This window comes from Topomyia yanbarensis, chromosome 2 (assembly GCF_030247195.1).
Source record: "Topomyia yanbarensis strain Yona2022 chromosome 2, ASM3024719v1, whole genome shotgun sequence".
NCBI lineage: Eukaryota > Metazoa > Arthropoda > Insecta > Diptera > Culicidae > Topomyia > Topomyia yanbarensis.
The window spans coordinates 464,316,937-464,386,553 of NC_080671.1; the positions used below are offsets into that span (position 1 = coordinate 464,316,937).

The 69,617-nt window shown below is 35.5% G+C and overlaps 11 protein-coding genes across 16 annotated transcripts in view; 4 read left to right on the plus strand and 7 right to left on the minus strand.

The window, feature by feature from the left end:
* Positions 1–2,327: 2,327 nt before the first annotated feature.
* On the minus strand, positions 2,328–4,998 carry LOC131686079 (casein kinase II subunit alpha). 2 transcript variants are annotated; one of them, XM_058970218.1, is made up of 3 exons: positions 4,843–4,998; positions 3,542–4,769; positions 2,328–3,478 (listed from the first exon to the last, which is right to left on the minus strand). In XM_058970218.1, exon 2 carries the CDS (start codon positions 4,614–4,616, stop codon positions 3,588–3,590), a length of 1,029 nt encoding a protein of 342 aa, XP_058826201.1. In that variant the 5' UTR covers positions 4,617–4,769; positions 4,843–4,998; the 3' UTR covers positions 2,328–3,478; positions 3,542–3,587. The 2 variants fall into 2 exon arrangements, with proteins under 2 accessions (XP_058826201.1, XP_058826200.1); XM_058970217.1 differs by lacking the exon at positions 2,328–3,478 and having other exon boundaries at positions 3,486–4,769.
* Positions 4,999–5,827: 829 nt separating this feature from the next.
* LOC131686098 (homeobox protein ceh-19) lies at positions 5,828–28,731 on the plus strand. Of its 2 annotated transcripts, none has more exons than XM_058970248.1 (3): positions 5,828–5,932; positions 28,291–28,372; positions 28,431–28,731. In XM_058970248.1, exons 1-3 carry the CDS (start codon positions 5,902–5,904, stop codon positions 28,726–28,728), a joined length of 411 nt encoding a protein of 136 aa, XP_058826231.1. In that variant the 5' UTR covers positions 5,828–5,901; the 3' UTR covers positions 28,729–28,731. The 2 variants fall into 2 exon arrangements, with proteins under 2 accessions (XP_058826231.1, XP_058826230.1); XM_058970247.1 differs by lacking the exon at positions 5,828–5,932 and adding an exon at positions 21,675–22,136.
* LOC131686090 (synaptic vesicle glycoprotein 2B-like) lies at positions 28,731–32,140 on the minus strand. Of its 3 annotated transcripts, none has more exons than XM_058970237.1 (12): positions 31,684–32,140; positions 31,237–31,404; positions 30,959–31,177; positions 30,652–30,814; positions 30,501–30,570; positions 30,413–30,446; positions 30,207–30,348; positions 29,985–30,123; positions 29,445–29,913; positions 29,223–29,382; positions 29,035–29,162; positions 28,731–28,967 (listed from the first exon to the last, which is right to left on the minus strand). In XM_058970237.1, the coding sequence occupies exons 2-12, from the start codon at positions 31,238–31,240 to the stop codon at positions 28,912–28,914; spliced, it is 1,584 nt and encodes a 527-aa protein (XP_058826220.1). In that variant the 5' UTR covers positions 31,241–31,404; positions 31,684–32,140; the 3' UTR covers positions 28,731–28,911. The 3 variants fall into 3 exon arrangements, with proteins under 3 accessions (XP_058826220.1, XP_058826221.1, XP_058826222.1); XM_058970238.1 differs by having other exon boundaries at positions 31,237–31,426; XM_058970239.1 differs by lacking the exons at positions 31,237–31,404; positions 31,684–32,140 and having other exon boundaries at positions 30,652–30,834; positions 30,959–31,094.
* A 6,085-nt stretch (positions 32,141–38,225) lies between these two features.
* On the plus strand, positions 38,226–41,265 carry LOC131686088 (proton-associated sugar transporter A). Its single transcript, XM_058970230.1, has 4 exons — positions 38,226–38,987; positions 39,319–40,513; positions 40,568–40,873; positions 40,933–41,265. The coding sequence occupies exons 1-4, from the start codon at positions 38,773–38,775 to the stop codon at positions 41,161–41,163; spliced, it is 1,947 nt and encodes a 648-aa protein (XP_058826213.1). The 5' UTR covers positions 38,226–38,772; the 3' UTR covers positions 41,164–41,265.
* On the minus strand, positions 41,252–45,541 carry LOC131686080 (tetratricopeptide repeat protein 21B-like). The gene is made up of 4 exons (XM_058970220.1): positions 42,988–45,541; positions 42,733–42,930; positions 42,433–42,673; positions 41,252–42,365 (listed from the first exon to the last, which is right to left on the minus strand). The coding sequence occupies exons 1-4, from the start codon at positions 45,459–45,461 to the stop codon at positions 41,307–41,309; spliced, it is 3,972 nt and encodes a 1,323-aa protein (XP_058826203.1). The 5' UTR covers positions 45,462–45,541; the 3' UTR covers positions 41,252–41,306.
* Positions 45,542–49,108: 3,567 nt separating this feature from the next.
* On the plus strand, positions 49,109–49,838 carry LOC131686099 (protein NATD1-like). The gene is made up of 3 exons (XM_058970249.1): positions 49,109–49,274; positions 49,329–49,517; positions 49,581–49,838. The coding sequence occupies exons 1-3, from the start codon at positions 49,263–49,265 to the stop codon at positions 49,692–49,694; spliced, it is 315 nt and encodes a 104-aa protein (XP_058826232.1). The 5' UTR covers positions 49,109–49,262; the 3' UTR covers positions 49,695–49,838.
* LOC131686084 (aminopeptidase N-like) lies at positions 49,793–53,919 on the minus strand. The gene is made up of 9 exons (XM_058970226.1): positions 53,481–53,919; positions 52,732–53,420; positions 52,603–52,677; positions 52,451–52,531; positions 51,879–52,187; positions 51,644–51,824; positions 50,991–51,582; positions 50,655–50,932; positions 49,793–50,602 (listed from the first exon to the last, which is right to left on the minus strand). Exons 1-9 carry the CDS (start codon positions 53,718–53,720, stop codon positions 49,898–49,900), a joined length of 3,150 nt encoding a protein of 1,049 aa, XP_058826209.1. The 5' UTR covers positions 53,721–53,919; the 3' UTR covers positions 49,793–49,897.
* A 1,381-nt stretch (positions 53,920–55,300) lies between these two features.
* Positions 55,301–62,353, plus strand: LOC131686085 (aminopeptidase N). Of its 2 annotated transcripts, none has more exons than XM_058970227.1 (8): positions 55,301–55,420; positions 58,396–58,477; positions 59,138–60,057; positions 60,117–60,195; positions 60,257–61,020; positions 61,076–61,459; positions 61,534–61,848; positions 61,910–62,353. In XM_058970227.1, the coding sequence occupies exons 2-8, from the start codon at positions 58,406–58,408 to the stop codon at positions 62,172–62,174; spliced, it is 2,799 nt and encodes a 932-aa protein (XP_058826210.1). In that variant the 5' UTR covers positions 55,301–55,420; positions 58,396–58,405; the 3' UTR covers positions 62,175–62,353. The 2 variants fall into 2 exon arrangements, with proteins under 2 accessions (XP_058826210.1, XP_058826211.1); XM_058970228.1 differs by having other exon boundaries at positions 55,365–55,409.
* On the minus strand, positions 55,415–64,228 carry LOC131686081 (uncharacterized). The gene is made up of 3 exons (XM_058970221.1): positions 62,438–64,228; positions 56,946–57,819; positions 55,415–56,888 (listed from the first exon to the last, which is right to left on the minus strand). The coding sequence occupies exons 1-3, from the start codon at positions 63,933–63,935 to the stop codon at positions 55,517–55,519; spliced, it is 3,744 nt and encodes a 1,247-aa protein (XP_058826204.1). The 5' UTR covers positions 63,936–64,228; the 3' UTR covers positions 55,415–55,516.
* A 134-nt stretch (positions 64,229–64,362) lies between these two features.
* On the minus strand, positions 64,363–68,826 carry LOC131686091 (tubulin alpha-1A chain-like). The gene is made up of 5 exons (XM_058970240.1): positions 68,676–68,826; positions 66,314–66,536; positions 65,936–66,237; positions 64,882–65,559; positions 64,363–64,815 (listed from the first exon to the last, which is right to left on the minus strand). Exons 1-5 carry the CDS (start codon positions 68,676–68,678, stop codon positions 64,672–64,674), a joined length of 1,350 nt encoding a protein of 449 aa, XP_058826223.1. The 5' UTR covers positions 68,679–68,826; the 3' UTR covers positions 64,363–64,671.
* Positions 68,827–69,429: 603 nt separating this feature from the next.
* LOC131686093 (26S proteasome regulatory subunit 4) overlaps positions 69,430–69,617 on the minus strand; it is a 1,735-nt gene continuing 1,547 nt past the window's right edge. The window contains exon 2 of the mRNA XM_058970241.1: positions 69,430–69,617. This exon is cut by the window's right edge and continues 1,205 nt beyond it. Coding sequence (XP_058826224.1) covers positions 69,509–69,617 — 109 coding nt within the window. The 3' untranslated portion in view covers positions 69,430–69,508.

Here is a 69,617-nt window from a genome sequence, read left to right on the forward strand (position 1 = left end):
AATATTGAGGTTAGGACTGGGTCAAATTAGCTAAACGATTGTCTTCTCTTATCTTACACGTTGATAAAAGATTTGTAGGTTCAATAAAAATATGGATTAAATTCAATAATTAAAATTAACGACGCTGAATCCTTCTGGTTAAAGACTCGACACGTCAATCATTTGTTTACCATTTATCTGTCAGTGTCATTCCAATCGAGCACGAGACCTGTCAATGACCTCGTTCCAGAAGGATTCGAAGCGATTTTCTCTTTTGACAGGTGCCGTGCTCGATTGGAATGACACTTACTGATAAAAAATAAGAATAAGGTAGAGTTTGCGAGTCTTTATCCAGAGGGATTCAGCGTTTTTAATTAAAATAATTGGTCGGGAGACATTAAATTTATTTATTGAGTCCAATAAAATTTATTTATTGTTTCAATAAAAAGATTTAGTGTTCCCTTTTTTAAAAACTATTTTATTGAAATTAAAACAAAATTCTCGACAAACATATGATTACGGCTTAAAAGCCAACTGTCAAAATTCTCTTTGAAAGGAAATTACGGACAAACCGTTACTGACTAAGCACAGTTCATAGCAGTTAATGAAAAAGAAAACTATTCTCTTTTGTTTACTACCAACATCTGTGATTGGCAAGTAACGGTTTGTCCGGAAATTTCTTTCAAAGAGAACTGACAGTTGGCTTTTAAACCGTAATCATATGTTTGTCGAGAATTATTGAAAATAAAGATTTTTTCATGCCAATAAAATTGTTGGTTGAAGTAATAAACAATAAAAGTTTGGACTCAATAATACATATTTTCGGTTTAAATATGCTCAATTTTTCTGCGTGATGCATCGATAGCATACTTTACTCTCTACCTCTCGTTTCTTCTGCTGTAAATTTTACTCATAGAATGCTTACTAGAATAATATTAAAGACGCTGAATCCCTCTGGATAAACACTCGCCATCACTATCATATTCTTCTTATTTATCTGTGTCATTCCAGTCGAACACGAGACTTTTCAAAAATACTCAATTCGAAGAAAATCATTTCGAATCCTTCTGGAACGAGGACCATTGACAGGTCTCGTGCTCGATTGTAGTGACACTGACAGATAAATGGTAAACAAACGATAAACGTGTCAAGTCTTTATCCAGAGCGATCCAGCGTCGTTAAATATGCAAGAAAATGCATAAAAATCACAGCAGAATAAAAGAGACGAGAATAGAAAGTATGCTATGCATATTTTCGTTTCTCAGTGTAGTCGGTATACACGGAGAATAGAAAATAAACGCTGTCTAGCAAGTATTTCGTACCCAATATCAGCTGGACCGGACCTGATTATCACGGTCAAGCAGGAAAAAAATACTTTTTACAAATATGTCAACGACAAGTACACGAGACATGCGAAACCGCTTACCCTATATTCTCTTTTTGGGGTGAAGTAACCAAAATACGGGGTCCAATGTGCTGGACCGAGGCGAGATGTTGGGTACGCGCAAAATATATGTGATTTGACAACCACATCATACCCCTGGGTACACCCGAACATCGCTCCAGGGTGGCCAGATAGAATTCCTTAATGTCGGTAGGGTCACTAAAAGTTTATCGGTAGGCCGGGTTGTCCCAAAAACGTAGTATTGACATAGAATTGTAAAATACTGACAACACAGATCTCTGACCAAAACCCGTGTTGAACGATTTTGAAACAATTTTTTGGACGTCGCAGTGGGCACCAAGAAAAAAAGTCAACACAAGAAGCGGAAAGCAGTGCGACAGGATAGTCGACAAAAGTAATGTTCGATGGTTTATATATATTTTGTTATCTATTTTGAATGAAATTTTGAATTTGTAATTTTTGAAATGTACATTATTTTCAAAACGGCGAATGACCCTCGAGGTTAAAGCCTTAATAAATGAATAAACAAACAATCATCTGAATGAAATTGGCAGAGCTTCAAACTAAAAGTCCCAAGAGTAACACCGAATAACTAACATGTGCATCGCAAATATAAAATTATTAGCATGCGTGAAAATGCATAAATTTTTATGCATTTCAAATGTTAAAAACGAAGAATACTAAAAATTCATACAATAAAAGTTTTTTAGTAAGGGCGAAAGACCTTTAGGTTAATGGCCCAACAACCAAAAAAAGCTTTCTAGTATTTCTCTTTTTATCCGTGTATACCTCTAGTTGAGATACGCTAGTACCGTGGGGTTCATGCGTTTTTGATCAAATATTTACACAACTTATTTATTTGAACAAGATGTCTACTCACTGTGTGTATTTTATACTGTCTATAAAATACGTAAACTTTAATAATAAAACAAAAAGTCGGCTAGGAAACAATTTTATTTCTCCATATTGTTACATGTAATAAATCGTTCGAAATAATTGCATTCGTTATGTTACTTTACAATTTTCATTCAACTGTTGTATTCAATTGACATACAAATATTCTTCCTATTAAATTAAAAAATAGCTTTTAAATCCAATTTATAGAATAAATTTTGTTTCTATGATACAATAATAGGATTAAACAATATATAATTGTAAATGCATCTATTGAACATAATGATTGTATTTTATAATAACAAATGAGATGACGATTTCATCGAACTACCCAATGTTTCAATATAGTTGCGACCGAAACTTATTAATTTTCCTTGAGGATGAATATGTATTCACGAAACAGCATTTATACATACAGTCTTGTTTCCTAACAGACTGAAAATTATACATTGATAGCATACAAAATCGATGTTTAACCGTGGGGGTCTGCTGCAACCCAAGGCGATTTCTGAGGAGCCCGTGGCATGAAAAAGGTTGAGAGCCACTGTGTTAGATGATGGAAATCAAATTATCCCTAGTTTAACCTTAATTTCGTTGAACATGATAACAATTTTTCAGTTCAACTATACTGAAATACACTGGAATTGTTGATGTGATAGTTTCGTCCAAGAACAAAGAATAAAAAAAACTTATGTTTCCTCCGTAATTACCACATATGTGGTTATGCCAACAATGTTTTACATTTGAATCGTAGCGCTGTCATGCAGCATTTATCCTGAGTGAGTAATGGGACTGAAAAATTCTTGTTAGTATAAGTTCAAAAATATATCAAGACGTTTAAACAAAAACAATTTGAAACTATCTTTTTCTTTGCAATGATAAATCCAAAGAATCTTTTTCTTCAATTACGAGTGATTTTACCTTGCCTAAAATAACAGAAATGAAATTAAAATAAGAAAACATATTCCTTTGTTACAGCATTAGCCCTACCGAGTAATTCGCTAATCAGAAAAATAGAAACGGCTTTTAAATCAGCCTTTTTGCATGTTTTACTTTTTGGAATTCATGTTCAAAGCTATTCTAGCTTCCGCGTGTATCCTGGTTGTCTGACAATTGCGCAATCAAAATAAGAGAAGAGGTTTCAATCCAGTTATTTAAACGAAAATGGAATTTCTTTACTTTTTCACCTGTTTAACCATTCTGAAAATTAATCAATAATGAATAAATCTGTTGTATTTACCATCGTAATAATTAATTTTTTACTTCTTCATTATTTATTGTAGTTATTAGATGTATTACAGTACAATTTTTATTGATTACTCCCTTTTGCTGAGGACGATGGTGGAGGCATTTGACCGTTGACGATGATCGCAAAATACGGATGTTCCATAGCTTCCCTTGCAGTGAGACGTTCGTAATGATCATAACGAAGTAGTTTGTCTAAAAAATCCAAAGCTTCTGGTGATACAAGATGTTGATTTTCAGAGTGCACAAAGCGTTCCCATCGCTTGCGGGAGTGTCTCGAGAGGATATCATTGAAGCGAGGATCTAACTCGATATTGTATTTGTCGAGATACGTGAAAAGATCCTCAGTACCCAAAACCTTGGCAATGCGAACCAGTTGGTCGTAGTTATCGTGACCATGAAAGAATGGCTCCTTTCGGAAAATCATTGAGGCGAGCATACATCCAAGCGACCACATGTCCAGCGAATAGTCATACATTTGATAATCGACTAGTAATTCGGGTCCTTTAAAATAACGACTAGCAACACGAACGTTGTACTCCTGTCCTGGATGGTAGAATTCAGCCAAACCCCAGTCAATCAATCGTAATTTTCGATTTTCATGATCAATCATTACATTATGCGGCTTAACGTCACGATGCATAATACCCATACTGTGGCAATAATCCAATGCCTTCAAGAGCTCATACAGATAGTACCGGATGTCATAGTCGGTAAGAGTCTGATAAAGCTGCTTAAAATCAGTATTATTTACATGTTCAAATATCAAAGCCGGTGTGCGCGAAACGGGATCTTTCACTACAGCCAACAAAGTGATGATATTCGTGCCACCACGCAGATTTTCCAGAATCTTAATTTCTCGTTTAATTTTCTTCTTTTTGACTGGTTTTAAAATTTTCACCACACACTTTTCGTTGTTGGTAATTTTAATAGCTTCAAACACTTCACTGTATTTGCCTCGACCAAGTTTTCGAACCAGCTGATAGTCGTCTTGGTTAGCCCAATCTACGACATAATTCTCATAATCCCAATACTCGCGGGGTTTGTGCGAATTAACGTCCGCATAAACTCGTGCACTGCTTGGCAATGTCATCCCGTTGTTCTCACTTCCTGATGTTCCGAAGTGCTTCCTCCACAGCCGATATTCGCAGTCGCTCTTCTTCTTCTTTGCTGTAGTCGCAAATAGACTCCCAGAATGAAGGAAAAGAGCAAACTTTAAGTGCGGAAATCGATGACGGGCATATGCCTGCAAAGGTGCCGAACCCAAAATTATTTTTCGTAAAACATACACTATTTTGATGCACTATTCTATACCGTACCGGAAACGTTTAAACTTAGCAGAAATCGAATTCAACTTGGACTAGCCCAATAGAGACCTTTTTCAAGAAGCCAACCCGATTCAAGATGGTGGCACCGAGAAAAAATACGTAGAACGATGAAAGGAAAATGACACGAGCATGCAGCATAGAGATGTTGCGGCAAAGCCTGGCGGTTTCACTGTCATTAACAATGTCAAGAAAAGTCGCTCAAATTAGCAACGTTCCTTGACACCAGCGTTGCCCGATATATTGATTTAACAGTATTTTACCGTTTTTTATACTCGATCGAGGATGATATGAAATTATCGACAAACATATGATTACGGCTTAAAAGCCAACTGTCAAAATTCTCTTTGAAAGAAAATTCCGGACAAACCGTTACTGGCTATACACAGTTCTTAGCAGTTAATGAAAGAGAAAACTTTTATTCTTTCGTTTACTGCATCTGCATAACATCTGTGATTGGCGAGTAACGGTATGTCCGGAATATCCTTTCAAAGAGAATTTTGACAGTTGGCTTTTAAGCCTTAATCATATGCTTATCGAGATCTATTCTGTTGTCGCCAACGTCAATATTTTGTATATGTAAACTAACTGAAACGCCAAGGCAGACGGCTTTGGACTAATCCATCAAGGCAGCTAAAATCAAATACTTATTCGATGTATTTATTAAAATTTGTAGTTATTTTGACAATTAATGCCAAAATAAACTGTCAAAAAGTGCAGCCAAACGAGCATGATGGCTTTGATGCTGAAACCCTCTGGATAAAGACCCATATTTTTCTTATTTCTCTGGCGGTGTCATTCCAATCGAGTACGATACCTATCAAAAGCACTCAATCCGAAGAAAATTGCTTCGAATCCTTCTGGAACGAGGGTTATCGACAGATCTCGTGCTCGATTGGAATGACACTGACAGATAAATGATAAACAAAAGATAGACGTGTCTACAGGGTGGCCAGATATAATTCCTTAATATCGGTGAGGTCACTAAAAGTTTATCGGTAGTCATCGGTAGGCCGGGTTGTCCCAAAAACTAGTTATCCTCTAGGGAGAGATATGCGGAGGAAAAAAAGGCAAACTAGCAACGGTAAATATAGCGATAAAAAACTAGCATCACTTATTGCGAACCAAGTTTAGCGTGACTTTATTATCATAACTTTTATTTTAAAAATAAAAAAATGAAGTGCATTGCAAAAATTTGTGAGAATCGGCCTTGTAATTACGCTCTAATAGCTGAAATAAGTTTTTTTACGGTACCTGAAGAATGCTGCATTACGCGATAAATGGGTTGAATTCTTCGAGTTCCGGAAGACTTCCCGTTGCTGGATTCTATGCGGATATGTAGCGTAAGTATTATTCAAACAAAAATCAGTAGATATGTATGTAATAAAAAGAGAATACTGCAAAAAACTCCGTTCCTGTGTATTCGCACGTTACGCAGTTATAGGAGTTTAAGGAAAACAAAAAATCACATTCAAACGTTTTCTCCCAGCAAACATTTCAACACTTTTTTGTGAAAAGGGCGATACTTACAAATGTAAACATAAGGTTTTTTTCATATATGCGAATGAGGGCTTTGAAACGCAACAAATTAACCTCAAAATTTGGATTCTACTATATTGCTTTCTTAAACTACTGCAAAAAATACAGCGGGCGCACCTGTATTTTTGTTTGTTTATTTAAAGTTTCGCCCTCCACGCTCCATGCAAACAAACAGGGCGATACTTTTTGGCTAGCAGTTTACAGGCGAACCTGTTTTTTCGAATTTTTTAGGATTATTAAGCTGATACCAGCTGTAAATAGTAACAATGATCGCTATTGAAAAAAATAAACCGGACGAAATCGGTGGTGTAAAACGGTAGTTATTGTAAAAAAAACGTAAGGGCGATACTTCAATGCTAATAGGTGGGACCGAAAAAGTAAACAATCGCCAAAGGGGCCCACACCACTAAGAAATTGTTCTTCCGATTTCAGTCTATACCAAAATGAAATTTGGAGATTTAAATTTGGATTAAAAAAATCGCCGGATTAAAGAGTGCAGGTGTTGATAGTCGAGGTTGCCCATTAATAAATCGAAAATCTAGGTGAACATTTTTTGTATCTTAAACACCCAACCTAACCTTAAAATACAAACATAATTCCGGGTCTCGATAATTCGCAGCAAAATATCGATTTCCGCTGAATGTTTTGGTATCAAACGAAGAAACTAGTATTTTCATAGCATCTGTAATCGAGGGGCAGATCACTCTAGGATAGTATAACAAATTTGCATCAAATTAGAAAAAAAAAATTATTTCATTTCGATTTTGTAATTTGTAGTTTTATTGCATACGAAAATCTGTTAGTTTACACTGTACATCAGGTCAAGGAACATTTTGCATCAACTTTGTACTCCCTCGCAAAATTCTGTCCAACAAACGTCCTGCACTGATCCACAACGCACATTCCCACTCAATCCACAACGCAAAATGCGTTGTACGCAACGCACAATATATTATGGATTTCTATTTTGATGGATAGAAATGCATTTAAATTCGCCTATTTATGGAAATGCAACACAATTGGTCTAGTATGTAATTCAAATTTTCGTAAAACTATGTTATGTTTATCCAATAACATCTGAAATAAATTCATTCCATATCATCCATGCAAGAAAATACGTTCGTCATCATTTCACTGGTACCAAAAATGAAGAAATCTAGCTGGCGCGTCGAGCGGATAAGCTTCATGTTTGAGTGCTAATTAAGTATTCCAATTTTCCACTGCAATTCGAAAATTTAAACAATGCAGAGCAATAACATCAAAATCATTTATTGTTCTATATATGAAAAATTCAGCAAAGCTAAAATTGTTTTTTTTTGTGTAAGGAAATCAATTATTGTAGTTCATTGCTCGAATCATTGATTTTATCTCTATCTAATCTTCTTTAACGTTGCTCTTTTAGAATCCCGAAGATATCAGTTACAATTTATTTTATTTTTCAAGCTGGCATTTACTTTTACTTATTGTAAATACATTGATTTGTAGTCTAATTCTAGGCTGTGCAAGAATTCCATTTTATCTATTTCTAAACTGATGGTTCGCCATAAAGATTCCGAATACGTGCCCGTGGAACTATTTTCCCATTCAACGAAAGATTTGCTTTTATCGAAGACTCCATATCAAGAAGACTGGCAACTCTGTCCAGAATCCGGAGACAGTAACAGCAACGCCACTTGCGGGTAAAGGTGGTACTTTCCAAAGAGAATAGGGAAAGAGACGAATAGTGTGAAGCCAAAAATACCTTATTGAGCAGACCAATCGTGCAATGTATATAAACATTACTCATGCCTGAGTTGGAGGAGATAAGTATTGTAAATCTATCAAAAAAGAAATTTGAATTTTCGTCAGAATTAAGTGCAATCGTGATTGTAAGGTGCATTCTAGAGTCTATGTATGAGTAAAAACAAGCTTTAGAATTATTTCATCTCTTTGTTTCAAAATGCACATCGTTTGATAAACAAATCCAACGATCGACAAAAGGTTTGTTTTCAAAATATAATAGGAGTCATTTAAAGTGCTGCCTTTGGAAACGGTTGCCAAATTCTAGTGTTGAAATCATCGTAAAGGGAGTGTTGCCGTTTTGACTGATTTTCACTCTGCGTCTCTTTCACTATTCTCTTTGGTACTTTCCATAGTGATGCACACACACATATACATTTTTACATAAAGCTTCCTCCCTTCTTCCAATAGAGGCGGTGTAACCTCTGTCGCTTCTCGTTTGTATGGGGGAAGGAAAGAGATATCAGTCTTCTTGATATGGAGTCTTCGCTTTTATCTAGAGTGCAAAGTATTCTCGATGTATTGGTCTCATGCGAAACTGCATCCTGACGCAACCTAAATATGCGATTATTATCATTCATAATAATTTCACTACTAGATGTTTTACACTCCGCTGGTCTGAAATGGATTATTAAATATATCTGATAGAATAGGGTCTGCGCGTATTTTCACTTTTAATACCTCCTGCGCCTTGCCAACATTGAATTTCGCCATCAGTTCCAGGGACCGAAAAATTCGAATCCTCTGCATTCACCCGGTTAGATTCGAAACACCAGTAAAAACTCCAGCTTAAATTCTGGATTGATTCTCGATTCGAAATGTACAGTAACAAAACCACAATTTTGACTGTGACAGTACAATAATTTGCAATAAGTCTAATGTTATGCCAAATACAAAACAGTAAACATTTACGTTTCTTCAGCAAATTTCAATATACACCCAGGTTTTTTACGCGGTTGTTTACGCGGATTTTTCAATTAACGCGGTTTTTGACGCGGATTTTCCAATTAACGCGTTTTTTTACGCGAATTTTCCAATTAATGCGGTTTTCTACGCGGTTTTTTTACGAGGTACGTATCCCCCGCGTAAAAAAACATGGATGTAGAACCAACTTGAACAGTTTAAAAGGGGGTGGTTATGTATCTTAACAGTAAAAAACTCACATTTTTCCATTCTTTTTTCTTAGAAACAGTAACATTGTAAATTAATTTACCTTTTTTTGGATAATAAATCTTATTGTAATATGAAACTTTATTGTAAATCAATTGAGAAAACTCGGTTGTTACTATTATGTTGTGCATATTGCGCGATGATAAGTCTTCAGTTAAAAGAGCAGTCGATAAGAGTAAATTTATTTTAAGAAAAACATTACCATCTTAAAGAAAATTGGTTTTCTGCCACTTAAATTTCAGTTTTGCATAAGGATATGGCAAGTTGTCTTACAAAAATGCATAAACTGTAAAAATTCTACCAATTTGATAGTTCATACCAATCTGCCGTACCTACTTGCTATTTTTGTGTAAATTCGTCAGAAAAGATTTCTCCTTTTTAGTCCGGTTTGCTACCAGACAATGATAAAAGAGAAGAAAATTCATGAATGATTTGCTGCCCGTTTGCTCCAGAGTACTTGCAGTTCCTGCTGGTATTGGAACAAACCTAATCATAAGCTGAATTTGTGACAACTGATGCATTCAGCAAGTTTAAGACCAAGAAACGGGATATTTTTAACTTTTTGAATAATTTCATTCAATTGCTGCATGGAACGCTCTAAATCTTTCAACTTGATAACATCACCACGTGTTACTTCTGGATTGTTTACCTTTTTAGAGTTACTAATACGAACAAACCCATTCTTCTGACAGACCTTTTCATTTATGTCATTGGATTTCACTTGGCCTTCAGTGTATCGCCCCATGTATCCTTTTTCATGAGATCAAACATGTATCTCAGTATACACAAAAAAACATGTCGCTTTTGCCACGAGAGGCTGATAAAAAATTAAATGGAAAAAATTAACCGATTCTAGTTAGGGCTAGTTAGCTACTGGCTTCTCTCTCTTCGTAGACAAACGTAAAGCCTTAGTAGTCCACTCCGCCTTCTTTCCCTCCTCATCGTTAGTTTACGTGGTTTATGAGCGGCCGTGCAAATAGATCAGAAATTCAACTTCTCTTACTATCTGAGTGAAATTTTGATAGTAGACCCTTATAATAAAAGCTGTTTTAATCCACCTAGAGGTGCAATTGTGCCTTTCTCATTTCTCCAAACTATGATTTAATAGCTGGTTCGTACAATATAACATTATGGAGATGTCTTTCATTCTTATTACACTTGGTAAATATTGGCTCTCAAACGTGAAACTTTTTCGCTCGATGCGCCAACTGGATTTCATTTTTGGTACTAGTCAAATGATGATGAAAACATTTTCTTGCATTGATGGTATAGGATGGTTGTTCTATATTAATTGTTTTAAAATAAATATCACATAGTTTCACAAAAAGCTTAATTACAAGTGATGAGAAAACACTCGTTCTTTCGTATGATACTAAAACATTCAGTTGAACTCAATATTTTATTACGAATTATTGAGATCCGGAATTATTTTTGTATTGTTGAGGTTAGGTTGGTTGTTTTAGATATGGAAAATGTTTATCTAGAAATTGGACTTATCAGTGGATAACCTCGACTACCAACAACTACACTCTTTAATCCAGTGATTTTTGTCCGCCATTTCTATCGAAATTTCAATCTCTGAATTTCATTTTAGTATAAATTGAAACCGGAAGAACAAATGTGAGTGAAGTAACAAGAAATTTACCATCTGGATATTTTTCAGAGGTAGGAAAGATATTTTCTTCATCAATATTACTTTTCATTAGAAGAAATAACATTTAATTGTAATATTGATTAAATTTAAAAAAATCAGAATTTACTTTCCAATGTGTTTTGACAGACGTAAATAAAAACATCATCATAGCACTTCCATGCTCTCTGGCGGTCGACATCTAGCGTTAGATCACGAATATATAAGAGCACCTTTTTGCATTCATCGCGGTATCGGTATGAATCGGAGTTTTCTATGTGATCGCACTCCACAACCCGTAACTCCGGAGCCGGAAGTCGGATGGAAATGGAATTTAATATCAGTTTCCGGGGACGCAACACCTTTCATTTGAGACTAAGTTGATCAAATCGGTCTTGCCATTTTCGAGAAACCAATATAACCGTTATTCTGAATTTGGATGCTTCCTGATCCGTCGATGGTGGGCAGTGCGGCCAAAGAGACTTTGAATGACTGTTGGTGACCTAGATCTACAAATTCAACAGTTGTGTTTACATTTTGGAAAAAAAATCACCTTTTTACATTTATCGCAGAATTCGTTAGAATCGGGATTTGCTGCGCGATCATACGTATCACCCTGTAATTCAGGAACCAGAACTCGGATCCACACAAAATTCAACAGCAGCGGATGGACCTTTCATTTAAACTTAAGTTTGTCAAAATCGGTTCAGAAAATTCCGAGAAACTGATGTGGACAAATCAACATATTTTGTTTTGTAACCATACTCTTCAACTCGTAATCCGGAACAAGATGTCGGTTGAAAATGAAATGCAATAGCAACCTATGGGAATTTTTTTTCCTTTCATTTGAATATTAGTTTGTAAAAATCGGTTCAGCCATCTCCGAGAAACCGATGTGGACATTTTGTTAACAAATCCGCACGCACATACATACATACATACATACATACATACATACATACATACATACACACATACATACACACAGATATTTTGCGATCTCGGCGAACTGTGTCGAATGTTATATGAGAATCGGCCCTCCGGGACTCGGTTAGAAAGTCGGTTTTTGGAGCAATTGCATAACCTTTCTATATAAGAAAGGCAAAAGAATAATATTTAATTAGCTTAATAAGCATGAGTTCAATGTTATCTTCATGTGATTATATTTTGAAATGTTAATGGAATGGGTTTGAAAGTGGAGGGAATGGGGGGTTAGTAGAGTGGGAGTGGAGGATGAGTCAGAAATCCTTCATCTTATTTCGGTATACGGGGTGGATGAAGGAAATGCGGGCGTGAGGGTGGTCCAAGAGGAGGGGAGTGATGAAGGAGGGAGGTGTAAGGGCAAGACGGGGAGGGGTGGGGCGGCGACGCAATACTCAACTGCATGTTTTGCCTTCCATTTGAGACTTGGTTTGAGAAAATCGGTTCAGTCATCACCGATGAACTTTAATTGTGGAATATGCCCGGAATTCCAGATTTCCGGAATCGTCGATAGTGGACAATATATTCAAAGAATGTTTGATTGGCAATCAGTGATCTAGATCTGCGATTAGAAGTAATTTGATGATCATTTCAATAGTTTTTAGCCTCTGAGGTATTACGATTTATATGGGAAATTCCAGTGTATCCTTACTAACACCCCTGTAACTCCGGAAGCAAGAGTCAGAACCGAATGAAATTCAGCAGCAGTCAATGGCATTACTGTATCTTTCATTTGAAATCAAGTTTGTAAAAATCGGTAGAGAATTCGTTGTGGAATGGGTGTGATATTAGCTTAGGAACTTGGCGGGTTCCCCGGGGGCGTCATGAACTGTCATAGGTGGCCAATGTGGTCAAAGCTGCTTTGATTGATCATTAGTGATCCAGACCCGCAAACTAGAGTAATGTTACATCAATTTTAATATGTTTTACATCATTTGAACATCGTAGTGGTACCAGTTTATATGGGAATTTGCTGTGTGACCGCACTCTTCAACCCGTAACTCCGGAATCGGAAGTCGGATCAACTAAAAATTCAATAGCAGCTTATGGGAGCGTTATACCTTTCAGATGAAACTAAGTTTGCGAAAATCGGTTCAGCCATCTCTGAGAAAATTGTGTGAGTTTAAATGACACACCCACATACACACACACAAACATTTGCCGATCTCGACGAACTGAATCGAATGGTGTATGACACTCGGACCTCCGGGCCTCGGTTAAAAAGTCGATTTTTACAGTGATTGCATAGCCTTTCTTTATATGAGAAAGGCAAAAGCATAAACCCAATTGTGCCATGTGTAATTAAAATATCAAAAGCTGGTGAGATTCAACAGCCATTAACTCGCCATTACGTAAGAAACTCATTCCTAAAACATTATTTTGATTAACCTGCTTTAAGGCTGCTATCTTTCGATTAATTCCACTATAGCAATAACGAAATGTAGTTGCATTTCACTATCACACAATAGATACTTCAGTGTTCATAATCTGAGGTAACCATATCCGGCGAGTGAAAACCCAGGACAATCTATACGGAAGACACCCCCCCCCCCTCTCCACGCAGCAGTTACGTCTCGCTTGAACGCTTTTAGCAATACAATACCAGAAAGTCTTTCGTGAGAATTCGCAACTCTGGCACTCGAGATATTTGTTACACCACAACCATCGAAAATTTCAAGCTATTATTGGAATAATCTGCAATTCTCAATTGAGCGAGCGGATGAGATGAAATCTTTTTAAATTGTCTGCGAAGGACCGCGGAGGAGTTTTTACCACTAAATACTCGTCATTAAAGTAAAGTAGAAACATCAACGGTCCCAAGTAACCTCCTCGGGCTATTTCTGAAGTAAAATCAAATGCCTGGCAATCTCCAATGAAAACCATAATTTCTTGATCTATGAGCTAGGATCGCAAAAAATCCAAAAACTACCATTATTTCCAAAATTCTCTATTTTTGTAATTGTCATAGTGTGGTTCACTCTATCAAAAGCGGTACAAAGGTGGTAGTAAATAATATCAGTTAGAGCGCGACGTTGCATAGTACCTGTTATGTAAGATGTTTGACATGGTAGGTTAGTTACTAAAGTGGTTCCATAATCACCAGTTCGAGACAGCGTTATTCCTTGATAGTTATTATTATCCCGGTTATTTTCTTTTATGAACTGGAAATATTCGCGGATTTCCATCAAGATGGAAAAATTCCATATGCAAGAGATGTTCGAATAATTTCGTGACTCGAATACTTTAGGGTTTTGTTTTTCATACTCTGCTTGAGAGATAATTTACCTCGGAGTTCGCGTTGCAACTATGGTTGCAGTCGTCCGTAACTGCGACCTGGACAAGAGTCAATCAGAAGACTTTATGAAAAAATAGGCTTGGGGGATAAAAACCAGGACAATTCAAGCATTTTCTTCTACATCCCAGGACTTCAGGACAGTTAGTTAAAAACCAGGACGGATATTCGCTCTATCATAATCAGTCATAATTTTGGCTCAATGGAAAACCAATGAGAAAAATTATTAATTTTCAACTGTCATTAACTAGTGCTCATGTGAACACATATATTCTAATGGTTTCAAAAAATTCCCGGTTTGGCACTCTTAGCGTCTATGGTTTAGAGTGAAATAAACTATTGAAAATTACAAACATGCGTCAAAGTTTCGTCTATAACTGAATCGAGCAGCTTTTAAAGCCAGTATAAAACCAACTATTAAAACGTACATTAAACTGTACCATATAAAACCTTAGTGATACAATTTGCATAAGCTTCTCACTGGCAAACATAAAAATGAAAAAGAAAAATCAGAATAGCGTGGATTACAGCATTACTCATGAAAATACATTAAATGAATGAACCTATGGCAGCGGCCAATGTAATGGATCATCATAATAAACCACCCACTAAAGTGATGGTGAATGGTGCACACGTAAGCACAGCTGATGAAAATCCCAACGCTCTTTGGCGTATTTAAGCAGGTATATAATTCTATTAATCATCGTACCTTTTACATTACAAGATGAATTTTTCGTCCTTCTCTTATGTTGTTGATGTTTGGATTTCAACGAAGATGTGCATGTACCGTGGACGGGAGTGGTATTAATCACTGGTTGAATTACAAGGCTAGATGAAGCCTTATTAAAGGTACACTCTTAGAAAAATAAAACACCACAACTGAAAAAAATCGTGTGTGGAATTCCACTCCTAAAAATTCACAATCACTTAAGAGATTTATTATGAAAATTTTCAAAAGGATTGCGACTGTGGTTACGCATTAAATGTTATATGTAAGAAGTGATTTTTACCTGATTTTCCATCTCGTATTAAGCACACCATCCTTCACCCTTTGGCTACCACTTTAGTACTCCACACGTGGGTTCAACCTTTTTCGGCGATTTTGGTTGAACACAAAACTTTAATGTGTGTTTACATTAAAAATAGAGAAATGTAGTCCAACTAAAACAGATGTCGTTCAAAATAATTATTCACAAACACAAATTTGCAGTGGGGCGAGCCTTGTACGCAGCCCAACCCTGCACATAGATGATTTCAAGAGGTTTTTCTAACCCGAAGAGGCGAATCACCTTAAGGTTAAAACCGCTACAATCAAAATAAAAAAAATGTAATGAAATGGTATAGATAACAAAAATCTGAAAACTCGCTTGCTTCTACCGCAAAAAAATCCAAAAATTTGCTTCCTGACGCTCTTCACGATATTCGACAAGAGAAAGATTGATGATGTCACCGTGGCGAAAACACTTTGATCCTATATATTTTGCTAATCTTATGACGTTTTTACTTGACACCGAAACTGCAAAAACCACGTAAGATCTCACAATAAATCACGAATTTGATTTGTTTAATATCTGAAAATGCATCATAGTTACAAATTACCCAATTCGACAGTAGAACCAGCATCACGGGCAATATGTTTTTAAATAACAAACACAATCTGTACCACACGAACTTATATTGCATGGTGTTTAAGGATAGCGTGCAGCAGTATTGTTAACGTGCCGCTCATATTTCACACCCTTCCTAAAAGGGACGTGTTTATCGGTTGCAAATACACCTAGGAGTAATTTGATATCATTCTAATCATTTTGCTTCTCCAAAACGATGTTCAACATTAAACGTTAGAAAATATCCAAATTGTTAAAGTAGCTACTATAAATCGAAAGCCTTAAGGGTTTTACTTTTTTCAGTCGGTAATCTCGATTGCGAACGAAACGCCACATGTATAATGCTCAACATACATTTTTGATTGTACGCACGACTTGTGCTTAAAACCCTAATATCAGTAAAAACTAATTGTTTAAACAGTTTTTCAGTCGCTAATAACGTTGACACACTTGAAACAAACAAAAATACGAGCGAATGACCTTAAAGGTTAAAGCCCCAAATAATATCATTTTAATGGCCTTTATCAACAAGAGTTCAATGTTGTCTTCACGTTAACATATTTTAAAATGCCGGGGAGGGGGATAATTGTTTTGGTATACGAAGTGGATGAAGCGAATGCGGGTGTAAGGTTGGTCTGAGAGGGGGACGGGTGGTGGTTTATGAGGGAGGGGTAGATGTGAGGTGCATCGCCCAACTGCATATTATGCCTTCCAATTTAGATTAGGTCAGTGAAAATTGGTTCAGTCATTACCGTTCTGGAATATGCCCGGAACCCGGGGCTTCCGGAATCATCGATATTGGACAATATATTCCAGGAATCTTTGATTCACCATCAGTCATGTAAGCCTGCGAATCGAAGTAATTTATTTCAATGGATTTTTAACCTATGATATATTATGATTGTACCATATTGTAATATTGAACCAAACTGAATATGTATTACATCATTCGGACATCATAGTGTTACAGATTATATGGAAATTTGCTGTGTGCCCGCACCTTCAACTCGTAACTCTGGAACCGGATGTTGGATCAACTAAAAATTCAATAGCAGCTAATGGGAGCGTTGTACCGTTCATTTGAAAATAAGATTGTGCAAATCAGTTCACCCATCTTTGAGAAAATCGAATGACCTCATTTGACACACACATACACACATTAATTTTGTGATCACGATGAACTGAATCGAATGGTACATCACACTGAGGCCTCCGGACCTCCGTTGGAAAATCGATTTTTGGAATGATTGCATAGCTTTTCTTTACATGAGAAAGGCGAAAAAGCTGAAAATTCTACTTCTTTTTTTACATGAAATTGTTAATAAATTTAATAACATTTACGAATTTTAAGCGCACAATACAACCCTTACCTGGGAAAAGAAAAATGTGTTACAGATAATCGGTCTAGTCTGTAGCGTGATTACCGCAAAAAATAATTTAACCGAGGGTCTGCAGAAGTTGGCTGCCAAAACCGTTACTTTGAAAATTTTTAATATGTTCAAAATCACAAAGTGAAGTTCAGACATGATCACAAATGATCACTTTTCTGTCGCATTATTTTTTGGCTCAAAATGTTGTCCAAAGAATGGTAATTTTTCGAGGATTTAAGGGGTTACATACCTTTTTGCGATACGTGGCAAATTTCAAATGTTAGGCTTGCTCTAAAGTTTCAACCCGTTAGGTTATTTTCGAATGGGTAGTACTATCTATACTATCAGCATTACCCTTCGGCCCTGATTATTGAAATGAATGTGGAATTCTCGCAATAACTCTGCATTTGTCACGTATGATAATAACCGACAGCGAATGTAGTACGATGACATTACTTTTAATAAAGCATTTAACTTTGAGCCGCGAAATTCACAAACTAAATAAGTAAAAGAACATTGAGTCGTTAAGCCGAACATAAAATAAACCCGTCTTAATGTGGATGTACAAATCCTGTCATACATTAATTAATGCATTGCACCTGTTATACAATTAATCTGGTTCTACGGATCATTAGCAAACTGTGTTTATAGCAGCATATACGATGATACGTAAAGTAATATTCGTATCATTTCATCAGCAGAAACTTATAATATCAGCATCCAATAAGCCAACATCATCTCCTTCGCACAACGTAACCGCCTATGAATGTAGCAAAATCGATTTTATTTTTCGAAATGCCCATCACTACCCAGTGCTAATCAAATCGTCATTCGCACCCGCACTACCGCTTGCCAGCGGAAAACGAACCAAAGAGCGCACGCCAATGTATACTCCAGTGTATACAAAGCAGTGTACTTTGGAGCGCGGGCCGTGGTGAATTTATCTGAACACGCAACACATAATTTAAAGAGCAAAATAGCAGGGTCTCTCACGCCCAACCACCCCATCTCCAACGCAAAGAAAAGAGCGTTCAGCTTTTTCTGAGGTATGTGATCATTGAATGCATGAAACTGGCGCACCTGTGTATCATTGGAATGATTGCTGGTGGCAGTAATGGAATACGCATATTTTCCCGAAGAGTTTGAGCTAGCATACAACGTTTGCTTACTACGAGGTCATAAAGCAAACTGACGGTTTTTTCATGGGTTCTGCTTTTATACGTGTGTCGCATTTCATTGGAGGACAAAGGGACAGTCCCAGCAACGCTCGCTTCTTGATAGAATTGTACGGGCCAATCATGGAGGAGATAATTACTGCTTTAACAAAATCCATTTTTTGCACTATTTTCAGTAATTGTAAATACTACGGAATTAGACACAAAATTGTTGTACATATTTCCAATGAGATAGCTCAAAAATCTTATTTTTCATTCAGTAAAACGGCAGATATTCACGTTAAAAAAACTCGGGTAAGATTCCAGCCAAAATTTTTGAAACGGGGCCCCTATATTGAAACGTTAGAAATATTCTACTTCAAAAACAAGCATCAGTTTATAAAAAATAATGATAATTGGTGGAGTTGTTGTCCTTTCCTCGCAACTCTTTTTTATTTAGGAGGTTTGCGGTGATCATAATGTAATTCCAAAAGATCAACTAAAACTCAAAATATTCCATTGTATTGTAGGAGTATTCCTCGTACCTTAACGATCAGTTGAGTAAACAATATTGTTTTCCTGCATACGGAAACGTTTTTCCCAGAAAGTCGATGTATTGAGAGGAAAATATTGTGTTAAAAAATTATTATCCATAAAATAAAATTTTTGAAGTTCGGCTGTATAGTTTTTCGGCAATCGTGATTACGGAAAAACCATTTTTGGAAAATCAACATTTCGAGATAAGATAATAAATAATTCGGGAGTCTAAAATTTGAAGTTACTACTGCTCTTGGTAGAAGAGGCGCACTTCGATGCGCTGAAAATTCCGATCTATTGCTCAGATCACTATGAAAATTTGGGAAAATATTCTTAAGGAGATGTACTTTCAGATAAAATGTCACCCCTTACATAAAGTACCCCCCTTAAAGCATCTGGCAGGAATCAAACATGATAAACATCGTCATACATTTTTTTGTTTCAGCAGAAGAAATATCTTGGGTTTCGACCCTCTCCCCCTTCCATTGACAAACGTGGACAATCTCTGTTCCCCTATTTCCTACCCAAGATGTCAACGTCGACTTTTCCCATTTTTCGTTAGGTAATTTCATAAAGGTGTTTTGAATTCCATGCAATTTTGGGTTTTCAAATGAATTGAGTTGAATGTTATCCGAAAACAATATGTCTGGTCTATATTCACTTTGTCTACAGATTTTTAGTTTTGTTTTACTTTTGTAAAAATATCTCATTTTTGAACAAAATCAGTTTAAAAAAGTTTTTAAAAATTTTGTTACTAAAAGACAGATTTTTGCATTGGTCATAATAACTCAAAATGAAAATAATTCTTGAATTGAATCGTTAACAAGTTACCAAATCTACAAAAAATTGTAAATTGATGAATTTATAGAAAATTGGATCAATTGTTTGTGAGAGCAAATTTATCAGTTACAGAACAATGCTCAGAGTGGTTTTTTACCATATTCCTATAGGGAAACCTAGTTGCAGAATGGCATGTGCGATTTAAGTGCTTCTTACCATTGGGAAAAATTTGAAGGGAAACAGCAAGCGATTATGCGAGTGATGGTGCAATTTGTTTTACATTCTAAAAAAGGAAAAAAAAATATTATGAAGAGTCCACGTGGATAATTTTTATACACCCACCCATTCTCCATGAACAAGCGTGGACTTTCTCGTACCCCCTACCCTCCCCTAAACTGTCCAAGTGGTTTTCGTTATTAAATATGGCTGCTTTTCGAGGCTTTCTCAATTGGGTCATTGGGAGAGGGCGCACCTGGGTTAGAATCCCGACCCCACACATAGGGTTAGAAAATTTTGATAAGAGATTTTTCTAACCCGAAGAGGCGAATGACCTTAAGGTTAAAACCTCTATAATCGAAATAAAAAAATTGGGTCATTAAGCCATATGCTGTTTTTGATTTTTTCCGATGCAGCTGACGTTAAAGATACGTAATTGAACTCATTTTGTTCGTATTGCTTTCTACCGGAATAGAAATAATGGTTTTTTGCAATATTGCCTCTTTTTGCACGAATTGTTGGTGATGTAGATTTCTGTTATATATTACGACAGACGTTTTGAGCATTTGATTATTATGACCGGTTCGGAGAGGCATAGAAAGCGAACTTAGTTATCGCTTAAAGTTTGTTAAAAATTGCTTTCAAAACGACAAAAAAATTACTCGAATCTATCAATATAATCAGTGCAATTTGTTTCAATTGCAGGAATGTAAAACAGTCGAAATATAAAAGACGCCGAGTGCACGTTGCCGCGACGCCTAACATGGCTTGGCATTCGCCATTTGTCCAAAAACCGAGGTTTTGAATTTAGCTAAGAGAACTACCTATTTGAAGCATCATACAAGAATATTTATAAAAATATTTGCGCTACCGAATGTTCGAGGCCATGCAAATATCCTCAAATACATGCACATTTTCCGCATTTTCAAATCGAAATTTCAGGCCCCTGATTGCCTTGTACGCAGTTCGCCTGGATTGAATTCCCAACTCGGCGCATAGAATTAGAGTGTTTTTCAAAAGAGATTTATCCAACCCGAAAGAGGCGAATGACCCTCAGTTTAAATCCTCTATGATCAAAATAAAAAAATCACATTAAACAAAAAATACGCGTCAAATATTTTTCATAAAAATGTTACGGAAAAAATTAAAACACTCGAAGCTAGAAAATGTTATACCTCAATTTTTTCGCCACAAAATATTATTGTTATTGCTCTCTATCCCCACATTTTTGGACCCAGCATATCGTATCGTATACCTAGCTGAAGGTTTTAGTATAACCTAGTGAGAACAATGATGCGACTCTATTACTTTTTTATAAATTTTACAATTTTAGGTTGTTTTTTGAATCTATCAGAAAAACTACCAATATATACGAAATATTGTAAATGGCGATTAATCACCGTCCTTTGAATTCTATTTAGCGTGCTTAACTTTAGGCTCTCATGAATAGCAAAATCACCGAAAGCGTCAAAAGGTAACTCAATACAGTTGAATTTCAGCTCAATCACCGGAGGGGCAGGAGATGATATATAAAATCATTACCCTTGTCTCACTCGCTCCGGTATTGAACGTGTGAGAAGTAGCAGAGTACGAAAAATAGGCGTTAACCTTTTATCGCATAACTACGCTTATAGTTGGAGGAATTATAGAAAGAGATAGAAACAGGCAAATGAAACGTAATTATGATAGGGGTTATGAGTGTAAGTCGAAGAATCTGAAAGTGAGTGAACTTAGGCTTTCAGTTAGATTCCTGGCTCCATTCTATAAAGATTGAAAACCAAAAATAATGTGGAAACTGCAAGTGCTATATACAAATATCAATATCGTAAATTTTTGGATTGGCTGAACGAGAAAATATGATGTGCGATAAATCGAGAATTTACTTGAATAATGACACTCAAGAAATTACCAACATGTGCCACTCATTAGTATCGAAGAAAGAAAATAACCGCAAAACCTTTTCCATAGATGATATATTGGGAATATCGACAGACATAAGTATGAAAGGAAATAGTCATTGTTCAATGTGCAGCAAAAGACACACTTTAGAAGGATTATCACAAAACGTGTGCGATAATGAATCATTGGAGATATGTTTGCCAAATAGGTCAAATATTACAAGGTGCTGCGTTAGCTCAAAAGATGTGTCAAATGTTACACATCCTGGATGGATGCATATTCAGTCTGGTTCTAATCGACATATCTACGATGTTGGTGTCCAACACGATTCATGTAAGTATCATATCTTCGGAAACCTGAAGTATTTGTTCAACAAGTTCAGTTGTTCTTCGTTTTTCTTCATAAAAACGAGGTGCTAAAATGAATAAATGTAGTTTAATGTATTTGACTTTCTGGTATTTCTGATATTTGTTTTGACTCTCGAGTAAATAATAGTAAAGAATCACTCGATGTACCCGAGCCAAATTAAACAAGATATAATCACCAATATCTTCATTTTCCGCTCGTTTAACGAAACATACGAAGCTGAGTACACATAATAATGCAAAGTGAGTATAGACAGTGCTATTTAGCGCCTACCTGTGAAATCTAGGTGAAACGATTTGTGTTTATCGTATACATTGCATTGGAACGTGTAACAATTAGAAATTTCAATCTAGTGTTTCATCAATGCATAGCTGGTTGATAATGCCTATGTTGTAAAATAAATGAATATTTTCAGAATAAAGTGGTTACACCACTGTAGAATATAAAAAAATCTAAAATATCAATCATTCATCAAAAATGTGCGATTAAATCGATTGCTTTGTATGCAGCGCACCTGGGTTCGAGTCCCGACCCCGCGCATAGGGTTAGAAATTTTTCATGCGATTTTCTAACCCGAACAAGCGAATTACCTTAAGGTTAAAACCTCTATAATCGAAATAAAAAATATCAAATGTGCGTTAGAGTCTCGGAAACGATATAACAAAACATGAAAGCGTAAAATAATAGATAAGTGTTCAAATTTTCAATTCTGCCGTAACATCTACTATGAATACCCCGAACTGTAAACACGTTTTTCTCAAAACCACTTCTATTGAGATGGCCGAAAATGTAACTCGAACAAATGATTTTTGATTATTATGATATTTTACTTTTTGAATAGTTATTTTTTAAGATCAATATTGTGTCGATTTTTTTTGACATTTTCAGCATTTTTTTCCTTAAAAAAGAGCGCGGTTTCGCGAAATATCGAAAAAAATGCCTACTGTACGTAGACATTTTTTTCGATATTGCTATTGGTATAAAGCAAACAAAACACGTTAGTTTTAAACTCTAGGTAAAAAAATACGGAAGATAAATTTCCGGTCGATGAGCCTTTCTAAAAACCGAGCCATCGGAAAAATGCTGCACAGCCGCTGTCTTGTGACAAAATTATTTGAAAAAAATATTCTTTGTACTTCATAACTAGTATTATAAACCTCATATTACTAAACCTCGATGAACCTCTTTATTGCCATAAGAAAAACTTCCGTAATATGCTTCTTTTTCGTGTTCTACAGTGGCGCAACTCGTATTGATGCGAGGATATATTATGTATCAATTTATATAATAAAGACGAACCCATGTTGCCATGTTTTTTGCAATTGTATTCTAGCTTTCCTTTGATCATATGAGTCGTGTTTTAATAAATGTACGTGTACCTCAATTAATATTGGAATATGTTTATGATGCAAGACATCTTGTTTCGTAAAAGTAGGGAGCGATATTGTGTTTTCGAGCATACTAAGTAAAATTACTTAGTTTTAAACACTTTGTGTTATTTAAGGTGATTTTTAATCTATTCCACGAATAATTTTTTTTTCTAGACAGTGCGTGAAACAGCCTTCAGAATCCTTGTAGACATTACACCTATCCACAACCAAAAGTTGTTTTTTGAATACCTTTTTATAAAATATACGGTTGGGATAAGTCGGCGGTAATGCACACGGGGCAAGTTGGCAGTACTATTTACAGTGCAAAAAAGTCACCAAATATTATTATCTGTCATTCACTGCAATGTAAGAGATTCTTTTTCTTGTGTATCTTGTCAATGCATGGGGCATTTACTTTGACCAATCGCCTGAAGTATATAGAAAGTTTGTTTTTGAATATGAAGTACGCGTCAAAGTCGAAATGCCGGGATATTGAGATTGAAATATAATGGCAAATGTTGGTTAATACACGGTTTTATTGAAAATACATTTTGCACGTTCCACAAGGATCACTCAAGTAATTGAATTTCCAATTGATTACTTATTTTGTGGCGTATCGCTAACACACTGTACGTACCGCCAACTTACCCCGAGGCGGGGATAAGTTGGCGGGTTTGCCGCATCACCTAAAAATGTAACAAACACTTTGATAAAACTCAGAGATGTTGCCAACAGTCTATCCCTGGGGACGGGCATAGCGTAGCTGGCAAATCGATTGCCCTGTACGCAACTCACCTGGGTTTGATTCCCAACCCCATACATAGGGTTAGAAATATTTCCAAAGAAATTTTTCTAACCCGAAAGAGGCGAATGAACCTAAGGTTAAAACCTCTATAATCAAAATAAAAAAAAACTGTCCCTTTGCGCAAAGAGTTATATGTTGCACGAATTAAAGCGGTAAAAAATTGAATCTAAAGCACCCCAACTAACCCCGGTCTCCCCTACTACTAGTTTCACATTACAAAAATTCCACTATAGTTGACTGATCAGTTTTTTAAAAATAATAAATATTTGTTTCGCCAAATCTACACGAAATTGTTGCTGTTGAATGAATAATTTTGAGCTGTTTTATTTATCCCAATTAATTTTACTTTTTTTTTCGAAAAATGCCATATTAACTATTTTAGATAATGAGCTTTTCCACTTTGATTATTTTTGAGCTATTTAGCGGACTGATATACTGATAATATCAAAATTTCTATAATCAAAAAACTCGAAAAGCTACTAAAAAGATGTCACAAAAATATTTTATTGCAAACCAAATAAATAATCAAACTAAAACTGTACGTTCGCGCTGCACTTAGTAGAACGAAGAAAAAACCCCACATATACTTGATTTCAACAAAGTTGTTCAAAAACTGCACACCATGTAATCTCCTTTATAAAAAAAAACAATATGAACACGGGTGAATGACCATTAGGTTAAAACCCGCAAATAAACAAATTATAATTAGAATATTAAGTAAAACTAAAAACACATAAACACTATTATATTGTTACCATATTAGAAATTGTGATTTGCATGGTTAGAGTTAGGTCACGCTTGTCATCTAGAAGAACTCCAATCGTAAACACATTTAATTTGAAACAAAAATGTACACTTTTGTTAGATCATATGTGAGTGGATTTAATGTTAAACGAAATGCTCGCTGGAACGCAAGAACGAATTTTCTTTTGCATTTAAAGAAGTGAGGATCCAAAATTTAAAGAAGTAAGGATCCGGAAAACGTAAAATTTTCATATTTACAGGTAATCAAAGTGTGCAAATAAATTAATAATCTGCAACGATATCCTAAACGAGAAGTATGCTATACAATGTTTTATACTATTTATATTAGTAGCAGAATCGATAATTCATTAAATTTATCAATAAACAGGCATGACTGGAGGTAAGCCCTGCAATGTCATTAACATAAGTTTTGTCATTATGAGTGGGCATAGCGTAGTTGGCACGTTGATTGCCTTGCACGCAGCTCACCTGGGTTCGATTCCCAAGGCGAATGGCGAGGAGTATCTCTATAAATGAAACAAGAAAGGCTATTGTCACTCTCGCGAAAGTTTCGCATTTCGTCGAGTTATTGCTTACAGAATATAATTAAAACCGAATGAAATAAAAAAAATACAAAGGTTATGAACGTCAAAACATTTGGCACACATTCCAATGATGCACATTTGTAAAATCAAGAGTCCACGGCTAAACGGTTAATAATGTGCTAAGTAAATCTACTAGTGATGGATATATGTATCATTTTTTTTCACAAAGAATATTGAAATAATTAATTTCATGTATTGATGTAATCACTACAGCTTCTGTAATATAATTTACTCGAGTAGTTTTTCCAACAGTTTGAATTCCAAGTTGATTTTAACGACGTATTGTCGTTCATCTATTTTTTTAACAAAGAGACCGTATCATTTCAAACGATAAAGAATAAAACATTGGTCACATCCATGTAATCACAACTATCACTATGGTTATTTTAATACAGCTTCTAAGTTTGACATTTGAATGAATTTATTCTAAACAAATTACACTTTTCATATATTGAAACAGAGAAATATGTTGGGGGCGCCTGAATTCCAATTTTGGAACGAAATGCACAATTCGTAATACGTTACTCGTGTAGTACGTAACTCTGGGTCGCTGTCAGATTAGCAGCGAGGACCTGTGTTGAGGTGTAGAAGTTAAACCAATATTGCAGAAGATCTCCTCTAAGGGAGTGCACACTTTAAAAAAGATGGCGAAGAACACAGTTTAGTCCTTCTGCCAAATGGCGCTTAACATTACAAAAATAATAATTTGAAACAAATTTAAAATTAAAAACTTCAACACCTACTTAATCGATTTATTTCAACTTTCAACACACACATTCTATGTATAAAATTCCTAGCCCTTACGTTGATTGTAATTGTAATTTGCTTATTGGAGGCTTTAACCCAATGGCCATTCGCCCGTGCCCCCTACGTTGAGTTTGTGATATAATTTTTCAACCAGGGGATTTTTTACTCAGAAAATGGAGGAATTTTTCGTGAAAAAAGCACTTTTTGTTTCACATGAGTAAAAAACCACCCTAATTGAAAAATTATCGCGAAAACTCAACGCAGGGGTTAGGTATTTTATACAGAGAATGTGTATGCAAATAAAAATAAAAAATAAAGAAGAAATAAATCGGTTAAGTCGTTTTTGAATGGCATATAACACCGCAAATCGTGTTTTTCCAGAGACGTTCTACAAAAAGCTTCGACACCGAGTCGTTTGTCGTTATTTTTGCATAGAAAAATTACAGAATGTTACTGAAATGATTAATTCGTTTCACCTAAATTTCTAAAAAAAATCACCAACAAATTTTTCACGCTGAAACCTTTAACCCCCCCCCCCCCTCCTTAACAAATTGAATATTTCGGAGGGGTCCAGACCCCCACCCCCAGGACCTCCCTCTAGATTCGCCCCTCTGTTTAAAATAAATCAATATACTATGGTGATCGGGGCTCTAAATCTCGGGATCAAACAACTGTGTTCTTCGCAAAAGTCGTTTGAATATAGCAGCCTTATTAATGTAAGCTCTGAATTTCTTTTCTAAAAATGTTGGTTCTTACTGAAAAACAACTTGTCACTGTTCTTTCATCTTCGCGCCTGCTTCTTAGTGTACAGGTCTATTTCTGAGTTAGCGCTAAGCGGGGCGTTCATATACCACGTGGACAAAAAAACCTTAATTTTAAACCTCCTCCTTCCCCTCCGTGGACAAGCATGGGCAATTTCCGTACCCCTGGTCTCCTCTCTTCGATGTCCACGTGGACTTTCCATTTTTTGGGCAATTTCATAAAAAGGGGTTTTTTAAAAAGTTTAATTTGTGTTAGATTACTAAGGCGAAGAAGGGAATGAAAATCGTTTAAACTTCATCCACAGAATATCATACACTTCTTTCGTCTTTTGAGAAAATTTCATGGAAATATATCATTTTGGAACGAAATTATGATCTTTTATATTTACGTTTTAAAGATTAATCTTAATAACCTATCCTATGAATTCTTGAATTGTAATTTTGACCACAAGCTTTCATATGTAAAATTAGTGGTATTTGACCGAGTCACAGAATATTGATTCAAATGATTCAGACAGGAATTTTTTCCCGGATTTTATTTCGCTCGATTTCCTCTGATTTTTTTTTTAATGAGAGTTACTGTCCCTCACTATGCTGTTATAGGCACTTTGACTATTTCAAAATCTTGAAAAAAAATTGAAGGTAAGCCTCCACACCAATGACAATACAAATTTTTTTCTTGATTAAATTTTATTAAAGACAAAAATGTAATGATTAATCCACGTGGATATTTCCGATACCCCCACCCCCATCCCCATGGACAAGCGTGGACTTTCTCGTGACCCTCACCCTCCCCTAAATTGTCCACGTGGTATATGGACGTCCCCTGATCCAAAAGGCAATAAAAATTCTTACTGGTTGAAGCTCGAACTCACAGTATTTACTTTATAAAAACTACGGCACAATTTCTTATCGCAATCTATGACTTGGAGCTCCGCTCATTTTCTTATAGCATTTTGTATGATTGTTGAATAAGATATGCTGAACAGAGAAACAATAAAAAAAATTGGATCCAGATGAATAAATAATTACGTACAGCAAATTTGTGATTAAGAAAAAAATATGAAATTATTGTATTTTTATTTTCAGGTTATAAGGTTGGAGTTAAACGACGAAGGCAAGGAACTGATCGTAAACCTCGACAAGCATACAGCGCCAAACAGTTAGAAAGGTTTGATAGTTTATCATGCATCATCAATGAAAACAAAAACTTTTTTCTCTCTTAAAAGGCTAGAAAGCGAATTCAAGCAGGACAAATATTTGTCCGTCAGCAAACGCCTCGAATTATCAAAGTATTTAAACCTGACCGAAGTACAGATCAAAACATGGTTTCAAAACCGACGGACTAAGTGGAAAAAACAACTAACTTCTAGATTGAAAATAGCTCACCGACAATCTTTATTTACTACACAGTATATCAACGCAAATTTTCCCTTCATGTCTTCAACATTGGCTCAAGCATCTCTTCTAAATTTTAATGTGGCGAAAATGACTGACAAGTGCAACGAAAAGCTATATTTGCAATAATGTAAATACCAATAAATGTTTTTATTCACTAGTATTATTTTATTATTTTACACTCACTGAAACTATACGAAATATGTCCTTAAAATAACTAAATTTGACACCCAACTTAACATGAAACCATACAATTTCGCACTATTTTTACAAATTCTCTATTTAGACAATCGACTAAGCTTGTTCTCTTTTTTATTCCAAAGCCTCGCTTCCAGTGTTCGGTAAGAATAAACATAGTGTGCCACTAACTATAACAAAAGCAATAAGAAAAGACAATTAAACGGCATAGAATCAATCAATCAGTAGCATTCTTACCAAAGAGCATCACAGAAAAGGTTACAATCGGTACGATACAGTTTAGGTCGATGAGATACCCGAAAAGTAGATTACCGACTAAAGCTCCACCACGACCAAACGTTAACGATAAAGCAGCAGCCATAACCCTGGAATTGGAAAAAATGCCTCTTATATAATCATTACCATTTGTGTATATTTATATGTACCTCAAATTAGTTGGAAATAAGTCAACCATTACGCAATACACTGTACTAATAGCCATAGAAGTAAGTGCTTCAAATGCGCACGACAAAATCAAATTTTGTCTTGAGTTTACGACAAAGAAAAGCCCAACGGTGACAGCCCCTGCCAGCAGAAGACTAGAAACTAAAAAACGAAAACGATATCAAAGTTGTAATAATAACATATCAAAAAATGATTTTCATTACCTAGGAAAAACTTTGCGCCTAGGCGATGGACACATATTGGCAGCCAGAAACTTGTGGGGATGCATGCTATTCCAATGATAACAGTATGCAAGAAAACACTAGTGTCTATTGATCCCCCACAGAAATCATCCACAAGCGTGCCGTTGATGTCACCTAGCACGATTGAAGATACGTCACATACGGAGGCCGATGTATCGGGAAAACGAGTTTCATAATGCTCAAATCGATCGAATAATTCCGGAAACCAAATCATCAATGTATAGTAACTACTTGTAATTCCAAATTGAATAATACACGTTAGAATAGTGTTTTTTAGATGAGGAGATTTACATAACGCTTTTGTTTGGTCCCAAATTTCACTAAATAAAATTTTTAGATGATTTGGCTTTCTCATACTCAATGTTCGTTTGGATCGGTTATGTATTTCCATTATGTTGTTGACTTTATCATTTCCTTTCAAGCTTTTTATCTATGAAATAAATTAGAAACAAAAAAGTAAACACTACTTGTTAACTTAAATAGCATTCATAGTTTCCTTACAGGGTATTCCGATCGATCGCGGCCGGAATTTTTTTCATATATCTCATTCAGAATTTCTAGTGCTAACTCGGTTTCTCCGCACTCAATTAAAAATTTAGGACTTTCTGGAAACAAACACAGAGTTGAACCAAGAATGAGACTGGAAAGAGAGTTGTCAAAAGTAAAATTAGTATAACAATAACAGTAGAATTGGTTCTAATAAATATGAGAAACATTATTTACCTGGGAATGGAACATATTGCAACAAATAAATTCCAACTACTGAATGCCCACTTAAATATCTCGTTGTCAATAGTCCATTCATATTTAATCTGAAACGTCAGTGGTATTAACGCCCAAGCGATGAGAGGCAGGAGAATGATTCCTTGAATTATAATACGAAGGTTTTTTTTCTTATCAACAAGATAAAGTACAAAATGCTACCATACCAGCCGTCCAAAACATTTCCATCCAGCAAAGAACCTAAGGAAATGCAGGTTAAGTAACAGTAATTTAAATGTTTAATTTGTGATTTACCTTTTCTCGATATTTGGTGGGTTGAAATTCTCCTAAATATGGGAAACATATTCCCATTGCTCCTGTAATACTACATACATAAAGCAACATTAGCACGGAAAGATCATATCTATTTTTCAAAAATACTTAAACTACATCTAGTAATACCTACGCAAAACCGTTAATAAATCTTAGCATCATGAAGAGTCCAAACATTGGAGATAGTGATGATAAAAGACCTGCGATCCCATCGAGTAACAAGGCGGCGATTAAAACAACTCGTCTTCCTTTTGTATCGGCTAAACAGCCCCAAAAATATGAGCCGATTACCATCCCTGAAATGATTCCATATAGACTAAATAAAAAATTGGACATCACCAAATTTTGCTTCAAATCGGTAACAATATGCTTATGTGGTTTTTATTCTATCTCTGATTTATTAAATATTTTCTCATATTTCAGGAAACATATCAACATACCTAACATCGGAGCAGCTGTTAACCACCCTTTATCTTCCGAAGTCATCTGAAAATCACACGTCGCCGACGGTAGGACGAAAGAAATAATTGTTATGCCGACCGCTGTATTTGCGTAAATTAATCCACATATTGTCAGCAGATAGTAGTGAAATTTTCCGAAACCGGTTAGAATAAGCGCATTTTCGTAATCGGCACTGCCTCCTTGAATAAAATCCAACCCTACCGGAAAAATTAAAACAAATTAGTTAAAAAATATCAGATTGTTTTAGAATTCTTACCCATATTTATTATTTATTTTTTTATCCGTGCTTGATAAATATCGGTAGACCAACTATAACTTTAGATAATTGTTACCACCAAGCAATACGGGAAAATCCTTAATAAATCGTGTTTCTTCAATTAACCGGAACGCTCAGTCTTACTGCTGATATTTCCTCTTGTATTGCCTGGAACAATGTAAATTATCCACTAAATACACAAAATCAGTATATGTATAGTCTGTCTTTTGCGTTCTAGTGGCATTTATCATTTAACAGATAAAGTCTCCAATGACGTGTACTTAACTAAAAGTTTCACCTTACATTACATCATTACCAGTACCACTTTCAAAAGACGACACTTTTTCGAACTGAATTACTATTAATGTAGGTGTCCAAAATGATTGATAATCAGAATATATGAAATGGATTACTATTGTAATATTGTAGTTAATTAAAAGGATTTACCTTGAAAGATTTATTTTTTCTTAAACATTTTGGCACAGTAAACAAAACTTGAGCAAACTATTTTTCCAATCTTAATTGAATTGTTATATAAGGAATACATGTAACTCTGACTAACACCTAGTGTAGCTATACAAATGTTCACGCTCCCAACAGAGCTAATTAGCAATTTATGTTTCACTTATCACACCGCATGTTTTATAAACAGTTCAGTAACTGAACCATATACTGAATACGGTCCATATCAAATAAAAACCTCAGCACTTAACGTTTTTGGTGTTTGATGATCAGTCACGGCTGCAAACTGCGCACTTGACTTTCACGTTCTTTAAAAATAAAATTCGCTATGATTACTAAATTGTAGTTGAATTGGCTTTTTGTTTAGTTGTTCTCAGAACGTCTCGAAATGCTATATTTGCGATCGCATCCGCTTTCACCGAGCGCGCCTTTAAAACTGAAGCATATAACAAAATACTTTTAAAATTAGAAACTATTCCCACGTATGCACTTGCTACTACACAGGTATCTTGGTCTCAGATTTGTTTTGTGTATTGTTTATCATACTAATAAACTATTCATTTATAATCTGTATACAAGGATTTGTTAGTGCATTATTATTTAGTGCTGTAAAAATGGTTGGCTAGTCTTTTACACAAGCCGAAATAAAACAACTACCGTAACATCATTGCCAATCAAGTTTGTAGCATCCTATGTTTATTTCTTTCCTTTATCTTGATGCGCCATAACTACAGTGAGACATGTCGTCATGACACCCGTTCTTGTTTTGTTTGAACGAGCAGTGCCTACATTTTATTTGCGCGAGCGTCAAGAATCCTTAAACTTGCACTTGAATATAACATGTCCAATTGTAGGACAGGGTGCTGAGTCTATTTTCACACTACCCATTTTGTTAGACCAGCGTCCTATATCTTATTTGGAGCTGAATCAGAATAGCAGAACATAAATGATTGATTCTTAAGATGGTACAAGTATTAAAAATGTTGGTTTGATACATTTGTGGTGACATTACCCTTTCTGATTTAGGTTGTGAACCATTTAGCGATTTTTAAACCTTTAGTTAAAATTTGACAGTTCGAAAGTTATTTTCTCTTGAATGGAAAAATTTAACCGAGAGAGCGAACCATTTCAAAAGTTGATATGTTGGTTTGTTAGTTAAAATTGACAGCTGCGATGACCACAAGTTGATAGAGGTGTGAACATTTGTCGATATTTTAAAATTAGTTTTTTTTTCTTATTACATTAAGTATGACAGTCATAGCCTCGAAAAGTAAACGTCCACATCATGAAATAACCCAAACAAATCTTAACACAACACGTTATCGTTTCCATCTTTATCCCTTAATTTTGTATTGAAAAATATTGACAACCTCAATTAGGCACAGAAAATGTTTCCTTTTTATTCTGCGTCATGGGCAAAATTTTAACCCTCGAGCTGTCAAATCTATCGCTCTGTCAATTTTAATCATGCTCCAGAGTAGGGTTATTTTGCAAATAACTTTCGAAGTGTCAGATTTTAACTAAAAGTTCAAAATTTCACCAAATGGTTCACAGAGCATTTTGATTCAAAAGGAAATTTCCTTGCAAGTAGTGTAAATTTCAAAAATATATTTGAAGTTGGTGGTAAAAATACGTTTTTATTGATGGTTTTCCCACGATGCGATCACACGTACACCTACATCACAATTACTCATTTTTATATTTTTTATGAAAAATGTTTAATTGTTGATGGAGAAACGTGAATAACTTATAAAAAAAGGCAAACAAAATTTAAAATGAGAAAGATAAAACTAGTCAGCCAGTTTGTATAACAAATATTATGTAATGCTATATAAATTATATATAAAATTTCGCTTTTCGTATTTTGGATTCAGTCTTCGCGCATCTCTATACCAGCATCATATCTGGGTATTTAGACCAATAAAAATATCTCTTTTGCATATTGAAGACATGTGTCAAATATCATCAAAATCAAATAGGGTTCAAAGACGACGTTTCAAATATATATACAAATATACCCCTGATAGGATCGTACCAACTGATTTACAAATTTGGCATGCAATTGCTCAATGAAAATGAATATCAAATCTTCCAATAAAATCGCCCTTATCAATTATATGCATATTATAAGTTTTTACGACAGTATTTCTCTTACCCGGCACATGTAAGGGTTGCAAATACATAAATAATCCATCAAAATGTTTCTTGAATGAAAAATGTATTAAAGTATCAATCTGTTATTTCTAGTTAGCCAAAAATGTGCAGTCTGAATATTATGCACATTTGTAAGACTATCAACACACCAACCATCTCTCGTGGGTTACGTCTCATCACTTTATCATTTCGCTTTTTTCTTGCTCAATGAAAATGAATATCAAATCTTCCAATAAAATCGCCCTTATCAATTATATGCATATTATAAGTTTTTACGACAGTATTTCTCTTACCCGGCACATGTAAGGGTTGCACATACATAAATAATCCATCAAAATGTTTCTTGAATGAAAAATGTATTAAAGTATCAATCTGTTATTTCTAGTTAGCCAAAAATGTGCAGTCTGAATATTATGCACATTTGTAAGACTATCAACACACCAACCATCTCTCGTGGGTTACGTCTCATCACTTTATCATTTCGCTTTTTTCTATCGATTTTCTGTCTGTTAGAATATCTGATCATCATTTCCTCAAGCACATAATCCTATTTCGAGTTTTTTTCTAAACTTGTGATACCACTTATTCATCTAAGTGGAAACATCTGTTAAATTTGGCATTATTGGTATTTTATTTAAAGACTAGTTCTGACAGTAGATGCTTATAACTGTTTTCAAAGTATCTGCCAGACAAATACCAAACACAAATGTAATTGCTTTCCCTGTTCCACGTCAATGCGGCAGCTTCGATTTAATTAATTCTCATGAGACCAGATTTCGCTACGGCTACCAACAGCGAATAGTTGACATCTCTGTGTCTCAATCAATATTGAGGACACAATTTAATGATAAGAACTAGACACAAAAGATGTACACATATTTCCGCCAACTAATTTTATTCTTATCTATGCGGCTGCAAATCTTTAATACGTGAAGTTTAAAAAACTTAATTGATATATTTTTAATTCATTTAGATACAGAGTTCCATTTCGTTACTTTTTAGTAAAAGTTTGTCTTAGTATATATTGTCATTGTTAATGCTAGCTCAGTACACCGAAGAGAAATTATTGCCGGTTGTTGATTGACAACCTAACTTTGATCATATTAGTCTTGATTGAGTAAATGCACACTAAGTCGAATCTTTCGACCAAAATCAACAAAACAAGAAATCAATTCTCTTCGATCGGCATAGAAGATGACATATGCTGTATTATCAATTCAATGTTGGACCAAGTTGCTTAAAAATTTAAAGTATATACAGAGGGGGAACAACTTGACAGCTCCTATACAAATCGTTGAAACCACTTTTTTTGGGTCTGTGGGTCTAAAATGGCGGATCAATCTTTATTCAAGAGCAATTTCTAAAAAAAGCGTAAACCTTTTCACAGTGAAAATTTTCTTGGTCAGATTTTTTTTCCTTTCGGTCAATTCATTTTTGAAGACTTTTTGGGTTTGGTGTTGTTTTATTTTAAAAATAATGCATCTTCATTCCGATGCATTATTTTTAAATGATTCATGATTTTTTGGAATCATCAGCATACAAACAAGCGGCGCTTATGCTAGTTAGTGAGCATCTTCATTTAGTTTTAAGATATTAGGTAGTAATATTTGCATTGCAATGTAAACAACACACACAATGATACTGGACTGTTTTTCTCCCTCTCCGATAGAAAATGAGCTGTCATCAGTTCTGAATTTTGTGGAAACCTTTGCACCGTAAATGTCGCATGCTGTCAGAAATAAACAATCGAAGTCAATCCCGCCTTTGTTAAATACGAAGTGAAAAATGATAATCACAAAACTAAATGTATTTAAGATTAACGACAAACTTTCGAGAATTGTTATATGCGAAAGATATTTCAAGGGCGACGGGAGAAGAAAAAGTTCACACTAGAAGCGCACTCAAATCAAATCATGCATTTTACATTCGGCACAATTTGTAATCCTTTTATGAAACTCCAAAATGACGAATTAACTTGTTTATATTGATATTAAATTATTACGCTGTTTTGAAATGATCATCTTGATTACCGCTTCCGAATGTAAATAAAGAAAACAAGTTCGTAAAAGACGTCACGGAATTATTTTCTCGCATAGAAATTTACAGTATCGCAATTTGTGGACGGCGTTCTATGGTGGCGACATCATTCGAAACACGGTGGTTTCATGCAACTTAGGCTAAACGTCAAGTTGCGGGAGGCTCGAGTATATATTATACAGAGAGTGTATATGTTGTTGTGCCATTTTTTATCCTTCTATGTGGTTGAATGGAAAACATTGAGTCTAGTTAAATAAGGTATGAAAACTAGGCTCGATGGCGGTCCAAGACATGGTGCCTCGATAGATGTTGTTTCAAACTGTTCTCAACCCCTATTCGACAGTGACTCACAATGCCACCCATGTTACGGCTTGATAAGGCCAAACTAGTGTCAAGAGGGGTCAATTGTAGAAGTCTGACGAATTCTTGATGTTCACATCGTTAGCAATTCAGGCTAAAAATTGGCAGAGAGTCCCAATTGATTATTAGAATAGAATATTCATATACAGTGAACCCCGGTTTTTATCAGGCCCTTGGTGAATTTTGGGATGATAGACGGGGACATTGAGAAAATCGGCACATACATTTTTTTCTTTTTTTAATAAACCGAAGCTCTTCAAATATTCTTCTTTAGTCCCTAGACAAAGCCTCATAACCCTTTTTGATTATTTAGTATAAATTTCCCTTAGGGGAATATGACAGCGCAAAGTTTGAAAAAAAAATAATTTTTGCATATTTTGGATCTCTAAGATAAGAAAAATATGCTCAGGAAAGACTCACCCAGTATAATACATCAATATATGAAAATCAAATAAATACACTATATACGCACATGAATCATCCCAAATCCACACCCCATTGTCCTTCGCAACTAACAAAATGTAACATCCGTAATACCTATGGAGGTTGCGTGGATAAGTAAGTAAGTAAGTAAGTATTCAACTAATAACGTTTACGTTTTTACTTGGTGCTTCACCGGTATAGTGCAAAAAAAAGAGATAGACTGATTACACTAAAGTTTGAATAAGTGTAGCACCGACTACACCAGTGCAGTGCACTGTCAAAAACGAAAACCCCATAACTTTTCCTTCCCTCTAGCGACCATAAGGACATGGTCAGGTGTGCAATGAACAAAAAAATTCATTATGTCAGCCTCCCTTGGTTAGTGCCCTCGTTTTTGCTATGCTATGATATGCTTGTGCCATTTTTATCCTTTTAGGCAAAGTACGCATTTTTTCGCTCATTATTCGGTTTACAATCGACCAAATGAGTATAAATTGGTATCAATAAATGTGAAATAGTCGCGTGGCAGATGCTGCATTTCAACTTTTGCGTCCTCCTTGAGATTAACAGTACTTACTTAGACACTTGGAACTAGCAGATGGAAGAAGTCGCATAATTGATACTCACTGGTTGGTCCAAGACAGAAACTATAATTTTCAGAATGGCAAAGTCTAGTTGGAGAATTTTTCTTAAATCATTTATTTCGTACTCGTTAAACCACTTCCTGGTTTTAATGAGAAGAACGCGTCAAACTCTTATTTATATTGTTGATTATAGAGGTTTCAACCTTAGGGTCATTCACCTCTACGCGTCAAATTTATTACCACTTATCCGACAACAACGATAACATCAACATCATATTTCAAAGAATCATGTAATCATTTATTTATTTTTTTATTTATTTTACATGAGCTTAACAGAGCTTTTATTAATTTACTATGCAACTTTAAAAACCTTTTTGTGTGCGCATCAAAATTTACCAGTGCGTGCCGAGAATATTTTCCGCGGCAGTGGATCTTTCACCACAGGAATCGTTAACATTGTTTAAAAATAAACAAATTAAAAGAATTACGACCGTATATTAATTTTTGGAAAGTAAAAACGGTGATTTCCGTACGTGTCTACTACTTACATCAAGATCGGGATTTAAAAGCATTCAATTTGACGAAATGGGTAAAAATATAAAACAAGTCTTGTGCGTAGCTTTTGAGCGTGTGTTTTATAAAAAGTCTCGTTCTCAAGTTTTAAAGTGAGCAAAGTAAAATTAATATTTTAAAGCTGTCTTTTACAATCAAGAAAACATAATGTCAAAATAGTGGCTTATTGCTGTAGTTTGTAGGACTTATACGAAAAGACGAATATCAATCAAGCCCCTTTTTGTATATAATAGAAATTTTATTCGAACAGCTCCCATCTAATGTTATATAAAAATGAACAACCCTACCAGCAAAAGTAAAAAAAGAGACAAGAAACATAGTTGTGAACTAGAGTCTCTGCTCTCTAGGTTGTGTTATTTATACGTGCAGTTTTCAATTCAAAGCAGAGTAAGAGCATTAGAATTTCAGCTGGCGCCCCGAGCAGTCATCACGCATTCATAGAAGAAGTTAGTTTTAGGGAATCAGTGATTTCAATGTGAAACAATAATTCTATAAAGTGTTTACATATATTAATGTTTGTAGGCCTAGTCTATTTAAATTGATAGTTAACAAAGAAGAAGTAATTTCAATTCATATTTTGTTTCTAGAAAATAGGGTGTCTTTAATCTAATTAGTGAGTTGAGAAATCGTCTTATTTAAAAATTAAAATTGAACTTGATTATGTTATTTTGATAAGTACTAATACTTGTTTAAATGCTGAATTAAAATGTTATTGAAAACGATGGGTATAGTGAAATACTCTAACCACAAACGGTACAGATGAAGTAGTTTTTGTTTTGAAGCTCGATGTCAAGAGTAGTTACAGTGTAAAAGGAAAACTTTTCACTAATTTCTCATGTTAGCAAACGTACCGTTGTTCGTACGTCTATCTTGATGCTCAACAAAGCCGAACCCTAAATACAAAAGCCAAGGAATTACTGTATATTAATTTTCAATTTAAAACATGGAAAAGTTACACGAATATCAAGGGTTGGCTGGAAGGTTTCATGATTTCAAAGATGCAATACGCGCGAAACAAGCTGTTTGGAGAGAAGAACGGCCGGGTGGGCTTGCTCAGTACATAAGAAATATCGTTAAGCCATCGAATGAGCAACAGGCGAATCTGAACACAAACGCATCATGGGGCGAGGAAAATGTAGATTTTTCACATATATATCGGTATGTAGGATTTGAACTGCTTTGATTGAATTAATGTAGGAAATTTATGTCGAGGGATTTTATTTTATTTGCAGGGCAATTCCATTTTTTACACATAATGTTTCAAAATATACATTGCCCGCAAATTCTTATTTTATCTACTCCGATTCTTTATTAAATTACAATTTATTTGAAACGTGGGATAGGGTTTGAAACCACTAAAAATGTTTGGAAGGAATAAAAATACTCTTTAAATTTTTATCACCTTCACGTTGCACAATTTTGTATCGTAAAAATATCATATACGCTTTCATAAAATAAATATTGGAAATAATTTTTTTTCTGATTCTAGCAAAAAAACTCCCTTGGAACTAATTCGAGTTTCAGCCGCTGTAATGGGCATAGAATTTTCATACGCCGCTGAAACTGCCTTTGTTTCACCAACGCTGTTGAAAATTGGAGTTCAACATCGCCATATGACCTTAGTATGGTGCTTATCTCCACTAGTAGGATTTTTTCTAACGCCTCTACTTGGGTCATTGAGTGATCGCTGTAGGAGTAAATTCGGAAGGCGAAGGCCTTTCATCTGGTTCTTATCAATAGGCGTATTGCTAGGATTAATGCTTGTTCCAAACGGAGAAGATCTCGGATATGCATTTGGAGATATGAACCCATCTTCAAACAGAACTCTACAATCAACTCAAAGCATTCTGGCACATCGTTCAACAGCCCAAGAAACGATTTACCAAACCGCAATTACGTCAGATGAGTCAAGTGTAAGAACAAGTCATCCATGGGGAATATTTTTTACAATACTTGGCACAGTACTACTTGATTTCGATGCCGATGCATGCCAAAGTCCTTCTAGAGCATATTTGCTGGATGTCACCATTCCCGAGGACCATGCACGTGGACTATCAACCTTCACAGTAATGGCCGGACTGGGTGGATTTATGGGATACTCTTTGGGAGGATTTAATTGGGATGCAACAGCTTTAGGAAAAGCTTTCGGTGGGCATGTGAGGGCAGTGTTCTCACTAATTACAATCATATTTATTGTCTGTGTTGGTTGCACTATTACCAGTTTCAACGAAATACCACTTTGGATATTGGAAGAAGAAATAGAGAAACAGGATTTGTCACATCTAAAAAAGCCGAGCCATGAAGAAGATTCTCTCGAAAATCCCGAAACAACAAACTATGGCTCTGTTGAAGAGGAAAGAACTCATTCGAATGTAAGCAAACCTCAAAGAACTGTAACAGCTACCAATACTGGATTTAAACAAGATTACGATACCTTACCAGGAGAAAATTGTGCCGAAACTTCATTCACCCATGATGATGACGAAGCTGGGAATACTGAAACGAACACCGTTCCACCCAAGAACACGATAACTCTGGAAACGTACCTTAGATCTATCCTCTTTATGCCATATTCTCTGCGGATGGTATGTCTCACTAACCTGTTCTGTTGGATGGCACATGTGTGTTATTCACTTTACTTTACCGATTTTGTCGGTGAATCGGTTTTTCGTGGCAACCCTAAGGTATTTTAAACAATCAAATATAAAAAAAAATCTACACTTCTATCTTTCTTTAAGGCGATCGAAGGTTCTGACGAATATTTGCGCTACGAAGCAGGTGTGCGCTTTGGATGCTGGGGAATGGCAATGTACTCTTTGTCATGTGCATGTTACTCTTTGGTGATCGAAAAACTCATAAAAAGATTCAAAGCACGCAAGGTTTATGTAGGTGGTTTACTTTTTTACTGCACCGGGATGACGTTGATGGCTTTGACGAAAAATCGAGTTGGTGTTATCATGTTTAGCTGGACTGCTGGTGTAATGTATTCAACATTATTTACAATGCCATATTTGTTAATAGCACACTATCATTCCGAAGGAATCGTAAGTATTAGGATTAGGAAATTCTTAAGGCTGTCCTTATAAACGTTCCGCATTTTCAGTTTGCAAATTACGCTTCAGATCATGATCAACAGGAAAAGGTCGTCAGAGGGCTTGGAACTGATGTAGCTATTGTTAGTAGCATGGTATTTTTAGCCCAGTTCATTTTATCAATATGTATGGGGTCAATTGTTTCGTGGACTGGAACAACTACAGCAGTGGTTAGTGTGGCAGCATTCTTAAGTTTTTGTGGAGCAATTTCAGCCACTCAAGTGATGTATCTCGATTTATAGTTTTAAAACATGTTTCGGATTAAAATGAAAAATGCATCGTAAAAAGTAATTATAATATATAAATATAAATAAACTAAATAAAGTCATGAGACATAGAATTCATCCTAAATTTATTTTCTTCAAATTATACTTAGCTGAATACTTCAATTTTTCAAATTATTTCTGCACTTATCAAGAATATCCTTTTTTATCGATGGATAATCGGGGTGTATTTTCAAGACCTGCTGACAAATATCGATCGCATCAGCAAAACGTTTTATTTTCATATAGTTCAATGCTAGCTTATATGCAATGTTTGATTTTGATTTAGCACTAAAGTTCCAGGCACAATCATAATGCATCGCTGCAGTTCGATAGTTCTGTTCCTTTTCCGATATCAACCCTAGAAGCTCGTATGCTTTTGTACACGATTTATTGTGCTCTAACACACGTGTCAGTAGATCTGTAGCCATTTCGAATTTTCCTGCTTGCAAGTATAAGTCTGCCAACAGTAACCAAGATTTCTCAAGATAATCTGCTTCTTCAAATGTCCAATTGTTTCTAGCAATTCTTTTCAGTTGATTCTTAGCTCGCTGTGATTGCTTCAAGATCACATAAGTTGATGCTATGCCGTACACAGCACCTACGTGTTCCTTGTATTCTTCTTGTGATGCAATTGATGTAAAATCTTGTAGCGCTCGATCTATGCTGGTCTTGTTCCGGGAAGCAAGCGCATGGAAATTTTGCAACAATCGATGATTGAGTGCTTCATTGTCAATAACGCCTGGTCGAGGTTTTAATTCTTTCAGTAATCGTTCAGCCGTTCTCAATGCCATTGCACGAGAATCTTTTATTTCCAAATCATCTGCTCCTATATCAATAACTCCTTCATTAGGCAAATCGCCATCTGGGTTCAAACATATTTCTATCATATTATATATAGCTTGTTGGCCCCATTCAGGATCCTTGCGACAATTGTTGAAAAATCTTAAAGCACTATTTGGGTTTCCGCTATACCAATCATTGAGACCTTTGCAGTAACTCAAACCAGCTTCAAAATCTGGCCGAAGACACACTTCCTCAGCTCGATGAAGAAATGGCTGAATATCGTGTAATGTTCCAGATCGTCGCATCACTTCTATTAATCTAGCTAACGCAGTCCAATAATTGGGTTGAGATATCAAGAGTTGAGAAAAATGATACGCCGCATTCTCAAAGTTCATCTGTACAAAGAAAAGTAATTGGTAACACTTAAATACTACATACTCTTACTAGTGTAACATCACTCACCCGTCTAAAGGATAAGTCAGCCATCATTACAGAAGCAGCTTCATTGTTCGAGTCATGCTGTAAAATTTCAGCACATATCGCTTGACATTGGTCCATATTATTCACCTGCATATATGAACGAGCCAATGCAGCAAGTAAACTTGTATCATCGGGTGTTAATTTCAAAGCTTCTTTGTAATGATGAATTGCCTGATCATTATCTCGTAGTGCAATAGATTGTTCTGCCATTAAAACACAGATTCTGCAAAAACATGAAAAATATTTCCCCGTCTATCTAACAAAGCAGCAAATAAAACATACCTAACCAAAGTTTTGTTTTGTTCATGCTGTACGGAACTCGAATCTAACAACATACGTTTCAATATTTTATACTGATTATCCCTAGCCTCTTTAAGAGTGTTTAAAGATGATGTTAAATATCCAGCTTTTTCGCGTATCCTAGCCAAAAGCAGCAATTGTTTGGTTCTAGTTTGTAGTCTAGACATGTCCTCAGCTTCGCTATAAATAAAAAAGGCTATACTAATGGAAGGTTTTGGATAAACATTTTGCTATTACCCCTTGGACAACTCGATTTCATCGACTAGAGTTTGTTCAGCATTCGAATATTGTTTCAATTTTAGAAAAAGTTCTGCCAAATCCAACCTTAGCAAAAAATTTTCCGGAGTAGTAATAGCTTCCTGGTAATAAGAAATTGCTCGTTTATATTGATGAGTCTTAACATAGGCTCTTCCTAGTTTACTAGCCAGCGAAATATCCCTTGAGTTTTGCCAATGAGCTTGCTTATATGCTTCAATAGCATCATCGGGCTCTTGTATAGACATGTATGCATCACCTAACATTAAGTAACTTGATGGACCGGGATTATGAGAAACCAGCTCTTTAAAACATTGAGCATAAGCCAAACGATCTTTTTTGTAAACCAAGTATAAGTGAGCCATCTTAGTTTTTGCTTGTACATAGTACGGGTCATTTGAAGATATATTTTTAAGTAAGTCAACTGCTTTCGTGAAATTTCCTTGTTGCATGTAGAAATCAGCTATTGCGACAGCCACCCTTCCTTTCTCGGGTGATGATGCAAACTCTGATGATATTATTTGTATTAGTTTCAATGCCTCGGAATGTTGGTTCAGTAGAGCATGTGTATTTATTGTTTCCAAGTACAATGACAATACATCAAAGGCATTCAGAGTAACTTCACTTGAATTCTTCAGTAGCGCATTTTTTTGCGTATTACCATTCGGGTTAATACCACATATGCTCATAGCTGTAAATAAACTTTTCAAACTGTCTTCATATTGCTGTTGGTTTTTAAAAACGATGCCCTGAAGTAAGTGGAACATTGCATTATCGCGTACTTTAAAATCACGACTGAGGCACATTTCTAAACTATGTGCTGCTTTGGTATAACATTTCTGTCTTATATTAACTCGAGCAATCAGCAAATAAGCCTCCGAATATGTTGCGTCAATGTCATTAACAAGCTTTTTAAGAGTCTCCGCTGCAGATAACAATTCTCCACTAAGAAATTGAACTTTTGCTTGTAAGTAATGTCCTTCTACAAGTCCAGGACAAGCCTTTACAATGGCATCTAGTATATTTGCACTATGACGAAGAACAGGATGCATGTCAAGTGACACCATTTCAGCCTCATAATCCGTGGGAGAATGTTTCATCAATTCTTTCACTACTTCTAGTAGAAAATCAGGGTTCAGTTCTCTAAGGTACTCTAGACCATATGTAAGAGTGCTTAAATTTTTGAATTGAATTTCACTTGCTTCCATTAAGAGCTGTATTGCTTTTTCATTACCCTTTTCGTGCACTTTAGATGATATGAACGAAAGTATGGGAATTTTGTTGTCTCCTTGAATTTCAGAAAGAAATTCAATCTGCTGCACAACTTGCTCTGAAATTCCAGTCTCTATTATCTGACACGAAGTCAATCCACATAAAGCAAACAAAGAGGTGTCGTCTATTTTAGATGCCAACTTAAACCATTTCGTAGCATCTTTGTATCTCTTATTCAATATGCATTGGTATCCCAGTTCTGTTATAAAATCCGGGTTAGTAGGGTTGACTTTATGGGCTTTATCTACGAACTGATAAGTTTCAGCCAAAATTGACGTGTTTCTACCACAAACTCTAGAAAACAGTTGTCCTGCACGCATGAAAAGAAGGCCATTACCGGGTTCAAGTTTTTCCATTGCCTGAAATAAGTACTGCAAAGCACCAACACAACCTGTGCAGTTACTATCTTTAACCATTAAAATTAAAATTTTCACTTGAAGAGCTTCTAAATTTACTGGCTCTAGATTAAGAATCCTTGCTGCAGCTTCCACTGTATTATCGTAATTCCAATTAGAAAGATGGCATCTCATTTTTTCAACAAGCGGAATAATTAAATCCGGATAGCGTACAGACAGACGATTTAGGATAGAAATAGCTGTTTCAAAATCATTGTTTTGTTGGTGATAACGAATCTGTCCGATATTTGCGTCAATATGCATTCCATGCTCGAGAGCTTTATCAAACAAATCGAAGATTATTGATGGCCTGTTTTTATTTAAGTAAAGTTCACACCATCCTCTTATAGTTAATATTTCCGAGCTGTTGGGATTGAAGCGCTGAGCCTTTTCTGCATACTCACGAGCTTTATCGAATTTTCCCGTTAGAAATAGAAATACAGATGCGTAATAAGCTGATGATGAAGTCAAACGTTTTCTTTCATCCTTGAGATTGCTATCCAAACTTATTAGTTCTTCCTTGTCTATCACTCTACAACGTTTGTGTGCATACATAAGGCTTAGTAAAACGGCCATTCCAAAATCTTTGTCGCCTTGTAATTGGTTCAATTCACGAATGCCCTCTTGCAGTTTTATGCCTTCGAGTATTAAAGCGATTCCATTGAAGAATCTGAAACTGGTGTCAACAGTATATTTTGCCATTGCCTCAAGGACCACACGATGCATAGTCCGATACATCTTCTCCCGTCCATAATAGATTATGACACTTTTGTAATCTTGCTCGTCCATGCTGGGTCAACATATAAATTAAACTAATTCATCAAAATCACATCGACAGTATTTGTTTGTTTACCATATATGTTGCTATGGAAACTGACAGTTGTATTGATACACGTTTCCGCAAAAATACCCATCGAGTTAGTAATATGATCGCAGAGAAAAAGACCGTAGTGCAAGTTTTTTGGGTAAGTTGCGATGAAAAATGCAAACAATTGTTTTCGGCGCTATGCACAAAAATCAAGCATTCCAAACAACGTTCTGCATCTTGCGGCATGATTAGATACCATAGGAATAAAAAAATTGGGCGAATGACTATCTGGTTAAAGCCCCCAAATAAACAAATTACAATTACGAATAAAAAGTCGACACTTCGTAACAAAAGAGATTATAACTACTAGAGGTCGCTGTTAACACTGAAAATTAATTATCTCGCTCTTACATATGCTAGGCCCATTAGTTTGACACATATTGCCCCGGGTACACACATTTCAAAGTAATGGGATACAATATGCTAGAGAGAGACCCCATGTTTCAGTCCGTGAATACATGGAAACAGCAGCGCTTTGCTCCCTCTAGTAGTTATAATCTCTTTTTTCGTAACCAAATACAGCATTTAATAGAATTTGATGCTTCCATTAAAAGTGTTGTTGATTTTCATGGCAGTGATGCTGGCTGTACAGAGATGCCTTCCATGACAGGAGGCTGGTAGCGAAGTCGGACAGCATGCGTAAAAAGTGATGTGGCGCATCCAGACTCGCAATCCCATGCATTTGTTTAATATTTATCTGTCAGTGTCAGATAAATGGTAAACAAACTATTGAGAAGGCGATCATTTATATCAGAGATTCTGTGCCCTTAGTCCGCACAATAACAACACTGAAAATACTAAACAATTTAACATCATATGGAAATCACTTCAATTGGCTCAATAGTAAAACACACGAAAAGGACACGTTTGCCATTTAAATATCTAATTGAATGTGGACAACGTGATTTTCATGTGGAAGTCTGGCGAACATTGTGTGAAAATCACATTAGCATCAAAACAATTACCACTAAGATTTCCAAATTCATTACAAGTGAATATCACTTAGCTCTATCCATGCCTATTAAAGGCATCCAATTCAGCTGGATAATGGCTTCAACAGCAGTTATTAAGTTTATTCTCCCAAATTAAAAACTTATTCAGCTTATTTGTTGGGCAGAAAAGTCGGCGAAATCTTTTTTTTTTTTTACATGTAGATATGCACTATGTTTTTTCACACGAAAGCAATGCGAAAAGTGCATACTATACGACTCAGCAGCATGGCAATCCTCATTCAATGATAAGACAGTCGTATATGTGCATGTTGTATAAATACAATGAGAAACACCGTGTTGAATACGTTTTACTGGGTTTTCATGCGAGGCTCGAAGTAAAATCATTTGAGTTGCTTTTTAATGTGAAATGCACATGAAAATGATGTTTCATATGGTTTTGTCGTGTGAATTTTTATCAGTGAATCTGATGTTGGCTTCAGTCTCACTCAGAGAATACAATTTTTGTATTGCCCAGTTCACACCAAATAGAACTGCAATTTGAATGTGTGATGAATCGAAAGTGTGATCAAAAGTGCAACTCCTTTGACCTGATAGATTTTTGACATTGAAAAGTGCCAAAAACAAACTTCTTAATTTTACTATCTGGTAGGTTAGCATGGTTTTTATTTGATCGAAAAGTTAATTTTTTGTCGATTTCATATCATTTAATTTGGCAACAGTGAAAAAAGTGTGATAGCGAAGTGCATCAAAAATCCAACTTTCAAAGCAATATTAGCAATTAGGCAATCCATTAGACCTGAGTGCATATAAGGAGAGTGACGACACTGTCAAAATTGGAACAATTATTATTTGTCAGTGTCATTCCAAACGAGTCAAATTCATGTATTTTGACAGGTCGTTTGTTCGTTTGGAATATCACTGACGGATAATCATGACAGTTGTCTTCACTCTCCTTACATACACTCTGCATTAGACGTTTGTTTGACAATTCAGCGGTGGGTTCTGTCAACAAGTCTACACGGTTAAATAAAACAACCTGCAGAATAAGTTCTTTTAACGTACTTTTGAGTTGTGCGTCGCTTTCGCACTTATTAGTGTTGTCAAAAACAAAAAGAGAGATTCGACTCAGTCGAGGTCTTCCGTGGAGGAAGGTACTTTTGAGTTGTTTGGGGTGAACTCAAAATTAGGTAAATTCAACTTAAATTTGAGTATAAAAAACCTATCAATGAGTTGTAATTTTTGACGTGGTTAAATGGAAACTACCTTCAACACGGTTTACCTAATTTTAAGTTCCCCCACGATACCACGAGATTGAGTCAAAGGAACTCAATTTTAGGTAGTTTTTCGTTTCCGTGTACTCCTGCGAACAGAAAAATTCGTCCGACAAATAACTTTCGTTAGTCCGATGCGTTTGATGTTGGATCGAATCAACGATAATGTCGGACATCGCACACCTCGGAGTAAAGTCAGAATAAGTAAACAAGAAATAATCAGCCGATCAGAAACGTCTCATGGATTGCCCAATATTAAATACCAAACCAAATTTTGGTCTCAGCGTGACTTGTTTGTAGTTATATGCAACTGATTATACTCACACTACTTGGGGGTTTGTTTTCCTCCAGCTATCAGAAATTATGATAGGTGGAGGAAAACAAATCGTTGAACACACTAATACAGTTATAGATTGTCAAGTACTCTATACAGCTCTTTACGAACCATCAATTTTTTTTAGTTCGTAATACGTTTAATTGCCCTTTTTTTGACAATAATCGGTCAGTAAGAGGAAGGCATCGTTAGTCCAATACGTTGGATGTTTATTCAATGAACGCACGACATCCTCAACTGGGCGTTGCTGTCAAACTGGCGTTAACGATTATTGTCAAAAAAGAGAAATTAAACGTATTACGAACTAAACAATTCAAAACGTCATTATGACACGTAAAAAGCTGGATTTACTGTTGTTGATCAGCTGTAAGTACCAGGGTGGCCAGACCTACCGATTTATCGGTAGTCCTACCGATTTTGGTCTTCCCTACCGATTCACAGACGACCAAGGCAAAACTACCGATATTTTGTTATTCCTACCGAAAACTACCGATTTTTATTAATTTTGGACACATCCTACTCAACATTCATTTTTTGGGTTGGATTTGGTCTGAGATCTGTGTAGTCAGTATTTTACAATTCTATGTCAATACTACGTTTTGGGACAACAACCCGGCCTTCCGATAACTACCGATAAACTTTCAGTGACCCTACCGATATTAAGGAATTCTATCTGGCCACCCTGGTAAGTACCGCTATGTAACGCAGTTTATTTTGCTTCATTGCGAATTGTATGCAAATACGTTGTCACTGGACACTGAGTCACATACAAAAAAACTAGCTAAAGCACTATTTACACCTATCCGATCCGATTCCGTGACGGTTGTCGGTTCAGTACCGTGCACGAAAACCAATATTGCTTTTATACATCTAAATGCGAGTATTCACACTTCTCCAGCACGACACCGTACCGGAAAAGTGTGAATTCTTGCATTTGATGTGAATGAAAGAATATTGGTGTCCAACCACGGCGCTGAATCGGATCGAAAAGGTGTAAATTTGGCTTAATAGCGAACCGCCAGCTGCTATCGAAGCATTCGCCTATGGAACCTTGGCTAACGAAGCAGCATACGCAGTGTCTATTTATATTTTTATTTTAGCTTATTCAAAACCGGAAGAAAAATCAAAACAGCAAAATAAATTGTCGCGTTAGTTCTTCAAAGGATGCACAAAATGGTACTAATGTTTTCATCACGGATTTTTCCACGTCCTTTAACGTGTTTCCTAAAGAGTCAACTAAGCTCCCAGACCTATAAAGTGGAGCATAACTGTAAACTATCGGAGTTCAGTATACAGCTAAACAACAACAAGGCATACGTCAGTTACACCCTGGATAAGAACAAGAATAATATAACTATTAACCATACCGAGGTTCCACAATTCTTCCAAGGACAAGGAGTGGGTAAACAATTAGCAGAGGTAGTCTAAATTGATATTATTGTTTATTATTTCTAACTAATTCATAGAATAATTTTTTTTCAGGCTGTCATTCATTATGCAATACAGGAAAAATTTGATTTAACTATTATCTGCAGCTTTGCCAAAAAATACTACCAGGAAAATGAAAGCAGATTCAAGAATCACATTTCTGATTAATCATTTTTAGATTTGTAATTGCTAATCTAGATGCTATGCATAGCACATACAAAGGAATGTCATCAACAAAATAATGTAGAATATCGTAGAGGGATGTCTAAGAGTAACAATTAAATACTGTATATTATGGCATTTTAAATTGGACTCCATAGATCACTTCTTTTTCTATCGTCTTGAAGCATTTATGTGTCCAATGCAGTATATCAAACAATGGCTAACTGTTTATAATATACTTTTGGGCCAATTTCTTTCTTCCAAACAAGCAATTTCATTATCATGTCTCGCAAACGCTTCAAAATTTCTTTATCCATCGTTTGAAAGGTATATGAATACTTGAAAAATATTTGCTCATACATAGTAAACTCATTTTCTGTTGAAATTTTCTTTAACAGAACGGAAATATCTTGCAATGAAAGGTACGTTCGAATGTCAATCCATTGATTTAACAAATAATCCAGTGTATATTTGAGAGCTATCTTGTTATGGCTCATGGAAGAAAGAATGTGGTAATTATACATATTGAATTGAGGATTTCTGAGTAAGTCCAAGTTCTTTTTGATCAAACTTATTTCTCGACTACAACCAAGAGCTCTTACAAGAATTTTTTGAAGGTTAATATCTTCAGAGGTCAAAAATTTTTCCTTAATTAGTTTCCACTCGTCAATGCCGCTATACCTGATAGTAGTGCATGCTGCAAGAAAAAGTTTATTCTCTGGAATCTCGAATGGTGATAATGTTTCGTTAATGAATATTTCGGTGAATATTCTTTTTTGATCTTCTATACACGCTGCAACCCCCAGTCGACATGCCCACTCTACCAACAGAGAGGTTATCATCGGATTACGGGTTTGTGCATCAGATTTTAAAGTGTTTTTATATGTTTGAACTATTAAGTACTCTAAAAACGCCTGAAATTGGAATTAGAATAGTATAGTAAAATTAGAAATAGATATCACTTACTTCGAGATACTTATAGCTAGGATGGTCCTCCAAGGCATCGTAAAGAAATTTAAGGTTTTCCAATGCACTTTTCCAAGGTTGATAGAGTTCGTCATTTTTTCGAAGAAATGAGATTACGTTAAAAGCTGCGGAGTAGTCTAATAAACCAAGCCTTGCTAAATTGAGAGCGTCATCAACAATTATAGTTAGTGTGCCGTAAGGAAGTGATTTAAAATTATCGTTTAAAACGAAGGCCAACTGCATCCAATGATCCAAATCATAGTTAACTCTATAATACCCTGCAAGAAAAGCTGCGCAGTTGAATGTGTACTTTTATTTACATATTTACCAACTTACCAATTCCGCTTGGATTCACTATTACCCATGTGTTATTTGTTTTCAACTCACAAGTTGTTTCGATAATAAGTAAATTGCTAGAATCTACTAACCACCGGATTTTCTCGGAAAACAACTGCTGGTTGGTATCGTTGATAAACGTTACTGGAATTGTCCATACTTGCTCGCTTATTTCCTCTTCGAATGGGATCATTTTCTGGCGTAGCTCAAAATGACCACTATTATTATTACGTTTAATCTCTATAATTGGGTACTTTTCGAAAGTTGTCCAGCTATGCAAAAAACTGTTGAAAGTACCATCGGTATGACGATTGTTGTTATTGAGAATCTCTATGATATCAATAGATTCGTTGTTCATTCTTTGGACAAAATACTCTCTTATGAACGTGTCAAAGATGTCTTCGCCCAATGTATAATTCATCATACGCAAAAGACTCAACCCTTTGAATCTGACCAGCTCAAAATGTGCGTCATCTTCCCAATAATTTGTAATAACATTCAGAGGAGTTGTTCTTGTATTTATTTCTTCCTGCATAGCGCGCAGTTTTCCTTCCAGTAAAAAATCGTCCACGCTGTAGGAAACATTGTTTATCTAGTGTCAAAATAACGTATTTAAAACATGATACTTATGGAGGAGGGAGTCTATTTCTTACGTGTTTCAAGGCTATTGCTTCTAGATACAGGGGAATCGATTCATGCAACCAATATACTTCTTTATTTTTGTAATCCGCAAGGTTGTGAATCCATAATCTTGCCAATTCGTTGGAAACAACTCGTAGTAACGTACCTTCTGGCGTTGGGAAGTATGTAGAATCATTAATCAAACGTTTTTCGCTACAAAAAATAAGTGAACGCATAAAAATACTTAATTTCTTTGTTTGTACCTACCTTGACAAAATCATTCCTTCCTTAATTTCACGTACCGTGCTTTCAGTATTGGGTATCGTAACATATTTGATCATTTGATAGGGAAAACTCATTCGCATATAATTTTCGTATACATTAATAACAGCTGCAAATTTTGAAACTATATTTTTCATATAGCTGTCATAGCTATTTCTAGTATAAGCAATAAGATAAACTTTTGGGGTAAGCTCATACCGTTCAGGTGACATATCGGTTATAATAAAACCTATTTCGGATGCCCGAACCATCCCTGTTGTATTGTATGTATCTACTACAAATGCATCATTTTCCCTGAAAAAAATGTAAAATATCTATAAGAAACCAGTAAATGGCGCAATCATGAAACTTGAAATCATAATACGGTAAGTTGCAACTGAGAAAATCTCGTACGGCGACCATTTTCGAAAACGAAAAATACAATTTGTTCGCGACCCTTTACTCAATCTCCATAGGATTGAATCAACGAACTAGTGATTCATCGTCATGAAGATTTGTCAACGGCGGGAAAAAATACTTTGTTCGTTTTCAAACTTCGGTTGAACTTGCATACCTACATTGGTTCTGACATTTCTAAATTCATGCTTGATGCAGTATTCATATAAACTTTCCTCGCGATATTAATTTCAAAAGGCGATCTACGACAAAATTTATTTTTGTTTAATTTTATGCTCAAATTACAAAAAGGGGTGGAATCTGATAAACATACCGGAAATTATGATCATCCATACATGGGTATAGCTTTCTAGCATTGTTGGGTTCCAGTATAGTGGCTGCAATGAATCTGTAACATATGAATATTGCATTGGTTCAAGAATGTCAATCGAGATAATTTTACTTATGGCTTCCCTCTCCATCTTTGTAATGAGTAAAATACAATCCTTTGTCGTTAGTCATTTTGCCAGTAAAATTTACTTTCACTATGTAGTATATATCCTTTTTCATTTCGGTCCCAAGATAGATAATCATTTTCTCGTTTGATTCGTCGAATTCCAAATCCAGTATCTTTATTGTGACAAAGTCATCCGAAGGAAATATCGGGTGAAAATATTTGTTTTTTTCTGTGGCATTATCAGCATAAAAATCCGTTGATATCATGCCACTGTTGCCCTCATAAGCAAAAGTTGAGAATTTCAAGTGCTCATCAACTTTGTAAGATTTATTTATGTTAACGACATCGCGCTTGTTTCTTATGCGTGGCAAAATATCCTCATCGCTTAAATCCCAATCAAGATCCTCATCGAAATCTAAGTTTGTTAATCTTATACTTTTTAAAACTGTCACATCTTCTAACTTAATGTTTAAATTTTTCACATTCAGCTCTATCCTTTTATTATTGTGCCTTTTGGATGTCACAGTTATCCAAACAATTCCATTATATGAAAAAGGTTCACTCGTTTCATTGAATATTGGTTGAATAAAAAGCCTGTAATGTTTCGGGATAACATGCTTTGGAATTCGTGATCGTTTGTCGATTAGATAGGCACGGTGATTTAGAAAATCTTCTAACGTGATATTAGGCTTGTGCTGGAAACAAAATGGGAATATATATGAAATAGTGTTGGAATACGAATTATTGTTGCTTACCTCGTATGCATACTTAGTACTGAAAAATATGGTGAACGACATAAAAAATATGAAAACAAAAATCACAACTGCGATGCTGATTCCACGACAAATTGATAAAAAACATCCTCCTTTCCTCGAGTATTCTATATTATTATCCTCAGGCGACGTGGAAGTAAAATTAAACCTGCCCGTAGTATTATAATCAGAATGTTCACCATAACGGTAAACCAATCCACGGTCTTGATCTGTTATATTCATTTTAGTGAAGAACTTCGCATCACTGAATTAGAATGAAAAAATCAGGTGCCAAATTTATTACTGCTGAACAAGACTTGCAGACACTGTTTTGCGGTTATTCCAAAACTTGCATACAAGCAAGTTATTATTAAATGTAAGTACGCTTTAGGCTCAGACTGATCAAGATAGAGCATCTACGTTCAACCAACTTTCAAACCAAACTGATGTACAATTGTAGGCTAATATTATACAGAATTTGCTCTTTTGTGATTTTTAAATATAGGAATTCTGAAACACAATCACTACTACAACTGTAGTATTTGCGAGATAAAATGCTTGTCGAATCATTGAGGCCAACACCTGCGAACCAGATTCAGTTTCCGTTCCGAAGCCAAATAGAACACAGCATCATGATCCACAACTATGAACGAATCATTTCAAAAGAAGATTGTGGTGTAGGTATATGCTTATCTTTGTGCAAATACCGGATCACAACACTGAATGAACGAATGACTACAAGAGCAAACGCACACAATTTGTTCAATTCGTGCCACAGATTACGATCGAAAATGTTATCGCTTTATTCTATAATACACAGTTGGAAATTCAAATTGTGGTTGTTTGTATCTTGTCCGCTTCGTCATTTGCATCCACCAAGCATAACATAAATTTTAAAGAGCTTGCATCTTATAGAGTGAGAAAAGCGCTACTGCCTACATGTATCTACTAGTTGGCCGGCTTATTTTTGCATTTCGTTCCCATTGCTACGAACTGGATCTACCAGGTGTACTGAAAGACACACTAATGGGCCTATCATATTAAAGGGCAAGATGATGTTCCGACCAGCGCTTTTCTCTTACTTAAGTTATAATATCTCAACAAGTAAATTTTTATATACACCTCTTTTATTGTTAGAGAATTTCAATTATTTTCCTTGTGTGAATGTTTGATTATTGATTTAATTAAAAATGGAAATATTCACCTGAATATTTTAACCGTTATATTCACATTTCTAAATTTTTTGTTCAATGTAAACAACCAAACATGCAATTAATCGGGTAACACGTTCTTCATACTCGTTGTGAAAATGGTCAGAACGTAGGGTAACTGTGCCCTAATTCATCTTGGCTTTTGTATTCATCACACCCATTTGAATACATTAGTTAGAGCAATGTCTGCTATCACTATTCAACGCAATAGATCAAATGGTAGGATGAATGAAGGTACGTTGCAGTGGACTTTTTTTCGCTCAAACGCGAGTATTTTAATTTTCCAAGCCAGTTTTTTTATGTTACTGATTATTATGAACAAAGCAAGTATGCTGATACCTATTTCAGCGCAATCCAATCACTGTAAGCCGAGTTACAATCGAAATAGTGTGACATCCTGACTAAAGAGATGAATAAGGGCTCGTCTACCCTATAGAATAGGAAATTGGATAATACACTATCAGCAACTTCCACATTTCTACCTTTTGTTGTAGAAATTTCGCATCGCCTCAGAATAAAAAATCACTCACTTAATTGAATAATGCGTCGTCTTTTATCACTGGAACTTTTCAGCTCTTAACAATCGGAACTTCTCTAGTCCAGTATCTATACCGGTTCGTACTCAGTCGGTAGTGTGATTTGCAACTAAACAGTCGGTAACCTTACCGTGAAGCGTTTGTAACCAAAAGGAAGATTTCTGTCTTATACAGGATTACCCGCAGTAAGAATCAAGTAACTAAACATTTTCATCTTTTTTTTTATATTTCTATCAATTATTAGTTGCGTTTTCGAGAAACCATAAGTTAACACTTTCCAGATAAATATGGTTTATTTCATAGACATGTTAAGGTTGTGTGTAGAAGATTTACTGCATCTATATTCCAATAGCTTCAAACCCCACAGTTTCCTAGCTGTGGGATCCATAATTATAAAATAAATGAACAGCACAAATCCCTGTAATGGCGCGGTTAAACAAAATAAATAGGAAAATATTGGCCCTGCTCTAAAAGTGATTATCATTCCAAATATCCAAGGAAGGCCCAGAAGAAAAAATAGGAAAGATGAAAGTCTTAGTTGTGAAAATGTACTATGTTTATCTGTGGATCGTTGTAAATTGTCGGGAGCATAAAAAACATTATACAGAATTAGCAAAAAACATGAAACATTAGCTATAATAATAACGCTGATAGGTAAAAGCAATCCCAGATATAAAGCGGGCCCATGAGGATAGCAAATGTCGGACACATTGTTTCGTTTGTGATAATTGGTATAGTCGTACGTTGAAAACACAACTACTGGTAATAACGGTAAACCCCAGCTCATGAAGGATGCTTTCAAAATACAATGCGATGGACGTAGTCGGCCAAGAATTTTCACGTACCGTAAAAATTGAAGATATGCAATTACCAGCATCCACATAAACGTTACTAGTATAATATAATGAAATGCTCCTCCAAGTAAAGTACAATGTATTTTACTACTTTGTTTGTCGTGGTCGATATCCGGTCCGTCAAGAAAGACAATAATCATTTCGATGGCAATTGCCATAGAGAGTTGAAGTAAAATTTTGGAATTTGCTTTAGTTCTCCACATTGGGAATACCAATGCGGTCATAAAAATACCGCCAACACCCAATAGGGATAGACAACAACCAATCGACGTGATTATGTCCAAGACAACATTTGCTTGGTCACCAATGAAGTGTTGTGATACTCCTAAACTTTCAATATACTGGATATCCGTTATGAGTCGCGAGAACGGAGTAAAATGAGAGCATTTACATAAAGATAAACTACCATTTTGTTGTGCCAACTTACATCCTCTGAATGACCATTTCGGCATATTATTCACCTCATTTTGCTTAAAATCCCAATATCCACAACTGCCATTCCAACTGCTATTGGCATCGCGAAAAAAAATGGGTAAGTCTCCTGGTAAGTCAGAACCACATCCGGGAACCGTGATACTGATAATTTTACTATTTGATCTTAAAATCGTGCCATTATCTGTTTCTTTAAATAAATTGTCGTTAAAGTAGATGGATATAACTATGCGCAACTCTGAATTAACAGTACTGGTAACATTCATTTGTTTGTTTAGCAGTTTTATATTTTCCAAAAGACCTCCCGGCACATACCCAGCTATTTCAAGCCCTTCTTCCTTCATTATCTCCTCTTCATTTTCGTCCGCATAAATTAACCTGTAAAATAAAAAAAAACTAATATATATATTCGCTACTACCAACTAATAGCATTACCTTTCCTGCCACATATCGAAGCTTGTATACTTTTCAACGTTGATACCTTGCGGTTTCAGTAGTGCTATTCCAGCGATATTATCAATAGATGGAACTGCTATCAACAATATCAACTTTGATGTTTTCAATAATATTGAACCCTTAAACATAGTCACGTGATCATTGTTCAGGTGCTGATACCCATTGGGCAGACAATTAACATTACCATTGAGAGAAATATCTAAAGAGCTGTTTATCTGTGACATCTGATTTATTATTGCTTCTGCAGAATCCAAAAGAATGCTTGTTGCGTTGAGCGCTACTTGAGAGCGTAGTACAATGGATTCATTCACCGACATTACCTTGTTCAGTATGGCTGTTAAGCTACAATAGAAGCTCTCTTTTTGATTGCCAATTACAACAGCATTATTACTATCATTGAATAATGTTGGCCTAATATTCTCTATCGTTTTCGAGAGGTAGAATATGTCGGCAGGAATTAGCGAAGTTGCAACTTGTATCATATTGACGATATTTGAAAAGACATCTTGAACTGCGATGAAATTCGTTGGTTTTACATGATAGTCAAACAAGTTTTTAGTGATTGCTCCCACACTCCATGCACATTGAAACATTATGTCCAATTCTTGCCAGTTTCCTCCAAATAATCTGTCGCCCATACATTTCCTCGTCAGCGGTAATCCAGTAGACTCGATTAGACACAAGTTCAAAGAAGCAACGGTCTGTCCAATTCTTGCCAAAGGCCAAGATAATCCCACATGCTCATATTCTGGGAGGCAAAATTCCGAACTACTGATCCTTTTATAACAATATATATCATTGTTGGCATTTTTGAACAAGTGGTGTAATTTTTCCTTGAGATTACGTAACTTTCCTAAAGGTAATAGAATAATAAAACTGTTTAATATTCACAATCAATTGTATAGTACGAATATTTGATGACTTGATTAGAAATTTCTTAAGTAATTTTGATTGAACTTTCGCAATTATAAGTTTTATGTACTTTATAGCAACAACTGCCATGCTCTAAAAGTGAATATGATAATTTAATCAAGGAACCTGAATGTAAGGCTTCAGCTAAGAAACAGTACAATATGGCTTGAACGTGGTTAAATTTGCATGCTATAGCGCAACGAAAACTCAAATCAAGTGCCTCAATTTTTACCCCGTCATTTGAGAGAAAGCTTTGAACAACAACAGAATAAGAATAGAGAGAAAATATGCTCATTCCTTTTTATGCATCACTAAAATTATTATTTTTTGCTTTTTTTAATTTGAGTTTTAACCTACTGGTCGTTCGCTCATACTAGAATTATTGTTTCATTCTGAAGGTGAATCGAGAACAATGACATCAAGCTAAGCCGCAACAGATTATTTCCTACTATGTACAATAAAACTGTCAAAACTTATAATTCAACATTTTTTCGCTTTTCTACTTCAACATTTCTAGATTTGCCATAATGGGATGTATTTACATCCTATTAATCGGTCTGTTACTACATGTAACTATTCCAGTACATGCGTGGAAGCAGGTAAGATTTTTTTTTTGATTTATAAGCAATCAAATTAATAGACGTATAATAGTAGTCCGTAATGTGATAAAGCTGTATTAAAACCGAAAACATGCAAGCTCTTTTCATTATAAACGAAACTATTCATATTTTATTTTCTCTAAAAGAGTAATGTATGACTGGTGAAAATATAAGAAATGTCTGTCTACAGCTCTCAATATGTAACACACTTTGTGAGTTAGGACCATTTTAATACTTACTTGTCAATAGCTTTTATACTACATAAGACCGAAAATGTGGTGTATGAATTGTACAACCGGAGTTAGAAGTTGACTCATATTGAACAAATGCCTGTGTTTCAACCAGTGTTCTACCAATGACGATTATTGCTGACAGGGATTAATTTTTTTAAAGTCTAACGCTATTGAAAAATAATGCATGCATACAAAATGAATTCCCAAGAAATTAAACTAGACTTTAATAAGCATCTCATAATTATATATTTTTGCTTTGCACGTACCGTGTACATTTACATCCTTCGTCAGATACAGTACATGAAATAAATCGAGATATAGTACATCTGTTCTCAATTCAATACTCAAAATCGATTATGTATATCTTCACCGCGGAAAATATGTTTAACACGAATTTCCACTTAATATACAATATTTCATCTTTCAGTACCGTGTTCGCCGTAGCATAGATTTATCAGCTAGCAATCCATTAATACCCGATACGAAATTACCATCTGATTTGGTTCCAATAAACTACACACTTCGAATAGAGCTCAATGTTGAGCAGTTATCATTCCTCGGCGATGTCAATATTTCGATGACATGCACTAAAAGAACAAACCAAATTAACCTTCACGCTCACAACGATTTGCAAGTCGATGAAGTAAATTTAGATGTGGTACAGTATACAGATAACGGTGAAACTACAGCCATTAAAATTCGTCGTGTTGATAGAGTACCTAAAAAGCCTCTACTTGTTATATATTTGCATGACGATCTTGCTGCTGGCGGTGTATATGAAGCACGGATACAGTTTAAAGGAATGATTTGGGAAAACACCGAAGGATTATTTCAAGGCAAATATAACCAGTTAAATGGAGATAATATTCAAGATCATTCTTATTTCGCTACATATTTTCGACCACATAATGCAAGACGAGTTTTCCCGTGCTTTGACGAACCAGCTTATAAAGTGCCATTCACAGTAACGATCGTTCGACCAAAAGGCTTCCATACCCTTTTCAACACGGAAGTTGAAAGTACGGAAATCGTAGCTGGCAATAAAGAGGCAGACAGGTTTAAAATAACTCCCCCAATTTCAACTTTTACGTTAGGATTTGTGGTATCCGATTTAGTCGTCATCAAATACGACGATGAACAAACAAATATCCATCCCGTTATAAGAATATGGGCTAGGAAGGAGTTTCACGAAAGTTTGAAGGATGCAAGCACAAAAATCAAATCCATCATGGATTATCTTACAAATTTCTGGAATGCTAGTTATCCATTGTCCAAATTGGACGTGGTAGCATTACCGAATTTTGCATCAGTCAAACCTGCGGATAATTGGGGACTAATTGTGTTCAAGTATGGTATATATTTTTAAATGTTACAACCCAATTATATAATGTATTTTCTTTGCACAGGGAAAATGAACTACAGCAAGGTTATTACGGCATCACGCAAGAATTAGTATACCAATGGCTGGGATCATGGATTACTCCAGTAAGACCAAATATTGATTAGTTGCAAATAATGTTGATTGACATGCGTTGTTTCTTTCAAGTTCTGGTGGAGCGATGCCCATGTCAATAAGGCTTTCGCCGGTTTTTTGTCTGCCTCAACTGCTATCGAAATTGACAAGGGATTAGAATTTGAAGGCAAATGGCCCATGACTATACTGTACTCAATTTACTATGAATTTAGTAAACGTTATCCTCATTCACGCATTACAGCCATGAAGCAGGAAACTACTTGTAGTAAAACTGAACTTGTGCTCCGTATGCTTAACTACACGCTTGGTGAGGAAACATTCCGCAAAGGTCTACAGAAATTTATTAGGCATCGCGAGTATAAAACATTTGTTAGTAACGATATATGGGAGGCACTCACCAAACAAGCTCATTTGGATAACAAGCTATGCGAATCGGCGACTGTTAATGAAATTGCTGAATCATGGGTTACCAAAGATCGCATACCAATGGTGAGCGTTTTAAGAGCATATGACAAGCGATCAGCAAGTGTTACCCAAAGATTATATTTGCGCGAACGTCCGCATGATGTTCCAGAACAAGATAAGATGTTATGGTGGATTCCTCTTGTAGTAGTTAGACAAGATAACTTAAATTTTACAAATTCAAGTGCTACAAAATGGATGAAAAATATAAGAGAAGTTACATTGGAGAATCTTCCAGACTCGAACAACTTCATTATAGTCAACCCGGAAGAAATTGGTCCATTCCCTGTTAATTATGACGCACATAACTGGAATTTACTTGCAAACTATCTACTAACAGCTGAAGGTCGTGCAAAAATACCGGTTTATACCAGGTAAAAGACAAATTTTACAGTTAAGCTAAAAACTAAGTGATCTTTGTTTCCCTAGAGCCAAATTGCTTCATGACGCTTGGAATTTAGCGTATGCAGGAGACCTCAGTTTTGCAACAGCCTTCAATATGACTTTGTTCATGCAGTACGAACGAAATCACCTGGTTTGGAATCCTGTCTTTACCTTAATTGATCATATTGGCAGACATATTGATATGTCAGCAGTACACAAAAAGTTTGAAATTTATGTACGAACTTTACTTACACCATTGTATGAAGAACTAGTTCAAGATCAGCTGGAAGGAGAGGCAAAATGGAAAACCAATCTTAGGTCATTGGCTAAAACCTTTCTCTGTAGAGCTGGATACAAACCCTGCATTGAAGAAGCCCAAGCAGTATTCAAAAACTGGATGGATAGTCCTGAACCAGACCTTGGAAATCCGTTAGTGCATTGTTTTGTTAAATTTAATTCACATTATTCATGTATTTATTCGGTTTTATATTCGACAACATTAGAGTAGCCAACCAGTACATCTGTCCTGTGTTCAAATGGGGCACTCAGGAAGAATGGGAATTTGGATTACAACGAGTCATCAACTTCCCCGAGTCTAGAATGCAAAGCGAGAGAACATATCTGTTAAAAACATTGGCCGGATGTCCCATTCAGGCGTCGAAAATAAATCGGTTACTAAACATTACTGTGTTGGACAACAATGGAAATTTCACCGATAACGACATTAGCTTGATATTCAAAATGCTCTCTGGTGGATCCAACGGATATATGGCACTATTTAAATTCCTGCAGCAAAATTGGGATTCCATAAAATTACGGTATTGATGTCTATTAAGCTATACCATTGAATGAAACGTGTTGCAACCTTATTTTTTACAGGTTCAAGGATCAAGAAGGGTTATGGGATAATTTAATAAACTCGGCGACAGGTCTTTTCACCACTCAAGAAGGTTATGATATGGTCTCTCAATTATACGTACAACGACAGGGAGAGTTTGGAACAGCTGAATATATAATTGAAAAATCTTTGAAGAACATAAAGGAGGAAACAAAATGGAGTGATGAAAACCTACCTGTGATCGAAGGGTGGTTAGATAATTTTTTGAAGCAGCATAAACTAAGCTACGAAAAGTTTATCGGATAAGAACGAAGCTTTAAGAGCAGAATCGTACTTCAAGGGATGGTATAAGTCCTATTGAAGTTGAAAACAAGTACATTTTTTAACAAGATGCTATAGGCTTGTATACATAACTGGCGAGAATTACAAATTATCCAGCTTCTGTAAAGTCTGTGTGCTTACAATAAATAAAATGTTAACTACTACTACTTTCTGTTAGTGTGATGTGTTCTCCAATGAATTGTATACAAGATTGTACAAGTATTATGATAAAATCTCACAATACTTACCTTCAAATGTTGCATTTCCGCTTGTATCGTAAGATAAATCCAACCCGCTAAACGTTGCGGCAACATGCATAATTAACGAAAGTGTTTTATTGATCGTGTCTAGATTTTCAATTTTCATTATCTGCATTCCTTTGATTAGACTGGCTGTTTCATGACTACTTTTGATGTCCAAATAATTCTTATAAGTTTTAGCAAGTTGCTTTAGATAACTCTTTTGTTGAATACGATCGAGGTCAAATGAGTGTACGTCAAGTAAAATGGAATATATATGGAAATTGTTTTCCTTTTTCTGAGCAACTACTGTATTCGAACGAACGAGTGTAAAATTAGGCACAGCATGACCTTCACACCAATAATTGCCTGGAAAGTCTCCATAAAGCTTCAATTCGTACATTGTTTGATCAGCATATTCATCATCGCTATCCGGTGGCCATATCTTCCGAGCAGTAACTTGCTTTAATAAATCTGCATCAGCATCTGTATAGCATACGAATCCAATGTCTGTATCCTGGTCGCGCCATAAATATTTAGTATAGTATATTACCAACATCAATTTAAGATGTAGCCGATCGAAATTCAAAATCAATTCTGGATTATGGAACGTTTTTCTTTCGTGTTCATAAGCTACACAATCGAATTTTTCGTATAGACCCATCGTACCATCCTCTTGAATAGCTACGTATAAGTATGACGAATAACTATGTTTCACCGCGAATAGAGCTCCAAGTTGATTTGTTAAATTTGATTGAACTACGGTTTTGTCACAACTAATTTTGTGTTTTCGCACTAATTCACGATGTACCTGAAGTTTACGATAGCCATCGACGTTATATAATTCCCAACCGGTGAATATTGCCTCGCTTTTCACTATTTTAAAACAATAGTTCTGGTAATCACTATAACGAGTTGTATATTCACTCTTCGAACAGTACAATTGCAGTAATGTACTTCCATGATAAATGCAGAGTTGTGGTAATAATTTGGCACAATTATCGAAACTTACGCTTGAGTCCGTGATATTTGCTTTCAAACAGTTTCCGTCTGATGTTTGCTTAACTTTCAGATCGTACTCCTTAGTAGCCAAATTTAGTGGAGTACCCCAATCAGGGCCTGGAAGTTTTCTCAACGGTAGACTAAATGCTTCATCCTTTTGTACAGATATCCAAAACTCTGAAACGTTTTCTTTCCTTAGAAACTCTTTCACAACTTTCCTTTCCTTTTCTGATGTACTATAAAAATCTTTCGTACATCCAAACGAAACACATGTATTACTCCAAATTTGTGGCATCGTAAGTATAAGGCAAATTCGGATTCCATCGACACTAACAGCGGTGAAGTTTGGAGGGCATGAGCAATCGACTGAAATTGAAAGTGTTTGCCTTGGCAATACATCACTTTGTTTACACTGATCTTTAGTGATAAAAGCACCGAGCGTTTGTAAGTTTGTAGAATGATGCGTTAAAAAAATTGTTGTGATAAATACTACAATCCTGTACATCTCTTTTCTTCAGAACAGAGCGCCGCGTAAAGTAAACCGCCACCGTAGAAAGACTCAACAGGAATGATAAAACAGGCCTCCTGCTGTAACATGAGCATAGTTAAGTGCATCCACGTTCACAGTTATAGTGCGATACACATGTAAAAGGTATTTATCAACTAAACCTTTGGTTTTAGATCGTGTGTCCGGAGCTCCTTATCTCCTGTAGTGAATAGTTTAAATATCTATAGCTACTACAACGATCGTGCATTTTGCTATATAATAAAGAAGGAGATGGTATTAATAAGTACGGTAACTCAATTAGACATCTGCAGATTAATTCTTGTCAACAATCCCATAAAAGTCTTAATGTCCAACAGTTGATGATATTTTTGTTTTTTTATATTATTCATAACATATGTTTATAAAGGTTTCAAGGAAAAAAGGGTTGAAATTGTGCACTTTCATGTATTGAATTTATATAAATGTATCACTTTTAGCCTGTCCTCATTGAAATTTGGTCAAGTGGGCAGTTTTTAGTATTCCTTAATTTAATAATATAATCCATTAAAGCAGTATTGTTTTCTTCTTTGTGTTTTGGTAATAGTAGATGTGACGCTTGGTTGTCAAATGAGATTAGGGTGAATTTTCCACATTATTCACCTAAAATCGCTTAGAAACCAAAATAAACTGCAACGAGCGCAACGTGTACATATTAAGCTCACATCAATGAGTTAAGCCTTTTACAGTGGGTCCATTAATACTCATCGCCTTCGCCTACTTCCTCCATTGAGTCAACTCCGACCTCTTCGTAATCTTTCTCTAGAGCCGCTAAATCTTCCCGAGCCTCGGAAAATTCTCCTTCTTCCATACCTTCTCCTACATACCAATGAACAAATGCCTACAATTACAATATATAAATAAATTACTAACAAAAACAATTTGTATTGTAAATAAATTAGCTCACCCTCTTGGCATACATCAAATCAAACTTATGATCCAAACGGGCCCAAGCTTCAGCTATAGCTGTTGTGTTGGACAGCATACAAACAGCTCGTTGTACCTTTGCTAAATCGCCACCAGGAACTACAGTCGGAGGTTGGTAGTTAATGCCAACCTTGAATCCAGTTGGACACCAATCAACGAATTGAATCGACCTTTTAGTTTTGATAGTGGCAATAGCAGCATTAACGTCTTTCGGTACTACATCTCCACGGTAAAGCATGCAGCAAGCCATATATTTTCCATGCCGAGGATCGCATTTCACCATTTGATTTGCTGGCTCAAAACATGCATTGGTGATTTCGGCAACGGTCAACTGTTCATGATATGCTTTTTCTGATGATATTACAGGAGCATACGTAGCCAATGGGAAATGGATGCGAGGATAAGGAACCAGATTAGTTTGAAACTCAGTAAGATCCACGTTCAGAGCCCCATCAAATCGAAGTGACGCGGTGATTGAGGATACTATTTGCCCAATCAAACGATTTAGGTTGGTATAAGTAGGGCGCTCAATATCTAGATTTCGACGACAAATATCATAAATAGCCTCATTATCGACCATGAACGCACAATCCGAATGCTCCAAGGTAGTATGAGTAGTCAAAATGGAATTGTACGGCTCCACTACCGCCGTCGAGACCTAAAAAATATTGAAAAAGTCGGGCAAATGCAAAACGTTTTTTATTTCCTAGTTTCGTCAAAGACTACGAGACGAAAACATTTCCGTTATCGACATTTCTGGGGTTTTGGCATATCTAAATGTTTTTCATCACGAAAGCAAATAATTAATATTCCGTAACACTTTCGTCGGGCCTGGATAGATTTATTGTGATTCAGGTTACACTTATACAGCAGTAGCTACCTAGATAAGTAATGTGAGTTTATTTACCAATCCATACTCAAAATACTCAAACGAGTGCTGCATAAACAGTGAGAGAACGAGTTTTCTCTCGTAAACGATATGGCACTCTCACTCAAAGGTTAGTAAATCCTTATAAATATCCCACAGTACTCACCTGAGGCGCCGGGTAGATGGAAAACTCAAGTTTGGATTTTTTTCCGTAGTCAACCGATAATCGTTCCATAAGTAAAGATGTGAAACCGCTTCCCGTTCCACCACCAAACGAATGGAAAACAAGAAATCCTTGTAGGCCCGTGCATTGGTCGGAAAGTTTCCTGATACGGTCTAAAACAATATCGACTATTTCCTTCCCTATTGTATAATGTCCTCGGGCATAGTTGTTGGCGGCGTCCTCCTTGCCTGTTATGAGCTGTTCTGGGTGGAATAGCTGACGATAGGTTCCGGTTCGAACCTCATCTATTAATTGACATACATACATTATTTAGTTATAGAAATATTTGTTCAAGTATTTGCTTTAGATTATTTTACCAACCTACAACTGTTGGCTCAAGATCTACAAAAACTGCTCGCGGCACATGTTTACCGGAGCCGGTTTCACTGAAAAACGTATTGAATGAATCATCTCCACCGCCGATAGTTTTATCTGACGGCATTTGTCCGTCCGGTTGTATTCCATGTTCCAGGCAGTATAACTCCCAGCAAGCATTGCCAATTTGCACTCCTGCCTGACCAATGTGAACCGATATACACTCCCTCTGTAATAATAGCAATTATTTATTGTGACACAAGCGAAACCGAAACATCACACCACTGACCCTACTAAAAGTTGTAGCAGAGCAAAGCGCACAGAACAATTTAATCATATATGGTATTATTAAATTAACCGATCATGACGTAAGATACACAAATTCCCGTTTTTAATTCGATCTTAATTGATAGGTCATTGTAACGAAAAGAAAATCTTCCCATAAAAGTTAGAACAAATTGATGGACTAATTGACCTATTCAAAAAAGGGTGCTGTGTATACATAATTATAATTTAATTAATATCTTTAGGGGTATGGATTACTGAAGTTTCAGAGCTGGCAACATTTTCGCAAACTGTATTCATTGTAGCCCGGTCAACTATTTGTCGTACTTGTTGGTCAAGACCATACTAAAACTGCACATTTTTTAATATATTTTCTGACTTTGGGAACACACCATTTAGTTAACCAATCACAAAAGCGATAAATGTGATGTTCGTTTCGGCAATTTATTTGGAACACTAAAGTTACTCCATTCAATAAAATTGGAACAAAACATAAAAACACTAAGAAAAAGTTCAATAATAAGATAAAATACAAATTAGTTTAAAAAGTTTTCAAAGGTAAAAATATATTTAAAAAAATCGAAACGAATTAGTGTTGATACTTTTCGTTAAAACATGATATAACAATATAGTGTATAGGTAAAAAATCCAGTTAGTTTGACCTGGAGTTTGGCCTATTTTATAATAAAAATAGTATGTTCCGATAAATAATCTAAGAATATTCCGCATAAATTTAGAAGCATATTCAAAGTATTTCCAAAGATACACAATCGACCGCATAGAAACGTGTAACATGCATGCGAGCGCACGAATGAGCCCACTAGGTTTTCAAAGTTTTCTCCTCATTTCATGCATACAAATCATTCGAATTGGCGCAAAAAATAACAACGAAAGTTATCGACCGATTTTTGCAAATCAAGATTTGTCCCCTGCATAATTCTTCTATGTATGAACCCAAAATCATAGTTTAAACCCCATTTCAAATAGTTTTTGGTACGTCAAAATATCAAAGTCAAAATTTTATCCCGAAAGACACATTTTCAAAAAAAAAACCTCGCATAAAATTTACAATTTCACGAATTTCTCCAGTTTTTTTTTATCAACTGATTTAACTTCGATTTTTTTGGATTTTTTTGTATTGAACAAGAATTGGGTCAGTGAAAATGAAACCGTTTTTTTTCGCTGTTTGTTGCATTCTCAGTACAACCACGTACAACCCTATTGCAGTATTGAGATGGGTATCACTGGTATCACTTGAGCACTGAAAGTTAAACGATAATCGCGAACCCACCATCATGCTTCATGGTTCATGGCCTTAACGGATGGGAGTTCATTCGAATGCAATATGGAATTTGCACATCTCATTGATTTTCTTTATGATCAGCGATCTACTACTGGGAACAGGGAGAAATAAACTTTGTGTTCAGTTATTTCTCTCCGACACACCTTAAACATCGCTCGGCTTCACTGAATTGGAACTGAATCTGCAATTGTATAATAACGTTCAACAAAACAATGATATATTGGGTATAAAACGCGTAACAAGTCGTTTTTTTCTCAAATTAGTACAAATATTTGTATCCACTAGTAAGGAAACACAGTTGTAATGAGTTTTTCACCTTTCACCGATTCTATCAAAAATATGTGCATTATTTTAACCCTTAAAGGGGCAATGTCATTTTTAAACAACATTGTGAAAATCATTTAAAAATGAACGTAGTAACGTATTAAAGCGGTGAGACAATGTTTACATTTAAAAAAATGCGCCTTTAAGGGTTTACAAGGTACATCAATCAGCCTTTCAATACATGAAAAATGATTTCATTCAGAACGCAATAAAACGAAAGACGATAAACCAGAAAGCGAACGCAAAGAATTTATTGATCAACGACGAGTTTTTTCGCAGGCTCAACAGTACTAAAATCAAGCGATCGTATGGTTTAAATAGTATTTGTTTAGATAGGTAATACTATTCTCCATTAAGCGCATGGTCAATTGCTATTTGAACAAAAGTAAATTTCAAATAAAACAATTATTATATTCGCATTAATCTGTTATGTTTCTCCGCATATTTGAAACTTACCATGTTTGAATGTAAAAGTTAAAATTTGGTAAAAAAAGCCGTTTCGATTGCTTCAACACACCGATTGCTTCAACAACGCCGGTTCACGAATTGTCTACAAGGCAACAAATGTGAAAAGAGACTGTCGTTTTAGGAAGTCACTGGTCCATTTTTATACCAGAGCCACTCCTTATAACCGACTGGAAAGAAAAATTCTCTCGCAGTTGCTAGAACAGTAGCTATTATAAGTTGTTTTACTCTGGTATCCCGTGAGACTTACCTACAGTCAATATTTTATTGCTAGAAGCACACATAACACGAAGCAGACATAGAATATGAACAGACCAGCGATTGTGACCAATTAGCAATAAAAATCGGCATATCTACAGCTTATGTGTATGTATATCGTTCTGGAGCCAAAAAAGGGTGAAATCGAAATCGGATTGTATGATTTGAATGAGTATTTTTTACAAAAATTTGAGATATTTTTTTGCAGAGCACCAAAAATAATTAGAGCCATTACATAACATATATTATACACAAAGCATATATTTTTCGATTCGAACCTCGAATTGCTCAAGTTTTTTTTTATCGTAGAGAATGGTTTATATCCAAAATATGTAGATACAAAACAGGTACCCTTTGTTTCCAAACCCGGTAATCCTCAACATCCTTAATAACGCAATAACCTAATCCAGACTGGAGTAAAAAAAAATGGAGAATATGAACTATTGATATCGATTGAACAAACAAGAATTACAAAATTTTATCGAGATTTTGTTTTATTCAATTATTTATTTAAGCAAAAAGCATGTATATATAGTACTGCTGAAGCAAACTATTATCATATGACCTTACAAGTACAACCCCTCAGGTGTGCCTTCCTTTTTACGGTAAAGAACACTTTCCTTCGATTTTTTAAAGTCCTCATTAGTAACCTTCATGCGACGTTCGCGAAGTGCC

Coding starts and splice junctions, on each gene's coding strand:
- LOC131686081 (XM_058970221.1), bottom strand. CDS start 63,935: ATGTACAGGATTGTAGTATTTATCACAACAATTTTTTTAACGCATCAT. Junction 57,820..62,437: donor CGGAAATGCAACATTTGAAG/GTAAGTATTGTG, acceptor TATTACCTTTAG/GAAAGTTACGTAATCTCAAG. Junction 56,889..56,945: donor TTCGATATGTGGCAGGAAAG/GTAATGCTATTA, acceptor TTTATTTTACAG/GTTAATTTATGCGGACGAAA.
- LOC131686080 (XM_058970220.1), bottom strand. CDS start 45,461: ATGGACGAGCAAGATTACAAAAGTGTCATAATCTATTATGGACGGGAG. Junction 42,931..42,987: donor GAAATCGAGTTGTCCAAGGG/GTAATAGCAAAA, acceptor TTTTATTTATAG/CGAAGCTGAGGACATGTCTA. Junction 42,366..42,432: donor CTGACTTATCCTTTAGACGG/GTGAGTGATGTT, acceptor TTCTTTGTACAG/ATGAACTTTGAGAATGCGGC.
- LOC131686084 (XM_058970226.1), bottom strand. CDS start 53,720: ATGAATATAACAGATCAAGACCGTGGATTGGTTTACCGTTATGGTGAA. Junction 52,532..52,602: donor ATGGATGATCATAATTTCCG/GTATGTTTATCA, acceptor ATTTTGTCGTAG/ATCGCCTTTTGAAATTAATA. Junction 50,933..50,990: donor AGTGAATCCAAGCGGAATTG/GTAAGTTGGTAA, acceptor CTTTTCTTGCAG/GGTATTATAGAGTTAACTAT.
- LOC131686088 (XM_058970230.1), top strand. CDS start 38,773: ATGGAAAAGTTACACGAATATCAAGGGTTGGCTGGAAGGTTTCATGAT. Junction 38,988..39,318: donor GATTTTTCACATATATATCG/GTATGTAGGATT, acceptor TTCTGATTCTAG/CAAAAAAACTCCCTTGGAAC. Junction 40,514..40,567: donor TTTTTCGTGGCAACCCTAAG/GTATTTTAAACA, acceptor TCTTTCTTTAAG/GCGATCGAAGGTTCTGACGA.
- LOC131686079 (XM_058970218.1), bottom strand. CDS start 4,616: ATGACATTGCCAAGCAGTGCACGAGTTTATGCGGACGTTAATTCGCAC.
- LOC131686098 (XM_058970247.1), top strand. CDS start 21,761: ATGATGTGCGATAAATCGAGAATTTACTTGAATAATGACACTCAAGAA. Junction 22,137..28,290: donor TGGTGTCCAACACGATTCAT/GTAAGTATCATA, acceptor TTTTATTTTCAG/GTTATAAGGTTGGAGTTAAA. Junction 28,373..28,430: donor AGCGCCAAACAGTTAGAAAG/GTTTGATAGTTT, acceptor CTCTCTTAAAAG/GCTAGAAAGCGAATTCAAGC.
- LOC131686091 (XM_058970240.1), bottom strand. Junction 65,560..65,935: donor CCATCTACCCGGCGCCTCAG/GTGAGTACTGTG, acceptor AATATTTTTTAG/GTCTCGACGGCGGTAGTGGA. Junction 64,816..64,881: donor ATTTGATGTATGCCAAGAGG/GTGAGCTAATTT, acceptor TTGTAATTGTAG/GCATTTGTTCATTGGTATGT.
- LOC131686085 (XM_058970227.1), top strand. CDS start 58,406: ATGGGATGTATTTACATCCTATTAATCGGTCTGTTACTACATGTAACT. Junction 58,478..59,137: donor CAGTACATGCGTGGAAGCAG/GTAAGATTTTTT, acceptor TTCATCTTTCAG/TACCGTGTTCGCCGTAGCAT. Junction 60,196..60,256: donor TGGGATCATGGATTACTCCA/GTAAGACCAAAT, acceptor GTTTCTTTCAAG/TTCTGGTGGAGCGATGCCCA.
- LOC131686090 (XM_058970237.1), bottom strand. Junction 30,815..30,958: donor AACAGCTGCTCCGATGTTAG/GTATGTTGATAT, acceptor GAATCATTTCAG/GGATGGTAATCGGCTCATAT. Junction 30,124..30,206: donor GCAATATGTTCCATTCCCAG/GTAAATAATGTT, acceptor CTCTCTTTCCAG/TCTCATTCTTGGTTCAACTC.
- LOC131686099 (XM_058970249.1), top strand. Junction 49,518..49,580: donor TGGGTAAACAATTAGCAGAG/GTAGTCTAAATT, acceptor ATTTTTTTTCAG/GCTGTCATTCATTATGCAAT.